Genomic DNA, 72,089 nt, shown 5'->3' on the forward strand with positions numbered 1-72,089 from the left:
AATCCTTCCGGGGCAAGGTGAAGGGGGACACCCACCTCCCTGTGAGATGAAGCAAACACATCTCCAAGATACAGGGCAGGTCATATTGTGGGGGAGATTTTGAAATACATTGGATAGATTAGTTATTTTTATTTTTATTTATTTTAAAGATTTTATTTATTTATGTGACAGAAAGAGACACAGCAAGAGAGGAAACACAAGCAAGGGGAGAGGGAGAAGCAGGCCTCCCGCGAAGCAGGGAGCCCCAATGCGGGACTCGATCCCAGGACCCTGGGACCATGACCTGAGCCAAAGGCAGGCGCTTAATGACTGAGTCACCCAGGTGCCCCAGATTAGTTATTTTTAAAAGACTAATTTTTTTAGAGGTCTTTTAGGTTTACAGCAACATTAAGAGGAAGGCACAAAGACTTCCCATTTACCCCCTGCCCCCACCCATTCACAGCATCCCCCCATTTGTCAATATCCACCTCTGGAGTGTTATGTTTGTTGTAACTAATGAGCCTACGTGGATACATCACAATCACCCAAAGTCCATAGTTTACTTTAGCGTTCAATGCTGGTGTTTTGGTTTTTTTTTTAAAGATTTTATTTATTTATTTGACAGAGAGAGACACAGCGAGAGAGGGAACACAAGCAGGGGGAGTGGGAGAGGGAGAAGCAGGCTTCCCGCTGAGCAGGGAGGCCGATGAGGGGCTCGATCCCAGGACCCTGGGATCATGACCCGAGCCGAAGGGAGACGCTTAACGACTGAGCCACCCAGGTGCCCCTCTATGGGTTTTGACAAAAGAATAAATGGCACATAGGGATGCCTGGGTGGCGCAGTTGGTTGAGCAATGGACTCTTGGTTTCAGCTCAGGTCCTGATCTCGTGGTCTGGTGATCAAGCCCTGTGTCAGGGTCTGAGCTCAGCGTGGAGTCTGCTTCAGATTATCTCTCCCTCCCCCTCCCACTCACACACTCTCTCTCAAATAAATAAATAAAATCTTTAAAAAAAAATGACACGTATCTGCCATTATAGTATCATACAGAATAATTTCACTGCCCTAAAAATCCTCTGTGCTCTGCCTATTCATCCCTTCCTCCCCTCCCACCCGCCCTGACATCCACTGGTCATTTTACTGTCTCTGTAGTTTTGCCTTTTCCAGATTGTGATATGGTTGGAATCATAGAGCATGTAGCCTTTTCAGACTGGCTTTTTTCACTTAGTAATATGCATTTAAGTTTCCTCCATGACTTTTCATGGCTTGATAGCTCATTTCTTTTTAGTGCGGAATAACATTCCATCGTCTGGATGTGCCACAGTTTATTTATCCACTCACCTGCCGAAGGACATCTTAGTTGCTTCCAAGTGTTGACAATTACGGGTAAAGCTGCTATAAACATCTGTGTTCAGGCTTTTGTGGACAGTTTTCAGCTCCTTTGGGTACATACCACAGAGCGCGATAGTTAGATCATAAGGTAAGAGTATGTTTCACTTTTAAGAAACTGCCAAACTGTCTTCTAAAGTGGCTGTTCTGTGTTGCATCCCACCAGCGCTGAATGAGAGTTCCTGTTGTTCTCCATCCTCATCAACATTTGGTGTTGTATTGTTTTGGATTTTGGCTACTCTAATAAAAGATGTGTAAGACTTTCTCATTGTTTTAATTTGTATCTTCCTGGCAGCATATGATGTGGAGCATATTTTCATATGCTTATTTGCCAGATGCATATCTGTTACCGTCTTTGGCCTATCTTTTAATTGAGTTGTTTCTTTATTGTTGAATTTTAAGCATTCTTTGTATATTTTGGTACCAGGCTTTTAGCAGATTGGTCGTTTGCAAGTATTTTCTCCCAGCCTGTGGCTTGTCTTCTCGTTCTCTCGAGCATGTTGTTTTCTTGAGTTAATGGGTGCCAGTCTCAATGGGGTTTGTGCATGACTGATTCCATGAAGAATTATAAATTTAAAAAGCATCAAGTCTTTGAGCGCTTGTTTACTAGAGAGACTGGAGGCCATAGTGGTTAAGGTAGTTTGCGTTTATGCAGCTCGGGATGGAAGTGGGAGCCAGCAACTGATCTGTGTGCGGCTGCTTGAGCTCCAATCCAGGTTATATCACTTAATGGCTGAGCAATCTGGGGCAAACAATGTAACCTTCTCTGCCTTAGGCTCCTAACCTGTTAAATAGAAACAATTATATGCTAAGCATATTGAGAGGATATGAAGACGGATTTGGCTAGATGCAAAGCACTGGGAACAGTGCCAACACTTAGTAAGTGCTCAGTCAACGCTACTCATTATTATAATGCACCCATTCCCATTGGGGTACTTTTGAGGATGCAGGAGAAAAAGACATCTCTACCCACGGACATCATATTATTTCCTTGCAAAAGAAGATTAAAATGCAAGATAACAGAAGGGAAGAGTAAAAGCGAGCACAGGCCATTTTCGAAGACATTCTACGTCACCTAAAGCCAAGCAAAAAGTCAGGGATATAGTGGATTCTGAAGACATGTTTAATTCTCCCATTTATTATTCAACATAAGGGCTAACCTGAGTGGTAGGTATAGAGACATCGAGAATAAAACCGTCTTGAGATGATTTAATGAAAGAAAGTGGGATGGGGCCAAATCCCAAAGGATTCAGTAAGATTTGGATTAGTAAGGGAAAGAGGAGAAAAGCATAGCAGGTTAATGAATAGTAGAAAGAGAGGACTGTATTCACAAGACATGGATAAGCCCAGCCGCAGAGGAAATTAGACAGGAAGCGAAGAGCCGTATTATTTGAATATGAATGATGTCAGCTGCCAATTTCCAAACCACGTTGTGTATGTAGGAACAACTGCTTTTAAGAATCAATTACTAGATTTCACCTCCCCTCAAATCTGCCTGCTGCGCCGCTGCTTTCAAAATAACCAGGTGATCGTTGAATTAAACTGTTGTGTTCACCTGGGCATTCAAGACCAAGTTCGCCCACGTACCGTGTGTGACTTAGTTCTCCTTCATGGGACAACTGTTAGATATAGTATTTCACTCTTGGGGGAAATGCAGTGAAAAGGGATTCTCTTCACTTACCCAGCGTCAGAGGCCCTCCGAGCAGTTTCAGGGGAAATGTTTAAATGTTGACAAGCCCCCCCACTAAATGTTTATTGGTTAAATTTAAATTCAATATACAAGTAATTTGAAAACTTATGTGCACACAAAACCCAGCATGCAAACGCTCATAGCAGCTAAAAACTGGAGGCAACCATGATGTTCTTCCACAGGAGGAGCGATAAGCAAACTGTGGTACATCTATACAATAAAATACTATTCAGCAATGAACAGGAACAAGCTAGCAAGCCATAAAAAGACATGGAGGCATCTTAGATGAACATTGCTAGGTCAAAGAAACCATCTGAAAAGACTACATAGAATGACTTCATCTATATGATGTTCCAGAAAAGACAAAACTACAGAGATTGCAAACAGATCAGGGGTTGCTAGGGGATTCAGAGAAGGAAGGGCGGCTGAACAGATGAGACACGTGGGATTTTTGAAGGTGATGAAAGTAATCTGTGTGATACTATAATGGTGGATACATGACGCTCACTAGATAGTTATTAAAACCCATAGAACTTTACAACATCAAGAGTGAACCTTAATGTATGCAAATAGAAGGAGTCGTGTAGGAATTCAGGAGATCCCAGGATGGCATATAAAATGCAGCCGAAAAACCTCTAAGTAAATTACAAATGTTGCGGGGTGGGGATGGGAGCCCTGATAAAGAGGATGGGGAGGAAAGGTGCTGACCTAAGTACATTTTAAAAAGAGTAGACCCAATGCCCAGCCTTTAGCGATTCCAGGGATGGCCCAGATGCTGTGCAGAAGGTAGGTCACACCCACCCTCAGTGCCTTTAGGAAGTCTTTCCAGCTCCCTGGAAAGGAGCCTTAGCCTTATAAGTTAACCAGTTACCCTTGGGGTCCCCCGAGTCCTTTGCCCAGACGGTAGGCACATCTTAAGTGTCGGTGCAAACTAGGGAGAGTCGTCCAGACAGAGCTATCCTAAGCTGTGCAGGAGTCCTGGGATTTCTCCCTCAGGTCCCACAACAACTTAGGGTGGCTATTCAGCAGACAGCCCTGGCAGCCAAGTGTAAGCGTGTCAACAGCCCATGATGCCTTTCGAGGCCGTGCACGCCATTCTCTGAATTTAATTAGTATGCCAAGGGCAGTGGAGAGGCCCATCATCACTGCCTGTCACTGAGCCACCCTGCTTGTCACACCATCTATTTTGAAACGTACCTGGGATTTGTTCTAATCAAGTATGGTAAGATGACAGACATGCAAACAACTGCCTCGAGAGAACGGTTGATTACTTATGAGTTCCAAGGGGGTGGGGGGCACGTCATATCATGCGGGGGGCATGCCATATCATGCAGGGGCCAGAAGGGGAAGCACCAGGGTCAGTGGGGAGCAGAAGGAGTGAGAGGAAATTGTAGACAAGAGTCTTCATTCTGGAAGTTGTTAGTGGTGGACATCCTCTGTCGGGCAGGAAGCAAAATGCAGATGTTGGGATTTGCTGTTGGGAGGGTTGCAATGTGATTTCTGTGGCCTGAAACACCACAGAGATGGTGGGGACATAACCAATTTTGACTCCTGACTTCAAGATGCCAAATGATCAATTACAGGCAATCAAGGCTGATTATCACAATGGGATCCTGAAGCAAAAAAAAGGGGGGGGCATTAGATTAAAAAGTAAGGAAATCTAAATAAAGCATGGAATTTAGGTAATTACAATGTAGCAATTCATTCACGAGTTGTGACAAACGTACCACTCTGAAGTAGGCTGTTAATTCTGGGGGAAATTGGGTTATGAAGTATATGGGAACTCTCTGCACTATATAACTTTTCTGCAAATCTGCAACTTTTCCAAAGTGAAAGTTTATTTCATAAAACTAGCTTGGAGAACAATCTGTATTGAGCATTTGATTGTTTCTGGCCCAGTGCTGAGGGCAGATCAAAAGAAGGAAAAATGCTAGCCCTGCTCTTAAGAAAATCCCGGTTTAATGGAGGTTGTAGATGCAAAACAACCAAAGGGTCTTACACGGTGACAAGCCCTATGCCACGAGATACTTGAGACATGTTTGGGGGTCCTGGGGAGGACTTCTCAGCAGAGCCAACATTTAAAGAGCGTCTTGAAGGGTGAGGAGCAATCTGAGAAGATGCAGAGGAGAATGGGCATGAGAATACATCTCAAGGCATATGTACAAAGGCAGAAAGCCATGGTGTTTGGGCAGGGCATGGAGCCCATAGTTGGGAGTGGTAGGAGGTGTGTCCAAAAAGGAGCATTAGGACTCTAGTCCTTAAGAAGCACTTAATAAACATTTGCTGATTAACTGAATGGATGAGTGACCAGAAGCTGAAAGTTCCTGTGTGATCTCTAGGATCTAGATTTTACTGTCTAGGCAACAGGGATCCACCTCAGGTTTCAACAGGGGGCATAACCCGACATGTTGGTAATTAGACTCTTGCCAGTCCAAGTTTGGTTCAGGGACCACGTGGTTCATGCTGCATCAGCATTACATGAGTGTTTGCAAGAGCCAGAGAATCTGAGGTGAGACCTCAGACATCCTGAATCAGAATACGCATTTCATCAAGATCCCCAGGTGATTTGTTTGCATGTTTAAATTCCAGAAGGGTTGCTTTAGAAAAATCACTTTTTGGTAGCGTAAAAATAGTCTTTTTTTGTGTGTGTGTTGTTTTGTGTTCTGTTGTGTTTTGCTCCACACTAAAAAAGAAAGAAAGGGAGGGAGGGAGAGAGGAAAAGTGAGGGAAGGGGAGGAAGGATGGAGGTAAGGAAAGAAGGAAGAAACAGTAACTCACATAAAAGATGGGACACCTGGGTGTCTCAGTCGTTAAGCGTCTGCCTTGGGCTCAGGTCATGATCCAGGATCCTGGGATCGAGTCCTGCATCAGGCTCCTTGCTCAGTGGGAAGTCTGCTTCTCCCTCTGCCTGCTGTTCCCTCCCCGACCCCGACTCATGTGTTCTCTCTCTCTCTGACAAATAAATAAATAAAATTTCTGACAAATAAATAAATAAAATCATTAAAAACAAAAAAGATGCGGACCAGCGCCCTTCTCCCTAACTGCTTTCTTCCACCTAAGTCCTGAGTCAAGAAGCAGCGTCTCTAACTGGAAGACTTCCCAGCCAGCTTCTAGAGGAGGGACTTGGACAACCTACTCAGGAACTGGGGATGGAGGAGGACAGGATGGACCACTGGTGGCAGATCGACGGGCAACCATGGAACCTTATCTGCTCTGCAAGCAGGAAACACGTACTGCATTTCCAGGAAAGTGGCTGCTGGGATCACAGCTAAGGGCAACCCAAGGCTCAGCGGGCTTCCAGGATTCACACTCGCTTCGTGTGGCCAGAGCAGATGATGGGATGGCCAGGTAAAAATGTCCCCGGCTCTTGCTAGCACACTGCTGTGTGAGACCCCATCCCACCCCTCTGTCCCTCGCTACGTGCTTGCCCAGGGCAGCCCAAGTCTGGATTCCAGCAGAGAAAGAAAGTGGGAATGTCTCACTCTGCACACAGACTGGTGCATCGAGTGACATACTTCCACTACCTCGTCTGCATCACCCATGATGCTGGGGCCACCCTTCTCCAAGGGACACTCATGGTGACCTATTGTATTTACCCACAAATGCTGAATTTCCTTCTGATGAGTTACACATGGTAATGGTATCCTTATGTCTTGGACTTTTATTTGAGATGAAAGACCCAACAGAGCCTTGCTGGTCTGATGAGTGCCCTAAGTTCAGTGATTATTCGGGGGAATACAGGCAGGGCTGGATTTGGGCTTTTGTTCTCTCCCTCGCCTTCCTCATCGGGCTGCTGAGAACAGAGTCCATTCTCCAATAAAGCCTGGTGATTGCTCCATGGCTCTGTGCTGGACATGTTCACACAGCGTTTTTACTTGAAGCCCCTCATAAGCACACTGTAAGCTGATGCACTTGTTCCTAGTTTATAGACGGGGACATCAATGCTAGCAGCATAGTTGGGATTCTGTCCAAGCCCGTGCTCTTCCCTCTGCATTGCTAGTGACAATATTAATTCGAGGTCAAAATCCTTTCAGAGCCACCAGCATGGACCAGGATGGGGAGGGGAAAGGGCAGGATGGCAGCGTCCAGCTGTGACACCAGAGCTGAGTCCCGCTGAGCAGAACAGCTGTAGCTGGAGATCTTCAGTGACCACCCCCAGGATGGAGTCGGGGGAGGAAGGGGTCTTCTGAGATGATCCCCGAGGGACCCCACCCACAGGAGACCCCAGTTCCCCTCTCTACTTGATTATATCTTACTCAACCTTTAAAACCCAGCTCCAAGGACTCTCCCGGAAGCATTCTTTTCTAGAAATGGGTCATCCTCCTCCGAACTCCTGGCGCTCCCAGAGCTCTTAACCTTTATTACACACATTATTTTCCATCTTGTACTTTGGCTGGCTGTGGTCCATTTGCCCCAATTAATTTTTCTAGACCACAGCCACCTGCCTTGTGTTCCTTCGTCCTCTTTACCTCCAACATCTCCTTTTAGATCAAGAGAACTCCTCTCCCGAGTCCTCCCTGCAACCCAGCCTTCACACACTACTGACAGGGTCATCTGGGTTTGAGAGAGTAGGACTGCATGCCTAATGAAGAAGGCAAGAGGGAGCGGCGATCAGGGAGGGAGATGGGGTGCTTTGGAGTCCTCTGGGAAAAGAATCTCTGTGGCTTTGGCCTCCCCGCAGCCTCATTTTCCCAGGAGGGGTTGAGTCTTGCTCACAGTGGGTGAGCCAAGAGAAGGAGAGAGGGAGACAGCCAGTGCAGGAACATCAGTCCATCAGTTCCACAGGGAAAAAATGCCCTTGACAGGGGCAGAGTGTGCTGGGGGCCCCCCCGCCCAGGGTATGTGTTGTTCCAGCTGCGTTCCCAGGAATTAGAAGCAGAGAAGGCAGGGGAAGAGACTCGTTGCAGAGGCTGGTGGGTGAAGGGACAGGAAGGGGGGCGGGGGCGGAGACAAAACCTCCGCTGGCTGACTAATGAAAGACTTTGGTAGCCGGCCCCCACCAGCTCAAGCAGATTATCACTGCTGACTCAGCTCCCTGCCAAGGCCAGACACACACTCCCTTTTTTCCTGCTTGATTTGCCTAATGGAAGCTGACAGTGAAGTTCAACCCTGATTGTCAGATTTCAGTAGGAACCTCAAGGGGGGTGAGGAAGGCAGACATTTGAGGAATAAAAATAGCTCACATAATGAGATCCTTTATTTAGCTGAACCACTTTTTAATGACTCACCTCTCCCTCCCTCTTCTCTCTTTTTCTCTCTCTCTTTCTCTCTCACATACACACACACAGTTGTGTGCACAAATGTCTGATTTTCACTTAGAGCTTGCCTAGAGCCCATAGGAAAGAGGCCATCCGTCCTGGACCGTAGGGGTCTGCGAAGGGGGATGTGACTGAATGGCGAAGCTGGGAGAGATTTGTCCACATCCCTCTGACCAGCCTTCCTGCTCCCCAGTCTCTTTCAATGATCCCTTTCCCAAAACGTGACCCAAGACATTGGTCTGGCCAGCAAAACCCAGCACATGGACAGGCACGCACGACTTTGGCTGGTTCCTTGCCCGTCTGTGCCTCTGGTTCTATAAATTGAGGACTGGAAGTTCCGGTTCACTTCTCAAAACCTGAGCTCCTCATCGGAAAAACCAGGCTGATGTCTTGTGAGGAGGAAGAAGATGGCACAGGGAAGCCTCTAGATATCACGTGTCACACTGTGTCTGGGCAAGAACGTCAGCCCCTTTGCTCCTCTGAAGGGTAATCTTCTGTGACTTCATAGGAAGTTACCCAGTAATTGTAAGCTTGGGATTAAAAACCTAGCTCTAAAACAGGAGGTTGGGTTGTCATAAAGGGGGTTCTGAGGGTTTGTGAGGGCAGGGCTCCATTCTAAGCACTTCACGCACATTAATTCAGGGAAACCCCCCACTCTTGCCTCCATTTTACAGATGAGGCAGCTGAGACACAGAAGAGTGAAATTACTTGCCCATAGTTATGACGGCGTTCATCAGTGGTGAACCTAGACTTTGTTTTTCAATTGGTGAAAGAGCTGGAGAAATCGAGAAGCCTCCATAAGTCTTAGACATTAGTATCCTGGGTCCTATTTGTGCAAAGATCTTTCCATAAGAAGCTAATCACAAATGACAAGAGCAAAGCCCTGTGTGTACTGACAAGGTGGGAATCTGGGTCCCCCTGTGAGGAGGACATGGGCTTGGAGTAGGGCCCAGATCCTTATTCTTCCTTACGCTTTGTTTCCCATATGCCTCCCTCACTCCACGCTGCCCATAACCATGTGATCAAGAGATGCTGGAGGTCACACCGATGTGACCCCATTGTCCTGAAGGTCCAACTAAGCACAGACCTTCCCACACCAGCTAATGCCTCTAGAAGAGGCTTTTAGAGAGCAAGTTCTGGTCCACGGCCTAAAGGCAATCCTCCCCCAGGTATCACTGAATCCAGTGGGGAAAGCAGGCCAGAGGTGACAAGAAGGTCACTAGAGTAAAAAATGACTTTTTGTGGAGTGTTTTTCTGAGTGTTCTTTTTTTTCCTCCTTTGGATATAGACCATACTTTTCCCTTTCTCTTTTTTTCCCCCTACTCTAACAAAACACGGAGTGTCAGTTGCCATTTATAATGGCAATCATTTGCCCCCATTTGTCAACATTTCGTCCCCATCTCTTGTTTTACAAAGGAGGCACCTAAAGAACAGAGAATTTAAGTAAGTTGCTCCGGGTGGAGGCAGCTAAGAAAGGCCTACTGTCCAAAGCCTGAATTCTGCTCACTGTAAGATGCTCCCTCCTTAGGTAGTCAGCATGGAATACTAGGCATGGTGACGCAGTAAGGTACAAAAGAAGAAAACCCAGTCAGTGACCCCAGGACCTTGGAACCTACTGTTCTGCGTTGACACCTTCTATTTTTTTAACATGCCACACAAACCACCACCCGAGACACCTGTATTTCTTACCATGTACATCTTCCTCATGGTTCTCTTGGTGTCTACACCACAGGGGAATCTTCCATTTGATTCTTAGGATTCTGCACAGCATAGCAACCCTGGCCAACCTGCCCCCCTCTCCCTTACCCCTCCTACAAAAGAATAATCTTCATATACATTTACATTTGTTGTTGAGCAACGGTCTATAAACCCATGCTCTACTCATTGCCATGTAAAGCAACAAAATCACCCACTTTTTCAAGGGTCTGTAGTGACTATTTAAATTAATACAAACATTTAACTGCTTTCATGAGGCTGGCGTGATTTTTTATCAATTGCCAGCTTCCCATTGTCAGTAGACTGTTAACTTTGAAGATGTAACAAAATAATACCATCCATGGAAGAAGGATTCCCCAACTTCTGCTGAAGACAAAGAAATGTTCCATCTGCTCCGTGACCAAGTGGCTAGAAAAGTGGGCAGTGGGGGGCTGGGGACAAGACAGAAGCAGCAAGAGAAATCTGGAATCAATGAAGCAAGCAGGACTCTACCAGCTCCTCACCTGCCAGGCTCATTCACTTCTGCTCAACACCTGTCACTGGCTTCTCCTTTCTCCCTGTCAGGGGGACAAACTGACCATCACCAACTTGCCCATTGAGACCCCAGAGGAATCCAAATGAAATAAAACGTATGCCTATTCAAAGGGAAGGGGCATGGGAGTGGGTAACTGTCATTAGTGGTTGGGAGATCTCAAGACACTGAAAGAAGACAAAAGCCAGAGAAAGGTGTACTGGTGGATAAAACAGGAAGAGCCTTAGCACAGAATATGCTAAGGAAGGCATGCAGTGGTGGAGAAGCAGGTCTTCTGAGAAGAGCTCAGGACAGACTCCAGACTAGAGGTCTGAGAGAATAGAGGCTTTCAGGGAGAGGAGAGCAGAAGCAAAGAACTTAACTGAACATTTCTTTGTCTTCAGAATGCATATGCCATGAACCCTTCCCTCTATGTTTGTCCTTATGGAATGGAAATGAGGGACTTTCTAGGGTGGAAGCCAGGAAGCAGATGGGTTGAAATTGAAAAGGGAGTTTGGGAGGATCCAGGAAGTGAAACTGGGTGCTGTAATAGGTAGAATCATTGACAGACTGGATAATTCTGAGGATATGGGTGAGACACAGTATTTATTGTTTTATCAACAGACAAGAAGGAAGGAGGGAGGGAGGGAGGAATTCCAAGTGGGGGGAAAGAAACTCAGGAACCAAGTATGAAGTGAAATAAAATAGGAATGTTTCTAAGTCATTAATAGAGTATTCAAAAAAAAGGAGAGAGAAATTCTACTTCATCTACCCTTTCGAAACCTTTTCTCTGGAGTGGGCATCATTCCCAAGAAGAAAATGTAATCCTAGTATACAGTATGGTTCTGCAGACTAAAGATTTTACATAGTTATGTTAGGGTGAATTGTTTTTCAAGTTTTAGAATTAATCTATAGAAAAAGGAAGCAAGTCCTCATTTTGGTTATGGAACACCATGATTGTGTTTTTTATCTTGATCACATAAAGGTGATGTGAAGCTGACAGAGGTCTGAGAATGGAGGTAGGGATGGAGGAAGGAGAAGAAAGAGTTAAAAGACTGAAATGACTAAAAGTCCACTTTGATGGCATGAAGTCAAGCATCTGCTAATGTTTATGCAAGAAGAATGAAGAACTTAAATATAGTATTTAAAATTGTCAGCATAACTGTGAAAAAAAATCCAAATCATAAATATCAAACATCAGGACTGAAGAGGTTTCCTGTTGTATTCCACATGGAGTAAATATAGTGATGCTGGAGGGAGGAGGTAAGTAGAGTAAGTGACCGACAAGTTCTTCCTTTCTATTATCAGGTCCATGTATCTGCTTTACCATCGATAAATTAGGGAACATTGCTATAAGTGTGTTATTTGGAAGAGTGACAAAGCCAAGAGGAGTTGAAAGTTCTATCTTCTGTAGTTAAGGATGGGGATCAGAGGAGAAGCCTGTTTCCTTTCTGTCCAAGAACTTTTGAACTATCTGGGGTGCCTGGGTGGCTCAGTCGGGTTAAGATTCTGCCTTTGGCTCAGATCATGATCCCAGGGTCCTGGGATCGAGTCCCACATGGGGCTCCCTGCTTGGCGGGGAGTCTGCTTCTCCCTCTCCCTCTGCTGCTCCCCCTGCTTGTGCTCTCTCTCTTTCCCTCTCTCTCTCTGACAAATAAATAAAAAAATCTTAAAAAAATAACTTTTGTACTATTTGATTTTTTTTACATATGCATCTAATATTGTGATTAAAATTTAAATGAAAAAAATTAAAAGATCATTCTAGCAAATGAAAAAAAAAATCAAGAACTACCATTTTCTCCTGGGAAATTGTGACTCACCTCAAGATAACAGATTTATTGGCTTCAGACCAAATGTGAGAATCTTAAATTTTGCACATGACTTGAATTTTTGTAAATTCAGAAAAAACGCAGCAGTGACTCTCATGCTTTACTTCTAGCTTCTGTTTCACTGTATGTGTGAGTCACATGCTTTTCTGAAGACCTCAAAGGTCTAAGGCACCATGAAGCTAGCTTATGAAATAACCCTTTGTCTCATCTCCCTCATAAAGCATCTCCCAAACCCATCACTTTAGAGAAATTCATTGTCCTGTTTTGGGGCTTTTTCCAAGTCTGCCGGGGACCTTCAGATAGCATATCAGTTCATCTTGTCCAGAGGCTTCCCATTCTGCCTTTCAATTCCCCTCCTCCTGCTCCCTGCAATTGTCCCCTACTGGCCATTCTCATCTGCTGCAGTCATTGGCAAGTCCATCTTGGATTCTCTGTCTTACTTTTACTTCTTCTGGGACCTGTCGGGTAGTGCCCTTTAAAACTACATTGATGGCAAAGAAGGAAACCAGTTGGGAACTCAAGTAAAAGTTTACCCCTTGCTAGTAGTTGATTGTATGGGAAAAGAATATACATAGTCTGGAGAACCAACATCTATTGAACACTCTCAGCACTAGGGTGGATGTTCCATGGGAATGATCCACTAAATTCCCACATTCTTATCTATTACAGATAAGAAACTGAATTTCATCACATGACATGGCACCTGCCATGGTCACACTGGTTATTGTGGGGCAGTGTCAAATTTGAACTTAGGTCTATATGGCTTCCTGTGTCTTTTGAAAATCTAAATTGGAGCGTAATTTCATTGTGGCTAACTTTCCACGTAAGACAACTAACAATGGGTAACAAAATGGGCATCAGTATAGCTGTATTCTAACCAGCTGGCTTATAGGCAATCAGGAACTTGGAGCTGGTGCCATATGTTGGCATCAGGAAACAATCAGCAGGATTAAGGATCCAGGGATATTGGCTTTCATCTTGGTCCTAAGACCGATTAGCTCTTTGGACTTGAATTTTCTCATTTATAAAATAAAACGTTTTTACTGGATGATCATTCAGCTCTCCTCCAACCCTGAAGAATCTGTATACTTGAAAGAAATAAGGCTCATTAAAGTTATTGTCTAATTCAGATATCTTGCAAATCACTGTGGTGAATGAGGTGGAAAAATGGATTTAAGGTTAAACAGTAAGATAATAATTGAACTAAAAATAAAATCCTCATGTTCTAACACTTAACTTGTTACTGTCCAGCATGGAATGGAGTTAAAGTACCATAGTGTATATGTCAGCTCAGGCTGCCATGACAAACAAAACAAAACAAAACAAAACAAAAACACAGATTGAGGGTTGTAAGCAACAGAAATGTATTTCTCACAGTTCTGGAGGCTGAGAGAGCTAAGAGCCCAGTGCCAGTAAGGTAAGTGGCATCCTAAGATTTCTTCTGTTAGCTTGTAGGTGACCATCATCTCCCTGTGAGCTCATGTGATCTCTTCTTTGTGCAGGTGAAAAAAGAAAGGGACAGAGACAGAGAGAGGGAGGGAAGGAAGGAGTAAGGGAGGGGGAGAGAGAGGGTGTCATCTGTGTTCTCTTCTTTCAATGACACTAATGCTAAACCTATGGGATCAGGGTCCCACCCTTATGACCTCATGTAACCTTAATTACTTCCTTAGGGGTCCCATCTGCAAAGAGAGCCACAGGATAGGGGAGGAGTTAGGGCTTTAACATATAAATGGTAAGGAGACAGGAACATTAAGTCCATAGCATGTAGAAGCAGGAAACAATGACCCTAGTGCATGAGATTTGAATTGCAAAATTATTTCCCCCAAGGAGAGTAAAGGAAATACCCCAGTAAAAGCCACAAGTTGGAAATAATGCAGAGCAGTGCTTTCTCAAACTTGAGCATGCCTATGAATCACCTGGATTTAGATGGATAGTTTAGCTGTGAATTTGGCTCTCAAATTACCTGTGAACAGAGCAAAAAGGAAAACATGCTGGTTATATACCTTTCATTGTCCATAAGGAAATTTGATATAGATCCCTTAAGGGGAACCAAGTTTTTGCCATCGATTAATTCTAAAATAAATTTATCATCTCTATGATAATGAGAAATAAGTGGATAATGCTTGGAACCAAATCCTGGCAGTTAAGTAGTAAGCTATTTCTTACAGCATCTCTCAATAAAAGTTGAGGCTATAATGTCAAAACCAACTCAATGAAATCATTATTCTGGGATTATGGATTAGACTATTTCAAAATAAATGTAATTTTGTTTCTTCCAAATGCATAAAGTAATTAAAATTGGGTCAACAAAACATTGTCTAACAAAAATCCTTAGGGGACCTGCTTTAATGAATAGATAACACATCTGTGATAAGCATAACTTAAGAAGAAGAAGGAGGAGGAGGAGGAGGAGAAGGAGGAGGAGAAGGAGGAGGAGAAGAAGGAGGAGAAGAAGAAAGAAGAAGAAAGAAGGAGAAGAAGGAGAAGAAGGAGAAGAAGAAGGAGAAGAAGAAGGAGAAGAAGGAGAAGGAGAAGGAGAAGAAGGAGAAGGAGAAGAAGGAGAAGAAGGAGAAGAAGGAGAAGGAGAAGAAGAAGAAGAAGAAGGAGAAGAAGAAGAAGGAGAAGAAGAAGAAGGAGAAGAAGAAGAAGGAGAAGAAGAAGAAGGAGAAGAAGAAGAAGGTACTCCTGCAAAGCTTGAAGAGTTGGCTCCTACATAGTTTAATCATTCTCCTGGGGCTTGTGTTTATACAATTAATTTGCTTAGAAACACTTTTTCTTGTTTTGTTGGCCAATAGGTTTCATCTAGAAATAGGGATGTTAATGAGAGAAGACAGGTTGTATGTATCAGATTCAGAAATCCTATGTTCCATAGTTTTTATATCTATTTTATGCAACTGGCCTCTGATGCCTATCTTTATGCTGTGGCCCAAGGCCTGGTTGATAAAGTATCTCTAAGAGTTCACTCAAAGATAAGTAAGATAACATTGCATTGGGTGGGGCATAGTTCTCTGGTCCCAACACTTGTCCATAATAACTTCAGTTAAAAATGTCTCCAGACAAGTGTTTTGTGCTAGCCTGGACACTGCATATCTCATCTCTTTTCTGAGCCAATGGAGATGTGCAGATAGGAGGCAAAAAACAAAGAGAAAACAATAACAAAATTTCACTGTGTTTGATTTATGGATTTGTTCCACTCTGGGAGTCTCAAGAGGCATTCTTTTTGATAAGGGCCCTAACTGATTAGAAAGTAATGAACTATGGAAAAGAATCCAAAGATCCTGAGATTAGATCTCCACTGAAGCTGGTAGGGCTTGTGTGAAATGTCCTCTTGCTGTCAGCTACACAAAATGCGGTTGTCTCTCTCTTGTCATATTCTTTACCTCCTAAGAGCCAGCACAGGGAGCTGAAGACACCAGCCAAATGAGCAGGCACACCTTTGTGCTTGGCAGTTATGTTACCTGTCTTAAGTAATGTTGCCAATATTAAGCCAAGGGACTGGGGTGTATGGTATTACCACCTTCCCAGGAGCGTAACTTATATTTCCTATACTTCTGCTAAGTGACTAAATCTAATCTAGTCACTGAGATCAAAGTATTCTCAGGTTACATTTGCCTCCCCTTGGGGTAGACTGGACATAAAGATTTCTAATGGGCGGGCACCTGGGTGGCTCAGTTGGTTAAGCGTCTGCCTTCGGCTCAGGTCATGATCCCGGGGTCCTGGGATCGAGTCCCGCATCGGGCTCCCTGCTCCGTGGGGAGCCTCTCTCTCTCCCTGTCTCTCTGTATCTCATGAATCAATAAATCAAATCTTTAAAAAAAAGAAAAGATTTCTGATGGGCTCCAAAAACACACAAAATCACATTATCTATCTTTTTTTTTTTTTTCCCACATTGTCTATCTTTACATCATGACTGTCTTGTTAGGTCACAGCAGTGGAAATCTAGCTCAGAATCAGTCACCCCTGATTGACTGATAGTCATATATCAATCACCAGTTGCTCCATAGACAAGGCTATACTTGTCTATATATATCAATTACCAGTTGCTCCATAGACAAGGCTATACTTTGGATCTGTGGTCTTATATCTACCTGGCAAGACAGCTTTTCATCCATCCAATTATTCAAAAAGACTTCAACTTCATACTGAGTGAAATAGAAACTAAACCTCACCTTATTTGTTCTAATTCTTTACCCTACAGTATTTATATTGAAAAAATAGAATGCAGAAATAGTTCTAGTTTTTAGGGGTCTGGGGGCAGTAATCCCAGCAACCCTTTTCATTTCAATATAATTGATAAACCTCTAGGCAGTCTCAGGGAGAGGGAGAGTGAGGAGGGAAAGGGGGATGAAGGCAGTACAGGGAGGAAGAAAGGAAGGTAAGAGAGAGAGAAAGCCAAATTATCCATACCACAAATAAAAGAGGTAATATCACTATAGATGCTACAGATAATAAAAGGGTATGTCAATAATTTCAGCAATTTAGGTTAGGGGCAATTCTCCAAAAAGCACTCAAGAATAAATAGATAACCTGAAGAGTCTTGTATCTATTATAGAAATGGAATTTGTGGTTTAAATCCTCCACACAAAGAAAACTCCAGGCCCAGATTGCAGCACTGGTAAATTCTGCCAAAAATTAAGGAGGAGATAATTCTAATTCAACACAAACTCTTCTAGAAAATTGAGGAGGGGGGAATGCCTCCCCATTCATTTGATGAGGCTTGCATTATACTTACTTCAAATCCAGACAAAGACATCCCAAGAAAAGAAAGCTACATACCAATATCCCTTATGAACGTTGATGCAAAAATTCGAAACCAAATTTTAGCAAATTAAATTTAAAAACAAAAGTAATAAGACATCATGAGCAAGTGAAGTTTATCTCAATAGTACAATTTTGGTTTAACATTAGTAAAGCAATCAAGATCAATTCACCGTATCAACAGAGAAAAAAAAGGAAACTCATCTGAACATCTAAATAGATGGTGGGGGGGGAAGCATTTAAAATACACAACTTATTCCACACTTAAAATAAACAAACTTCGAGACAAACCGTAAAAGACTCTTAATCATAGGAAACAAGGGTTGCTGGGGGTGGTGGGGTAGTGGGATGGGGTAAGTGGGTGATGGGCATTAAGGAGGGCACATGATGCAATGAGCACTGGGTGTCATGTAAGACTGATGAATCACTGACCTCTAACTCTGAAACTAATAATACACTATATGTTAATTAATTGAATTTAAATTAAAAAATAAAATAAAATAAACAAACCTCTTAGCAATGTAGGAATAGAAGAGAACTTCCTCAATCAGATAAAAGGCCTTTAAAAGGAGGAACAGACAAGGGTATGTTCTCTCATTACTTACACACTATATGTATTTGGGGTTGTAGCTGGTGCAATCAGGTGGAAAAAAAACATTTTAAAAATGCACCCAGATTGGAAGGCAAAAGTTACAACAGTCTTTATTCTCAGACAACATGATAATCTATATAGAAAATCCAATGGAATCTACAAAAAATGCTACTAGATCTAGAAAGTGCAAAGTTGCAGGATCTAAGATCAAAATATGAAGATAAACTGTATTTCTATGTGAGCGATCAGAAATTGAAATTAAAGAAGCAATAACATCTAAAATAGCATCAAAGTATGAAATAATTAGGAATATATCACACCAAGTGTGCAAGGCCTGTACACTGACAGCTATAAAATATTACCATGAGAATTTAAAGAGGAAACAGATAAATGGAGAGTTATATCAGATAAAATCTAAAGCTATAAAACTTTTAGAACAAAACATAAGAAAAAATATTCTTAATTTTTCACCCCATATCTTAGGACACTAAAAGCATGATCCATTAAAAGAAAAAAAATAGACAAACTGGACTTCATAAAAACTGAAACCTTCTGCTCTTCCAAAGACACCAATGAAAATGTAAAGGCAAGCCATGAACTAGGGAAAATACTTGCCAATCAAACATGTAATAATATATTATATATAATATATTACTATTAATATATAATATTAATATAAAATAATATAATAAAAATATAAACATATAATATATAATATACATATTATATATACTATACATATAGTATATATAGTAATATATATATTAAATAGCATTAGCCATTAGGGAAATATACATTAAACCATGATAAGATGCCTACTACATTGGTGAAAATAAAAAAAAATACTGACAATGTCAAGTGCTGAGGAGAACGTTGAGCAACGGGAATTCTCATACCCTGCTGGCGGGAATGTAAAACGGAAAAACTACATTGGAAAGCAGTTTGGCAGTTTCTTTAAAAGTCAAACATACATTTACCATATGAGCCAGCCAGTCCACTCCCAGGTATGAACCCAAGAGAAATAAAAGTATGTGTCCTTTCAAACACTTACACATGAAGATGCTGAGCAGCTTTATTTGTAATAGTTCAATGCTGGAAACAACCCAAACACCCACTCAGAGGTGAGTGAATAAATAGAAGGTGGTGTATCCTCACAGTGGAATACTATGCAGCAATAAACAAGAATGAGCTACTGGGAAGGTGACATCATGGATAAATCAAAATAAGTGTGTTGAGTGAATCATGGTAGATGCAATGAGAGTAAAACTACCCAATAGTGAAAACATCACACCAATCAACTTGCGTTGTCCACACTTGCAAGGACTGACCATATTCTATTCTGAGTTGACAAGTGTTTTTTTTTTGAGGTTTTTATTTTTATTCCAGTTAATTAACATACAATGTTATATTAGTTTCAGGTTTTCAATACAGTGATTCAACAATTCCATACAACACCCGGTGCTCATCACGACAGGTAGGCTCCTTAATGCCCGTCACCTATTTCACCCATCCCCCACCCCCTGCCCCTCCGGTCACCATCAGTGTGTTCTCCATAGTTAAGGGTCTGAGCTAATGAGTGTTTAAAAAACAAACAAAGAAGCTAAATTTGTGTTAATCTGGAAAGGGCAGCTCTGACCCTTTGAACCAGCTGGATGAGTCCATGCATCCTAGCTCCTGCCGGGTGACCAAGCTGAACCTCCCAAAGCTGCAAAGCCACTTATGGCTACTGCATGGACTGGGCCTCCCTTTCCGATGCCCTGCTCTCCCCCAAACCCTATTGCCACCGCCTTCCACTCTGAGCTCCTGGAGTTGCAGCCCTGTCTTCCCTCTGGCTTCTGGCTCTGAAATTTGCTTTTGCCCTTGGTTTCTCCCAGCATGAGATGCAAACAGACCTCAACCCATCTGAGCTGGCTTACCTCTCCACTTCCCTTGTTACCAGGTTCCTGATCCTGACCCCTACCGTGCAGAGAAAGCCGGCACTGGGTCTCCTGTGATATTGGGCAGATAATTAGTTATGAGTGCGTGCACGTTTCATCTAAGTTTGTGTTGTCTATCAGGTTATGTGAAATATATATGTTCATTTTCATGCCTATTTAACACAAAAGTCCCTATCTCTGGGGGTAATGTGCCATTTTATCAGTAGTTTTCCATCAAGTGAAGATCATAACATCCTAATATTCTCAGCTCTGTTCCTCAGTTCCCCAGGGAATCCCCTTTCTCAGGTATTAATCTTGGCAGCCGTGCTCATTAATATGATAAGGCTCTCTGGTTTTAAACAGCTCTTCAGACCCAAACGGGCCATAATTGAATGGAAGATTTAATTGTTTTTTTCTCAGCAAACAATCAGGCCAGGAGAGCAAGGACACTGCAGACAAAACACCACCGTTCGACTCCGGAATGAAAGGCGTGCATTCCATTCACTAATAGGCAGAAATGTCACTGGATTTCAGACAGTATGACTCGGGGCTCAGTTCGGAGGAGAGCACTCTTGAATGCTCCCTTCTGGCTGGCAGACAGCTCAGCTGCGTGGCTCTCTCTTCCCCTGTCACTCCTGTTGATTTGCCTTCAAGGTGGTCATTCAGAAGGAAAGAAAAGGCCACTGTTTGCCATTTCAGGCCCAGAGATTTCACTGTGACCCCCATCCAGGGGCAACTTTCAGCTGCACAGCTCAGCCCGGAGGCTCCAGCAAATGCGCGACACACCATGCACCTGAGTGTCATCTTTTGTTCACATTAAGTAAGATCATCTCACAGAGAGATAATAACTGCTTCCCCCTCCCTCCCCCCCAAAAAATCCTACAGCCAGGGGCATGGGTCTGATGCATGAGCGGCTGGCCCTGGATCAGCCAATTCCATATTTCACTATATGTCAACTTGGTAAATCATGTTTTTAAGCTTATTGACAGTTGGCATCTACTCTGCCTTATTACCTTCATCTGACTGCTCTGTCCCTCTGCTGGCTGTCTGCATTCTAGCTGGAAAACTTTGTAAACCCTGAATTTTCAACTTTTTTTGTTGTTCTCAGACAATCGGCGTGTCTATGTAGTGTATAGATCATGTTCGCTGCCATTTTGAGGGACTTAGAATCATAGAACAAGTTTATAATCTGGTTTCAGGAGAGGCGTGGCTCTTGAGCAGGGAGCAGAATGTAAGACTGGACACGTTTCTAGCTATGCTGGAACCTCTCCATATCTGGAGAGGAAAGGACATCCCAGAACATCACAAGTGCTTAGGTCCACGATAGGAGTCAAAACATGTCTTAAAGCCAAGTGACTCTGATTTTGGAATGAACCATGCCCAGATTCACTCCCACCATGATCATTAATGAAAATAAGTTCAATTGCCCTTCTGCAGTCTGGTAGAGACTGCTAGAAGTTTATACAAAGTTTGTACATTGCTAGAAAGCCAATACCCCTTCCTTCATGGATGTATTATTCAGAGTCCATGCAGGAAAACAATTATAATTCTATAACTAGTCACTGTTGATATTCATAACTTTCCTCTTCACTACCATTCTGTGCTCCCTTTATCTTCAGTCAGATCCCAAATTGGGTCAGGGTTCTTGACCTTGTGTGGTGATGTGAACCTCCGTCCCTGAAGGGTCTGAATATTGAGTGGCCCTGTCCTTATTGATTGGTATAGCTTTCCATTGCGCATGGAACCAAGAAATGCCTACTCCAGAGAATCCCAAGTTTGAAGCATCATCTGGAATGTCACTATTATGTAGCTGCAACCCTAAATAATTGAGATCTATCACTTCAGTCAACAGAATACCAGCCTTCTTTGTCTATTGGATCAATGGCATAAAGATTCCAAAATGGGGGCACCTGGGTGGCTTGGTCAGTTGGGCATCTGCCTTTGGCTTGGGTCGTGATCCTGGGGTCTTGGGATCGAGCCCTGTGTCGGGCTCCCTGCTCAGTGGGGAGTCTGTTTATTCCTTTCCCTCTGCCCCTCTGGCCACTTGTACTCTCCCTCTCTCTCAAATAAATAAAATCTTAAAAAAAAAAATCCCAAAATGGCCAGGTGGTAGGCTAAACTTCCTACTTAATGGAACCTTAAGTGTATACTTTGTTGGAAGCCTGGGAATTAAGCCTAGAGTGGCAAGGATGGGAAGCAAATATTTGCAAGTTGGTCATCTGGTATGTTAATTCCCAGACCTTTATTTCTCTCAGCACCATACATTGGTCACTTCTTGAAAGTATACTCAACATCAGGTTTTCAGAGTTCTTCCTCCCAAATGGAACTATAATCAACTCCTAAGTAAGCTGTTTCCCCATCTATCTGACCAACTGCTTCAGTGTAATGTGATACATGGTAAGACTAGTAAATTCCATGGGCATGAATCCATTGTCACACTTCTTTTGCTGTGAAATAGGTTCTTTCATCAGCAGCAATGTTGTATGACACACAGTGACTGAGAATAAGGCATTTAATAAGTTTTAGTGCTGGCACAAGCATTGAAAGAATGTATGTATCATAACATATGTATCCTAGTATGAACAAATCACTGCCTTCTTCATGCCGGAAGGAGACTGGAGAAGTTAATTCATCACCAAGTAGCTGTCCCGTCACCCTGGATGAAGGCACTGAAGCAGGGCTCAGCTGTGGGAAGCTTATGCCCTCAGACTGCATTGGTGAGCCAATACATAGCCTTTGTCTATGTCCTTGTGGGAACTTCGTACACGTGACTGATATCTACAGAATGTGTCATCTTGTCCATGTGATTATTGAGAACCTCCTCTGCAGTGCACAGCCTTTGCTTAGCATTAACATGGAATACAAATATGCTGACACACTGTGCTCATCCAATACCTCTTGTCCAGACTTTTTGTTGCCATTCTGCCAGTTCTGTGCTTTCTGATTCCTGACCAACCAGCCAGACACTTAGCTACTGTACATGAATCAGGATATATCCAAATTACTGATCGCTCAGTCCAATCAAAGTGGACAAACAACCGCCCAAAGTTTTGCCATTGGGGCAGATTTGCCTTTATCGGTATCTTTCCAGAATATTCCTGATCAGAGCTGTAACACCACAGCAGTTCATTTCAGATTGGTGGCAACACACTGTGAGAGCAATCTGTGAACCAGATCCAGGCTTTTTTTTTTTTTGGTTTTCAGTAAACCAGTCATCTTTGAGGCCACAGATGCGGATTGAGGGAAAGGAGTCTCCGTAGCGAGAATAGATGAAGTAGGAATCTGGGCCTCCTGTTCATGCATCTTACCTCCCTTTCAGACCTGCTTAACCCTGAGCTCTTTCATAACATTAGAACTTGAAGAGAGATGGTTGCTGTGCATATCCAAAGGTGGTGAGTCAGTTAATAGCCAGTTCGTAGTTGGTAGAGTAACAGATGCTTTGGTGCTCTGCCCGGATCTTGACACTCATCATTCCGGTACACGCCAGTAATGTTCTGCTACAGTCATCAGCAATTCTCTATTTGAGGGCTTTCTGGGCACATGTCAGGCCAGCGTGCATAGCAGTTAACAGCCCTGCGAAAGGCTCTTAATGGGAGGTGGAGAGTCAGTATGGGATAAATGGGAGGTGGAGAGTCAGTATGCCAGCTTCCTCATCCCTTAGGTAGGATGTTCCAAACAGTCTCCCAAGGGTCTCCAGTGGGATTAACCACTGTGAGTTGCTCACAGTTCAAAACTCATGCATGTGACCATATTCCTTTCTTTCTCTTCCCTGACTTATATCCACATTTCTTTTCTTGACCAGGGCTTTTCTTGACCTGGTCAAGAAAAGATGGGATCATCTTTCAAACAAACCCTATGTATTCAAATCTTGTCTCCAGGTATGCTTCTGGGGAGAACCCAGGCCATGACAGACAGCTCAGATGGCACATAACTTGATGTCAGGTGCTCAGGTTCTTTTCAGAAAGAATCATGAGTTTATCTCAAGAAAAGAATATGTATATGTGAAAGTACCCATGACTTAGCTCCAAAACCTGCATCTGTACACAGCTAGGAGATACACTCCCCATCTCCCTTGAAGCTCGGTGGGGAAATGAATCTGAATTCCGGTCAATAGGATGTGAGCAGAAGAATGTTTGCTACTTTTTAGGAGCCTAACTCATAAGCAACAACAATTCCCATGAGTGCTCAGCATGCTCTATTTCCCTTCAGGCTAGCTGCAGTGGCAGCACCTGATTTGGCACTGGGAAGCACATGATGAAGCTAAGAGACTTGTTAGCCTGGGTGCCTGAGTGACCATATGGAACACTCCCTGGTGTGTGGATGAGTAAGTCCTTGAGCCAATCAAAGCATAGGTATTATTCTACCTTCACCAATATATATAAACCTCAAAATATATAAACCTCAGAATTATTATTTTAAATAGAAAAGATGAGAAACAAAAAATAATGAGAAGTTTCGGAGAAAATCAAATCACTAAAGTAAGCTTGATTTTGTTATTCTAAACCCCTAATTTTCTCCACATCAAAGGCTGCTCAAAAACAGAACAAAAAAGAGAAAATGAACAAATCTACATAAGTTCATCAAACTTACACCCCACCAGGGCCCACTGGTCACCCCAGAGTTATGCAGAATCATTTTGCTCTCTCTTAGAACAACTTCACATGCCATGTAACTTTTGCCCACTTCACCAAGGGAGAAATCTTTGTTCTTTCCTTGAATATTTTCTACTCAATTTGCATTCCTGTTAGGAAAATGCCTTTTCCAGCCATCTATAGAGGGTCTCCAAATATTCCACTCTCTCATTTCCCCACTGGGCTGCCCACACCACCACTGAGAGATTCAAATCACAGGTTGGAACTCTCTCATTAAACAAATGGATTAAAGACAGAATAAATGGAAGTTCCAAATCTTGTAACTGTGAAATAGTTTTTATCTGATTAAATTTCATGCAGAAAACAATGATGAAACTGGGACAAACAAAACAAAACAGAAAAGCAAAGAACGACATTTCTGTTGGCACTGGAGAACGATCAAAAGCAGGCAGAAATTGGAATGGATTCAACACTTGAATGAAAGAAAATGCACTGGGTGAGAGCTATGTTTATATAGCTTTGCCCCTGAGTGCTACCCCAGTATGCTCAATGTAGGTTGCCTAGAACTCAAACAACAATATATAGCCTTTCAGCCTGAAGTATCAGGGGGAAGAATTTGGGGCTTCCAGAGCAGTTGAAAATTTAGGGAGAGGAGAATGTTTAAAAGGAAGGATCTACAGAAAGAGAAGTCCCCAAATTTACATGTAAACTCCCCTCAAATTCTTGATATCATCTGAATTACATATATGTGAGGGGGGAACAGTGTTGCCAAGACACTCAGCAGAGAGCAAAAACTGGAAAGTTGAAAAACTTGAGCAGAGATTTCAGCTGTGACCTACGTGAGGAGTGACAGAGTTTAGAGTTTGAATCCCATCAAGTTACACAGTATTGCGAAACACATCAGGTTTCTACTGATTTCTTTTTTTTTTTTTTAGATTTATTTATTTATTTTTTTTTTATTTGCGAGAGAGAGAATGAGAGACAGAGAGCATGAGAGGGAGGAGGGTCAGAGGGAGAAGCAGACTCCCCGCTGAGCAGGGAGCCCGATGTGGGACTCGATCCCGGGACTCCAGGATCATGACCTGAGCCGAAGGCAGTCGCTTAACCAACTGAGCCACCCAGGCGCCCCGAGGTTTCTACTGATTTCTAAGGGCAATGCCTTAATGACTATTTCCCAGAACCAAAGATTCATCCAAAGACTAAAAAAAACCTAAAACTGACCCACAGTAAACAAAGGATGAAACAAAACATCCACAAGTTCAAGTTAACTAGCTTGCAATTAGATCACTCACTAGAGCAAAAACCAACTCATCCAAGGAAGATGAGTTTCTGCAACACCTACAATGTCCAGTACACAATAAACAATTATTGGATGTGGGGAGAACAGTGCAATGTGATCCATAGTCAATAGACTAAGACCATAGATAACTATGTTGTTATTAACAAACAAGGACATTGAAGCAGTAATTAAATATATGATCAAGAATATAAAGTAAAACATAATTATAATTGGTGAACATAAGAGGAATACCAACAGAAAAATAGGAACTATAAAAAAAGAACCAAAATTAAATTCTAGAACTTTAAAAAATAACATTTGAAATGAAAAATTCACTGGATGGGCTAAGTACCAGATTAGATACCATATAAGAAAGTCACTATGAACTTGAAAGAGAAAAAAAATTTGAGAAAAAGTTCAATAAGTTCTCAGAAACATATGGGATAATATCAAATACTCTAACATAGGTGTAATTGCAGTCCCTGAAGAAAATATTTTTTTTAAAGACCAGAAAAATATATGAAGTAATTGTTGACTTCCCAAATTTTGGTGAAAACCATTAACTTACACATGCAAGAAACTCAGAGAACCTTCAGCAGGATAAATATAAAGAAAACCATAAGTAGGTCATCATAGTTACACTGCTGGAAACCAAAGAGAATAAAAGAAAAAATGTCTTCAAAGTAGCCAGGGAGACATGACACATGATATACGGGGGAACAATGATACTATTTATAAATGAATTCTCTTTTGGAACAATGGGGATCTGGAGACAATGGGATGTCTACCTAGAATTCTATATCTAGTAAAAATAGTCTTTGAATATGGATGCAAAATAAAGACATTTCAGATAAACACAATTTGAGAAAATTCATGGTCAGTAGACCTGAATTTAAAGAAATGCTAAAGACATTTCTTCAGCCTAAAAATAAGTGAAACCTGATAGAATCTAAATTCTATAGAAAAGAAAGAAAAACACCAGAAATGGTAGGTCGAGTCAGTCCTCATTATTCATGGATTCCATATTTGTGAATTCACTTATTCGATAAAATTTATGTGTGACCAAAAAACTGCTCCTTTTTGTGGCTGCTTTGTGGTCCTTCACGGACATGTGCAGAGTGATGGAAAATGTGAGTTGCCTGATGCGCATGTTCCCAGCTGCAGCAACACTGCTTTCTTGTTTCAGCTCTCATAGTGTAAACAAATGACCTTCTTATGTTTTACTTAGTGCTGCATTTTTCACATATCTGTGCTTTCTGTTGGTGATTTTGCTATTTAAAATGGCCCCTTCAGGGGACACCTGGGTGGCTCAGTCGGTTAAGCGTTGGACTTTTGGTTTCAGCTTAGGTCATAATCTCACTGTTGTGGGATCAAGCCCCACATCAGGCTCTGAGCTCAGTGTGGAGTCAGCTTCAGATTCTCTCTCCCTCTCCTTCTCACTCACTGTCTCAAATAAATAAATAAAATCTTTTAAAAAATAACATAACATAACATAACATAACATAACATAACATAACATAACAACATAACATAACAATGTAAAAGTGGCCCCTTTGGGGCACCCGGTTGGCTTAGTTGGTTAAGTGTCCAACTCTTGATTTCATCTCAGGTCTATGATCTCAGGCTAATGAGATCTAGCCCTGAGTCGGGCTCCATGCTCAGTGGGGAGTCTGCTTTAGATTCTCCCTCTCTCTTCTTCCTTCCCTCCCTCCCTTTCCTTCTCTCTCTCTCACAAATAAATAAATAAATCTTTAAAATGGCCCCTTCAGTGTAGTGCTGAAGAGCTGTCTAGTGTTCTTAAGTGTAAGTGGGCTATGACATGAGAAAATGCATGTGTAGGTAAGCTTCATTCAGGTATGAGTTATAGCACTGTTGGCCATGAGTTCAATGTTAATGAATCAACAACATTTATTAACTAAGTTGTCTTTAAACATAAACACACATAAAACAAGGTTAGGTATTTTTTTAAAGGTTTTATTTATTTATTTGTCAGAGAGAGAGAGAGCACACAAGCAGGGGGAGCGGCAGGCAGAGGAAGAAGCAGGCTTCCCACCGAGCAAGGAGCCCGATGCAGGACTCGATCCCAGGCAGACGCTTAACTGACTGTGCCACCCAGGTGTCCCCAAGGTTTGGTACTGATCACTTGATGAAAATGTTGTGACCAGAGTCTCGCAGGAATGTTGCCCTGTATTTACCATAGAAATGACAGCTCAGTAGTCACTATCTCATTTTCATGGCATCTCAGTAGAACATTGCCATGAATAATGGAGTATTAGCTGTATATGGGAAGACGAGTCAGTTGTTTCTTATTAGCTTCTTTAAAGACACATGACTATTTAGTACACAAATGTTAATACTGTTTTGTGGGTTTATAAAGTAAGTGGATGTAAAATATAAAACACAGGGAAACAGTAAATGGAATTATATTATACTGTTGCAAGTTCCTTACATTTTATGTGAAGTGGTATAAAATTAAATCCAAGTAGACTATAATAAGGATGCATATGCTAATCCCTAGAGCAACCACTACAAAATTAATGTGAAAAAAATTACAGCTTAAGAGGCTATTAGTGAATTTAAATGGAATATTAAGAATATTTGATTAGTTCAAAGAGGTCAGGAGAGAAGGAACACAGGAACAAAAACCAGATGGGAGAAATATAAAACAGAGAGTGAAACGGTTGACCTAAGTACAACCATATATCAGAATACACTAAATGTAAATACACAAAACACTCGGATTAAAACATAAAGAATGTCAGAATGGATTAAAAAATAAAAAAGGTTGAGTGAATGCACAAACTATCTTGGAAAAATGGATCAAATGGGATTAGTGAATATGTTGTCCTTATTGGAAACCCCACTTTCAGCTGACACAGTGTGATGGTCTAACCCCATGTGTGGCTCCCAGAGTGGGCATATAACCTAAACCTGGGCAGTCGTAGCATGGTTTCCCCCATCTATAGTGACTGACTCAGAAACAGGAGTTTTACCCAAACTCTACTCTGTGGGTCACAGCTGACACTTTTGTGGAAATGCTAGGGAAGAGAAGCTCTTTTCTCACAAAGTTCTAAGCTGATAAAATGCAGACGTTCATCTTCTGGTGGCCATCTTTGATATAATGATGAATGTAGCACAGTGTAATGATGAAAGGAGCACAGATAAAGCAGAACTGAAAACATAAACACTTTTCTGATGTCATCATTTTAGCCATTTGGGTTCAGGCATGCCCGTAGCCATACACATTCTGTCTTTAAAACAAAACAAAACAAAACAAACCCTCTTCTGGTTTCTATTATTTTCAGCCAAAAGATATCTGATTAATGCAAGTAGCAAACCAATTATTTTCCAAATAATTGCAAATATTGGTTGAAATAAGATGTATCTGTTAAATGAGTTTGGTTCTAATTTCTGACCCATTTTCTTCAACCCTGAGAAATCCTGGCAAACTCATAAACCAGAAATGATATAGAGAGCTGCCTTCAACTTACCACAATTGATGGATATTGTTCATGAAAACATTGTGCCCTCTGATTTCTACATGACACGTTAGTAAGCCCCCGAGGGTGTGCTCTCAACCATCCTCTATTCCCTCTGTGCTGCTCCCCTTAGAAGGATTTTTTACCTTTTCCCCAGATTATTTACTCAATGTCCATGACTATGTCTTTATGTATAGGAATATTAACTCCCTCTTCCCACATCATGGAAATACTGACTCTTTACATATACTGAATCTAGAGCTAGTTGGATTTCAAGTAGATCCCTCCTTGCTTATCTTTGATGTTTTGGGGGATTTGACATAATCAATAATTTGTATGATTAGAAAGGGGAATTATCCCCTAATCTTCATAAATTACCTTCCAAACAGTTGACTTTCTCACATATCTTTACTCTGTAATGAAAGAGTGAGTTTTTAGGGACTTGTAAAACTAACTTGTCTGTTTTTTAGGATCTTCCTCCACAACTGTCTACTGTCACCAATATAGAGAACAAGTCTGATGCCAGCAGATTAATAAATGTACACCAATGCAGTCATGATATATTGATCAGCACTTACTCTGTACTCAATTCAAGAAGCTGTTGTGGGAGGTAAGAGCAAAATGGCTAAAGTGCTATTTGTTTATTCATACACCATGGTAAATTCTCAATAAATGTCCAATGGATTAAATTGAATATATGCTGGAACGGACTTGTGTGCAGAGCAGTAGGCCTAATGAGGAGGCAGACAGAGTGGGGACAAGGGGGATAAAATTGAGGGCTTAAGGAATAGAATAAAGTAGGCACTTGCTCTCACACATTTACACGACCCTGAGAGTGGGCAGCTCAAAGTTGAGCCATAGATGCCTCACTTGCTTTGCCATGGTCCTGGCCTTGAGTATAAGTCATGCATTCCAAGCAAAGAAGGATGGAGAAAGCATTCTGAGCATAGGGAACAATGTGGGCCAAGGACCAGAAGCACAGAAGCAGGTGTAGCTAGAGAAGGAGAAGAAGGAGTCCTTTTAATTACAGCGAAGGATGTAGTAAGGGGAGGGAAGAGAGGCATAAGACGAGACTAGAAGAGTGGGCTGTGGCCGAATGGGGAAGGGTCTTATACACTGTGCTGAGGATCTTTGTTGACCATAGACAAAGGGGGACAAACACAGTCTTCAAGTTCAAGGTTTTTTTTTTTTTAAGAAATATTTATATTTGAGTGGGAGAGAGAGAGAGAGTGACAGAGAGAGAGAGAGCATGAGAGCAGGGGGAGGGGCAGAGGCAGAGAGAGAAGCAGACTCCCCACTGAGCAGGGAGTCGGATGTGGGGCTCCATCCCAGGACCCTGAGATCATGACCTGAGCCGAAGGCAGATGCTTAACCAAATGAGCCACCCAGGCGCCCCTCAAGGTTGTATTTTAAAGGATCCCTGTGTGTGCCAAAATGGCCTGGGGAGGAAAACTCAAGCAGGAATAAGCCTGGTTGGAAGCTGCAGTCACCGGATGGTTGGATGGGGTGGAGGGGCAGGGAGTGGACTTCTCTTGGACTTGGTCATGGAATGTGTCTGATGAGGAAAGACCACAGGTAACTCCGTGGTCTCTAGGCTGGGCAAGTGGATGATTCTGCCCACTAAGAAAGACAAGAACAAGAGGTGATTAAGGGAATAAGTTGGTAACACTGACTTTGGGGTGTGTCTTAGTCAGCTCAGCCTGCTGTAACAAACATACATAGACCGGGCAGACATTTATCTTAAAAAGCAGACATTTATTTCTCCTGGTTCTGGAGGCTGAGAAGTCCAAGATCAAGGTGCTGGCAGATTTGCTTCCTGGTGAGGGCTTTCTTCCTATCTTGTGGACGTCTGCCTTCTTGCTGTGTCCTCACATGGCTTTTGCTTTCCTTGGTGCAGGCACCCTGGGTATTGTGGAGGAGAAGAGACACACAGACAGACAGAGAGCAAGCTCTCTGATCTCATCATATAAGGGTAGTAATCCCATCATGGCTTTACCCTCATGACTTCATAATTACCCCCCAAAGGCCCCAGCTCCACACATCACCACAGTGGGAATTAGGGTTTCAACATAGGAAGTTGGGGACAACAAAGAAAACTCAGTCCAGAGAAGCTCGGATAATTTTTTGATTTAGTTGGCAGGAAAACTGGACTCCGTTCTTCAGCACTCCATAAACACAGTCAACAGAGCTGTCTTTAATCTATTTCTCACATGTTCACAGCTGGCCACCAGGACTTGATGGGCAAATGAGATCTCACCCGTGACTTGAACCACTTTAGCTCAGGAAATTTAAAGGCAATTCCCAGTTTAACTTGGAAAAAAATAAGCAAGCTTGTCCCTGAATGCCCAGTGCTGACCCCACGGCCCCATCTGACAATCTCTTGCTTTGGAAATTCATGTAAAGTGTCTCCTGGGTCTTACCATTTTTCATAACCTTTATTTTAAAAGCAACTCCTTGTTCCTGATCCCCTAGGCCCCCGCTGGAGAAAAGTTGATATATCTTAGAACGAAAGCATACACACGCGATGCACACTACTCTACCGTATTTGTCAAATGTCAAATTCTCCTACTGCCTGTTTTCAAAATTAACCTTTCATCTCCTCCTCCCTCAGCATCCCCAAAAGAAATGCCCATATTATTATTATCTTAACATCTCTTGGGTCTCCAGATTTAGATAAAGGCAAAGCACGGCTCAGGGTTGATTTCAAAAGCCATAGATTAAAACCAATTTTCTTTTTCATTCTACCTCTTGTTAGCAGAAAACATACACATATGCGTGCATGCACGCGCGCGGGCTTCATTCTCAATTGTGACCGTTAACAAGTCGGTCCCTCCCATCCTGGGCGGAGTCTATAATTGCTGATTTCCTCTACTGGCTTTCCCATGAGAACTGGCTCTGTGTGAGCACAGAGGCTCAAACTATTTTACATCTAGGGACCTAGGATAGCAGAGGGCACAAGTGTGTGTTCTCTAAGTGCCTGCTGGCTAAATGAATGAATGATGGATGAACAGGCACTCCTGGTTTTGAATAAAATGCCCCACATCTGAAGAGCAAAGTGCTCCTACCAGCGGAGCTTCTCTGCTATCTGTAACAGCTAAGGCCCTGCTCTTCTGGCTCCTGATCACCCTCTGTGTTGACAGGTTTGCAGGACAGCAGGTAGGGGTGAGGGCCACCCAGAGCCCGGGGGGATGGAGGGGTTTCCAGATGAAGGGACCCTCAGCTCTGACCTCGTTCGTCCTGAGCTCGGACTACAACAGCCAGCTGGCCACAGCTTACCCACAACGACCTTCCTTCATCTCCCTCCCAACGCACTCCTGAGGAAGCCGTCCACAGCCTGGGACCTGGGCCATGAGAAAGGCACTCTCCCCACAGCTGCCATATTATCTACTTGAAAGCTCATAAACTCCAGGATTGCAAATTCCAATTCCGAAATAGCCAGGAAAATGATTACAAGAGGCCATGCTGATGCTCCGTTTTAGAAAAGACATGTTCTCTCCAGATGCATTTGAATGGGCTGTTTCCTTGGTGGACCCCCACTTTTTCACATGCTCACGCATTCAGTCAACAAACATGGCCAAGTACCCTGCCATGAGCCAGAGCCAGATCTATCTCACACCTCACTCCCTTCCGTGACGCCTTCCCTGGCTTGCTAAGTCTGAGTTAACGATTCGGCAGCGCCTATTTGTCATTCATTTCAATTGTGTATTTATTGCCTTCACTGCCCCCTCCACCATGACATGCTTGAGGGACAACTGAGGCTCATGAAGGCTAGATTTCCAGCACCCCGGATGCTGACTGATGCATAGGAGGAGTGCAGCAAGCCACTGAAGGATGTTGGGAATCCACATTGGCTACAAAATGCCACTATTCAAAATCAGAGCTTTTTCAGCGATAAATACTACATTTTCTCCCCTACAGGGTTTGAATAATGCACCTAGATTTTTCTGTTGTTTCTTTTTGACACTAGAAATGGTTTCTTTACGAATAGCTCCCTGTTGTACACCTGCGTTTAAGGTGGATCTCACCCCCTGGTGGGTATTATCAGAGAATAAGCCGAAGTGGAGTTCTGCAAGTGTCGAGTCCTAGAAGGAAAAGAAACAGACAAACAACAACAACAACAAAACCTACTTCCTGAGGGTGCTTAGGGGTTAAGTCTGGAAACCACAGGAATTTCAAGGCCCAAAGGACAAGCCAATAGATCAAAACCTGTGGTTATTTCTCAGCCAGGTGTTATGTTGGAATAGCCAGTGTCCTGAGTTTATGAAATAGACCATTGCATCGCCAGCCAAATGTCCTAAAAACCACATGTGATTAATTAGTCTGACTAAGAAGGCCCGGCATAAGCCAGCACCATCCCCAAATGGGACAGGGTGTTGAATAGCACAGTTAGTGATTTCTAAGGTATCTGGCAAAAATAGGAATGTGCTTGCTCGTAAAATAAGCGAAGTAAGCCTTATGAAATGGCAGCACTTTGTGGGTGGTCCTGCAGGTCAGAAGGGAAGGGAGAGGGGGAGAAAGAGAGGAGGAAGGGGAAGAGAGCTGCAGAGACAGAGACAGAGAAGGGGACGGAGCTGATGTTAGAGATGCTGCCGCAGGTGGGTTGGGAGCAGAGCAGTACTCTGGTTTCTGCCAATTTACTGCCTTCAGTTTCCTGCCGATTCCTCCATTGGCTGAACCCAGGTAAAGTCTGGGAGATGCAGTCTGCAGGCCAGGCCCCACAGACAATGCAGGCTGGGGAAGGGGAGGCAGGCCCTGGGGTCCCAGAGACCCAGAGCAGGCAGCAATGACTCCCTCATTGCTTTCCAAGGAGCTGCTGCCTGTGACAAATGTCATGCATGTTCCTGAAGGGATGTATTCACCTCTGTCACCTAATAGAAAACTGACCCCAGTACCTTGCAGTTCCTCTTTCCCTGCATGGGCAGATGGGTGTTCAGCCCAGCAATTCTACCCTGTGTCCAGGAAGCAGCCCAAGCCTTCTGAGCCCTCTTGGGACTCCTGAGCAGTGGAAGCATTGGGTGACCCATGAGAAGGAACCGCTGAGCCCGGGGCCAGCACCCACTGTCCCCTGCTGAGCTCATTAGAGCTCCAGCTAGACAGGATCTATTAACAGCTCAGAGGACCTTCTTCCTATGTGGGGACACTGTGAGAAAAATGTCTTCCTCCCAGCATGTGTGTTAGTGTGGGGGGACAGAAGAGGGAGGAGAGGGGCTTTAGCTTCAATTCATATAAAAGAAGGAAGACGCTTTCCAGAATCTTCTCCCTGGCAGTGCCACGGGTGCCAGGCACACACAAAGCTTCCCAGCTGTGCCCTCAGCTCAGGACCCATGGACCCCACATGCTGCAGTCACAGATTTGCAGGGCTAAAGTTCTGAGCCTCAAGGATGTTCGGGCCATAGGACAGTCAACTATTAAACTTGCTTGATCAGGTAAACCTTGGATCCGCCATTTATTTGTTAAGGGACTTGGAGGCAGGTGACACAAATTTTCTGGAGTCCCAGTGTTCTTGTCTGCAAAGTGCTACTCCTCACTGCATCGCTAGAAAAATAAATAGGATCCCAGAATTGTGAGAATCCTAAATAAATGCATGCATATGTTTTTGTTCCCTTTCAAAGAATAAGATTGTGATGGCAACTCTTGATTTGACTCAGGGTAATGATGACAATGGTTTCCATAGCTCTCGTGGTAGGAGCAAGAGAAATACTTCTCTACTTTTTGATTTAATACACTGAGGCATCCAAGCATGGGGAGAGGGGGTGGATGCTGCTCCTGGGATGGGATGGGGGCTGTAGATCTTCTCTGCCTCTCCTCTTCTCTCCTCAAAAGAGCATTGCCTTGTTAACGGTGGCCTGGGGGGAGTGGATATGTTGTTTGTCCCTTAGGAGGTGACCTGAAATGAATTTCTACCATTGAAGAGGGATGTTGACGGGAAGCTGCTCTTGGCTATCCTCTCTGGCCGGTCCCCTCCCACTGATGTCCCCATCTACCAGTCTCCATGGCAGCAGCTACAAGAGTGACAAGACCGTGACGGTCACATGAGATGTCAGGATCTGCCCACCTTGAATCCTGCTCCCAACCATTTACTCCTGAGCACTGCTCTGCGGCAAAAGCCTAAATGCCTGCTCCTACCTTCTTTGGTGTCCATTTCCCTCTGTTCTTTGTCTTTTTATTTGTCCCTTAAGTCCTCACCCATGTATCTGCTCAGTGATATATCTGGAAGATGTTCACTTGGGTCCATCTCTCCTGTCTTCACCCTAATCCAAGCCACAAACATCTCTCAAGTGGACCATTGTAACGGCCTCTTCACTGCTCCATGGGAATCTCCTCCAGCCCCCATCATCCATTCTCCAGGCTACAGCCAGAGTGAGTTTTTTTACACACACATTAGATAATGGCATCCCCTTCTTGACATTCTTTAAGGGCTCCCCACTGGTTGGAGGATCAGCAGAAAATTCTCAGTATGGCTTCCACACCCTTGTGGGGCTCTAAATCACTAACTGTGCTATTCAACACTCTGTCCCATTTGGGGATGGTGCTGGCTTATGCCGGGCCTTCTTAGTCAGACTAATCACGTGTGGTTTTTAGGACATTTGGCTGGCGATGCAATGGTCTTTTTCATAAACTCAGGACACCTGCCATCACCCACAGGCAGCCATACCAGCCTTTAGTTCTTTCAATGTACAGAGTTCTTGTCCCTTAGGGCCATGGCACATGCTGTTCCCCCCAGCCTGCAATACTCTTCAAAACCTCCCCACTCCCTTCTTCTTGAGAATGCCTGCTCATCGGATCTCAGCTGAACCCTATCTTCCCCAGGAAGGCCATTGCTTCCAGGACTGGCTCACTGCTGCTGCTGGCCTCTCGAAGACATGCTGGAGTCCCCTGTTCTACACCCTCCCAGCCTGCTGTTCTTTGTCCTTCAGAGACTTTATCATGGTTATAATTACATGGGGTCTCTGATAACTAGGTATGTACACTTCATGTACTTAGGAATCCATTTTGTCTGGTTCTCTACCATATCTCCAAAGGCTGAAAAAGGATTGGCACTCGGTAGACCCTTGCTTAATAGTCACCGAATGCGTGAATAAATGAAGGAATGAATGATGTTTGGCAAGAACAACTGTGCTCTCTGAGTCTCAGTTATACATTCTGTAAAGTGGATATCTTATTATAATCATCCTTGTCTTCTTAGAGATGTTGTGTGGAAACCTGGAATTCCACACCACACCAGTTGGACTCCCTCAGCCCAAGGACCAAGGTGCACCTGCCAGCCTGCTCATGGTGTCTATCCTCATCCCAAACTTTTCACCCGCTACAGGCAAGCTGGAAACCAACACCTGGACCAGGTATTCCATGCCTGTTTGGGGATCAATTATTAAGATTAGTTAATTCCTAAAGGACAGTCCAAGACCTGACTCCTTTTCATCCCTATTTCCTCCCCTTGGTCACTATCCTGGCATCTCCCATGGCCAAGCCTAAACAAACATAATCTCAACAGAAATTTCAGTAAGCCACAAGGAAACACTGGCGATCTCCTGCTCATTCAGGTGCTGCCTTCCCACATGCCAGGCAGCAGCTGGGATATGGGTGCCCTAACCTGCACATGACAGCCCTGGTGTGCTGGCCAGTCGTCAGACTCACTCTGGGAAGACCTGGCCAAGCTCAGAGTCTAGAGGACTCACCGCTCCAAGGCTGCAAAACAGAGGACTGGATTTATTTCCTTTGGGCAGACCTGTCCAGCCGTGGCAACTATCATAGGAACTCTCTCATAAAAACTCTGAAGCTCAATTTTATCCTTATTTATGCAGCTTGAAGGACAACCTGGACCACATTCACTGGGTATTGGGAATAGAAACAGCTTTCTTCTTTGCCAGCAAAGGTCTACTTGACTTTTCAACCTATGGACTTTTAAATCTTTGTGTTCATTTTGTTTTAAGCAATTCTGGAGCTCCAAGTGCATCCCCTCAAGATGACACCTCTAACTGGAATGGTGGCTTTGCAAATTGATGTGACTGTACTTGGCAGTGTCTTGAGATGCTGCGTTAACAAATCTGTCCTTCCAATCAACTGAATTCAGCGTGATACCTTTTGGCCCAATGTCAACAAACACTGTGAATGCATTTGGTTGTGGAGCAGGGAGTTTTCCGAGCTTGTTTAGATGTAGATCAAAAGGAACAGATGTTTACATTAAGAATTGGATGTGGGATTGTCCTCTGAACATACTGTCCTCTCTTTCCAGCGTGTGTAATGCTGTTGGATAGTCTACATTTCTATGCGGCATTCTCTTTGATTTCATAGATCGACTTATCCTATGGCTATTTTTAATCATGTTGCCCACAGAAAATATATGTAATTCTCCCTTTCCTTTCATGAAACGTGATTGAGATCTAGCTTAGTGCCAAGCCCTGTGTTATGTCTTTTGATAAAGAGATAGTATTATTATCTATTCCTGTTTCATTTTCTAGTAGAAGAGACAAAAAAGGAAATGAATGTTTACAGTGCATTACGATACATATACAAATCTTTCTCCATTTACAATGGGGTTACATTCCAATAAACCCACAATAGGTTGAAAATATTGTAAGTCAAAAATGCATGTAATACACCTAACCTACCAAGCATCGTAGCTTAGCCTAACAAACCTTAAATGTGCTCAGAGCACTTCCAATAGCCTACAGTTGGGCACAACCATCTCACTCAAAACTATTTTATAATATAGTATTGAATGTCTCATGTAATACATTGAAAGCTGTACTGAACTTGGAAAACCAGAATGGTTGTATGGGTACAGAAGGGTTGTCAGGGTATTGGTTGTTTAGCCCCATGATTGTGCAGCTGACTGGGAGCTGTGGCATGCTCACAGCCCAGCATCAGGAGAGAAGATTGTACTGCATATCACTAGCCCATAAAAAGATCCAAATTCAAAATTCAAAATATGGTTTCTACCAAATATATATTGCTTTCACACCACTGTAAAGTCAAAAAATCATAAACTGAACCATATATCATAAGTTGGGGACCATGTGTAATATGGTATAAGCAAAATGCCACAGACACCCAGAAGAGGGAAATTTTAAATCTGTCTAAGATTTCAGAGACATAGTGGCATTTGAATTGGGTCCCACGTGAGAACTATAGAAGGGAGTATTCGGTGAAGAAGAAAGCAAAAGACAATGGAGAAGGAGCAAAGGATATAAACAGGAAATTGACAGAACACAATTTCAAATCCAAGGAGAACATGATGATATGTTCAAAAGCATGGTAATTAATTCCTATCAGACTGGAAATCTAGAAAGTTGAATAATGCTAAGTGTTTCCGAGTTGCAAAGGATGTAGATACTGGTGCAGCCATTCTATAGAACAATCTCTGAATATTTAGTGAAATTAGGTACTCGAATGCTCTCTGACCAGCAGTTCCCAGGAAAATTCTCGTATAACTCCATTACGGCATTATTTGGGGTTCTGGAGAGTTACAGGCGACCCCTTGCCTAGGTGATAGTGTGCAATGAACTAAAACTGAGATTAACGTTTCTCTAAACCTGAGACTATAAAAGGAGAGAGACAGAAACAGATTGAAAATGGGGGAAAGGCATTTCAGACAAAGGTAACGAAGCTTGAGAAAGTGTGTTACTTCCTGAATATCCCAAATGTTAGCACTTCTGTTGCATTGGGTATACCTGAAGGCAGTGGAAGAAGGCTTGGACAGGTAGGTCGGGGAAAGAATGGAAAGGGTCTTGTAAGTCATGCTAATGGGATAGCCACTTTATAGTCTAGTTATATGCAGTCAAGTTATAGACATGACCTTATTTGGACATTTAAGCTAATCACTCAGGTAGCAGTTTGAAAGAAGAGCTAAAAGGAGGTGATGTATCATGTGCCAAGGACCAATGGAATCCTATAGTAGTAATAGTAGGGAAGTTCTCAATTTTTAGCTACATTTTCCCTTCCATAGGTAAGTGAAATGACAATGACCTGTGAAAAATGACACTAAGGTGCACAGAGCTTCACTTCTGTCCATCCCTTAAGGGCTTCTCCTATCTCTTCGCAGAGATCTCCCTACCCTCCTGTCAAACTCCATTAATCAACTTCTTTGAATTGGCTCAGTTCAGACAGCGTCCCAGGACTGACTGGTGAATTAGGTTTGGTTTTCACCTTTCAGACTTAAAAGTTTCCCTCCTCCCACCCACACTTGCTCTGGTTCACATTCCTCCTCCCTCCTCAGGAAATGGAGGGAAAGAGATGATACCTTGTCTTGGTTACACAAAAAGATTTCTGAAGGAAGTGTTTCTTGGGCCCTAACATTAGCAAATCAATCAATGTATTTTATCACATTAACAAACTTCAAAAGAGAAACCATGCAAACATCTCAATAGATGCAGAAAAAGCATTTGACAAAACCCAACATCCACTGTGGATAACAACTCTCAACAACTTAAGAATAGAGGGAAACTTCTGCAACTTGACAAGGACATTTAAGCAAAACCTGTAGCTATTATCATTCTAGTGGTGAAAAGCTGAATGCTTTCCCCCTGTCAGGGACAGAACAGAGATGGACTCTCACCAGAAGTTCTAACAATGCAATCAGGGAAAGAAAGAGAGAGAGAAGAAAGGAAGGAAGAAAGAGAGAGAGAAAGAAAGAAAAGAAGAAAGAAAAGAAAAAGAAAGAAAGAAAGAGAAAGAAAGAAAGAAAGAAAGAAGAAAGAAAGAAAGAAAGAAAGAGAAAGAAAGAAAGAAAGAAAGAAAGAGAAAGAAAGAAAGAAAGAAAGAAAGAAAGAAAGAAAGAAAAACATTCAGATTGGAAAGAATGAAGTAAAATTGCTCTTATTACAGAGGACATGATAGTGAAGGGGATCAGAATATGCCACCTCAAAGTATTCCACTTTGGCATACAGGTTATTTTGAGCTGAAGGCAACTGAGAACCAACAGACACAGAAAGGAGCCTCTTGGAGCTGCCTTTAGCTGAGTAAGACCAGAAAACTTGTGAAAAATGAGGCTGCTATAAATTCCCTCTCCAGGGGATTTTTATGGCCATGGAGAAGACAGAAAATTGGCATTGAGATGAATCTGCACAAACAAGTGTTACTAAAATAACCTTTACCTTCCTTTAGTTTACCCATATGTTTACCTTCCCACAATTTACTGCCCCTAGAGACCCAAACTTCCCTTTCCTTTGTCTAGTTACTTCTTATCACACTTTATTAACATGGTATATAAGCTTCTGAGCCCAACTGCTTCTTTGGGTTTTTACTTTTCTCCTATGTATCCTCCTTGCATGTAAAACTAAAAATATTAATTAAATTTGTATTCCTTTTCCCCTATTAATCTTTCTTTTATCAGTTTAATTTACTGGCCACAGTTACAGAACCTAAGAAGGTAGAGGAAAAGCTTTCCTTCCCCTACAATGAATGATGCAGAAAAGAAGATAAAAATCTCTAAAAACCTAATAAGCGAGATTAGTATGGTTGCAGGATACAAGATCAATATACAAAAATCATCATAATTTTATGTACTGTAAGTGAACAATGAAAACTTGAAATTAAAACACCTTTTACTAAGCATGAAAAAAATATTAAATGCTTAGAGAACGTATGACAACAGAAAAGACCTGTATACTGAAGAGTACAAAACACTGAGAAAGATCAAAGAATTAAATACATGGAGAAAATACCGTGTTCATGGGTCAGAAGATTCAATATTGCTAAGAGGTCCATTCTTCCCAAACTGATCTATGCATTCAATGCAATCCCAATCGAAAACTCTGTGAGCCATTTGTAGAAATTGACAAACTGATTCTAAAATTCATATAGAAAAGCAAAGTACCTAGTATGGCAGAATGACTCTGAAAAAGAACCAGAAAGCATTCCTTGATTTCAAGACTTCTTTTAAAGCTATGGTAATCAAGAGCATATGGTATTCCTGTCAAAATAGGCAACTAGATCAATGGGACCCAAGAGTCAGGTAATAGACCCACATTTATATAGAAAAGTGGTTTTCAACAAGGGTGCAAAGCAATTCAGTGGGAAAATGATAGTCTTTTTCAACAGATGAGGCTGGAACAAGTGGATAACCACATACACGCGCACACACACACACACACACACACACACACAAATGTCTTCCCATCCTTTTCAGCATATAGAAGAATAACTCGAAATGGATCATACAACCAAACGTCAAACCTAAAACTGTGTAAGATCCAAATGAAAACATCAAAGAAATTCATTGTGAACTTGGGTTACCCAAAGACTTCTTAGATATGATACCAAAAGCACCACCTATAAAAGAACAAATTAATACACCGGCTTTGATCAAAATTAAAAAGTTCTGCTCTTCAAATGGCGCTATTAAGAAAAGGCACAGACTGGGAGAAAATATTTGCCAAACAGAGATGTGATAAAGTACTTGTATCCGGAATATGGAAAGAACTCTCGACATTCAATTAAAAGAAAACAAACAAAAAATTGGCAAAAGTTCTGAACAGACACTTCATCAAAGAATATGTAAGGCTGGCAAAAAAGCATGTGAAAATATGCTCAACATACTAGTCATCAGGGAATGAAAATTGAAACCACAACGTGATCTATCACACACCTAATAAAGAGCTAAAATTAAAAAGGCTGATGACACCAGTGTTGGCAAGGGTAGGGTAGAACCGGAACTTTCATACCTTGCTGGTGGAAGGTAAAAAGGCACAACCCCTGATAAGGGCAGTTGGGTAGTTCCATTAAAAAGTAAAAATGCACCGTATGTTACAGTCATGCCGTTCCTAGGTATTTACTCAAAAGATCTTTTAAAAAGTCCACACAAGGGATGCCTGGGTGGCTCAGTCAGTAAGTGTCTGCCTTTGGCTCAGGTCATGATCTCAGGGTCCGGGGATCGAGCCCCACATCGGACTCCCCACTCAGTGGATCGCCTGCTTCTCCCTCTCCCTCTATTGCTCCCCCTGCTTATGTGCTCTCTCTGTGTCAAATAAATAAATAAAATATTTTTTAAAAGTCCACAAAAACCGTGTACATTCTGAATGTTCATAGTAGCTTTATTTCTAATAGCCCAAAACACGAGACAACCCAAATGTCCATCAACAGGTGAATGGATAAGCAAATTGTCATACATCCATACAATAGAATATTACTTAGCAATATACAGGGGTTAACTACCGATAGCAACACAACAAAAATGAACCTCCAAACAGTTCCACTGATTGAAAGAAGTCCGACAAAAACAAGTACGTATAGGATAAAATTCCATTTACATAACATTCTAGAAAATGCAAAGTACTGCCTCAACTCAGTGAGGGAAAGCAGATCAGTGTTTGCCTGGGGGGCGGGTGGAGAGGTGGAGAATACAATGGGATACACACAGATACAAATAATTAAAAAAAACTCTTGGGGGGGATGGGTCCATGCATTATCTTGACTGTGGTGATGGTTTCCCAGGCATATTGATATGTCGAAACATAACACTGTGTACTTCAAATGTCAGCAGATGATTATGTCAATTGTACCTTAACAAAGATGATCAAAATAAACTTTTAAGGTTTAAAAATGGAAAAGTAGCGGCCAAAGAGTACAGGGAAAGACCAGCAGATGGTGGGTGATAAAAACCAAAGGGGAGATGGTATCTCAGGAAAGAAAGAGTGGGCAGGAGCTGGAATGCTAACAAGAGATTGGGTCAGAGGAGGAAAGATAGTGTCCTCTTGCATAAAATGAAGCCCGTAAGAACATCTGTCTCCCAGGGCTGTTGTGAGGATTAACCTGAACTCTCTGTAAAATGCAATGATTGTTAATAATCAATAAATGTGAATCATTAGCATTAATGAGATATCCAGGTTAAAGCCACAGCAGTTGGGATCATAGAGTAATGTCCCACTGAGAAGAGGGCAGATATTAAGGTGGGCTTCCTGAAGGAGGTGTCATTTGATCAAGGGCACAAATGGTACAATGCACCATTATTTAAATTTTTACGTCTCGGTGACGTGTTTGCACACACACGAAAACTCTCTGTGGACTATTCAATGTGTACTCTTTTTAAATCTTTTCTCATCAGCTCAGCCCCAGCCACCCACGTAGGGCTCAACGGTTTTAAGCCTTCCATGAGTGTCATAGAATTTTAGATTTGCAAGGGACCTCAGAGATCAGCTAGTTCAAATTCCTCATTTTATAAGCAATTGAATTGTATTTTAAAGCAACCAAGCAAAAAGGAAAGACAGTGAAGTAGAAGGCAGGTTTTTTGACCTCTTGGTGGCCTCAGGTAACTTCTTAACCTTTGTGGGCTTCAGGTGTTTTATATGTAAAACAAACACAAACTTACTGCCTGAAGACCATGGGCTAAACCTGCCATTTCCCTTCCCTCACCGAGGTAAACGGCATGAATTCTTATATCGTCATCCTTTTAAAATTTGAAGAACATTGGAGGTTAGGGGCAGAGGTTACTTATCAATCGTCACACACACACACACACACACACACACTCTCTCTCTCTCTCTCTCTCTCTCCAAAAGAAGATGCACAAAGCCAGATCTTGCACGTGACTTTGTGGTGACCTTGAGTATGTCAAAGCGTGCCCAACCATTTCTCTTCTTAACTGGGCATCCTCACAAAGAGATCATGAGATATCAAAGCATGAGCCTCTAATCCTCACCACCACAGAGAAGAAGACCACAATCTCAGAAATGTATCCCAGATGCATTTGTAGCCATCTCTGATCAGGCACTAAACATTACAGTTAATTCTTACTATTCGAAGCACTTACCTGCTATAAAGTGGCAGGGAACATTGAATTTGCGAACCCTGTGTCACTGCTCCTAGGGTACAGAGAGAGTTAGGTTCCTATGAGCCTCTGGATGCATGTCCATCAACTGATCAACGCATAACTTTGTTTTACGTGTGCTTCTGTTTAAAGACACCTTAGTTAATATATAGTGTTGATTCATTACCTCCAAATAGTGCTATAACTCATGTCTTAACCAAATGTGTTTAACACATCATGACTTTCTTGCTTCTAGACAGCACCTCAGCACTGTGCTTGGGGACCATTTTAAATAACAGAATTGCCACCACCAAGAAAAATAGTGCAAAACTGTAAAGAAAAAAAATGGCATTGACTAGATCGTGAAAAGGATGCTCATTCATGGTATGAGATCTGAAACAAGAAAGCAGAGTGTCCCCTTGTTCAGCCTCAACTGGAAACATGTATATTGGGATGAATCACATTTTTTGCTGCTCTGCACGTATCTGCAAATGACCATGAAAGTACTTTGAATATTGTACTTCGAAAATTTACAAATAAATTTTAAGGAGTGAGTGGGTGAATTTGCAAATACAGAATCCGTGATTTATGAGGACCAATGGTAACTCTTGGTACTCAATAGCATCCTCTGCTTCTAAGCTCCTCCTTTACATTGGCTGCAAGGAGCCTGAGACCTGCATTCTGCAGGCTCCCTTGTTAGCTGGGTTATTATTTAACTCCTGCCAATGACAGATGTGGAAGGTGGGAGAGAAGCAGGAACAGTTATAATCCTTGGACATAGAGGGGCAGGGCGTGGGTTTCAGCAGAAGGCTGTGTGATGTTTTATGATATTTTCCATTTTGCTGTGATTCCATTTTCCTGTGACTTGCCTGCTTTGAGTGGCAGTTTCTTACAATTCCTCCAACTGCCTGATTTCCTGGTGATTGGCACCATTGATGATTTCCCCTGATGTTTGTACTCCCACCCCCTAGCTTTGCCAAAAGTTCTGTGGAGCATCTGTGATGTTATGATATATAATAAGACGTATATTTGATCTTTGTCCCTGACACAGAGTTCCTGAAACCTTTGTCAATTCCTAAGAGATAAGAACACTAGAAGCATCTTTTGTTCTAATGAGATGAGTCTGGGTGAGCTCTGGGACAAGGGCTGGTCACCAGAAAGACCAAACCATGATCAGAAGCTTAAAACATTCAGTTCCACCTTCCATTCTTCAGAGAGAGGGGAGAGGGGATGGAAATGGAATTAATAATTGATCATACCTATGTGAGGAAGCCTCCATGAAAATCCCAATAGTACTGGGTTCAGAGAGCTTCCAGGTCAATGACCGCATCTACACCAGGAGGGTGACTACACCCTGACTCCATGGGACAGAACCTCCTATGCTCTGGACTCTCCCAGAGCTTGCCCTATGCATCTCCTCATTCTTCATTCGGCTGTTTATCTGCATCCTTTGTCATGTCCTTTAATAAACTGGTAACTGTTCCCATGAGTTCCGTGAGCCACTCTAGCAAATAAATCAAATCTGAGGAGGGGATTCCGGGAACCTGTGACCTAGAGCCCATCAACCAGGTGACAACCTGGACATATAATGGACTTCTGAAAGGGAGGCGGGTCTTATAGAGAACCGAGCCCTTAACTTGAGGAATCTGATGCTCTCTGTAGGTAGATGGTATCAGAGTTCAGATGAATTGAAAGACACCCGGCTGGTGTTTCAGAGAATTGCCTCGTGGTAGGAACATGGGAATAAAGAACACCCAGGAGGAAGGACTGGGTTTTTACTATTCAGCACCTAATTCCCTGCATTCAGTCCCTTCCTGACAAGAACATCTCGAGTGGTTTCTGTGTCTCTGCCTAAAATCACAACAGCAAACCCATATCTAACCATATCGCTTAGATAGACTGGAACTTACTGATTTATTTGAAAACAATACATTTGGGGACAAACGTTCCCACTGATCATCTAAGATGCAAATTCCTCTCTCATCATTTCCATTTGCGCTGCCTTGACGGTCATGTTCTGAAAAGCGTGTCAAATGATTTTTGTTATTACATATTCAGATAGGGCTCACACCCCCAGGTTGCTTATTAAGTTGCAGGCATGATGCTAAGTACTGTAGAAAAGTTATCTGATTTGATCCTTACCACAACCCAGTGCAGAAGACAATATTAGCTTTTACAAAATGAGTCTCATAGAAGTTCAATTCCTTGACCAGGGTCATGAAAATAGCAAATGGTGGAATAGTGGTTGAGTATAAAGTTTCTCATAAAGACCCCACTGATGCTTCTGACTGCTGCATCCTTCCAGATGATCCCACACGCCCTCTTTCCCCCACCACCTCAATCTGCCATTAGTTTTTAATAATCTGGGTGGGGGGAATTGAACAAAGTCAGGTTTTGAGGCTAGGAAAGAATAGTTTGTGTATCTTACATTTTATCAGATGTTCACAATTAATGACAGGTGACCCATTTTCTCAATCATGGATACAATTATGAAATGTACATGTGCTGCAGACAATAACTCTGACTTAGAGACAATAACATCCTTCCTAGATTAGTCAGAAAATGATTGTCCCCTTTGCAAATGTGCATAGTACAGGTGGGTACGGAGAACTTCTCCCCTGGATAAAGCTTTGTGTAATCTGAAACGCTTCTCTGCTGACTCTCAATTCTGTCCAGGCTCTGAGGTCACATCACTAAAAAGCTCTGAGTTTATTCACCCCCATTTGAGCCTTAACACTCTGAGCAATGCTATGAATGCCACATATTCATTTAATAAACATGAGCACCTCCTGTGGGGCAGGCACCATGCTTATAAGCAGATGTGCTCTTGAAGTGGGGGAGAAGACCATGTTCATGGATGGGCATGAACACTTCCTATATGCCATCTGTTCTGCCCCTTTATGGGACTCTTAAAATCTTTCATGGGAGACATGGTGAATGAGATTTTGGGCTCTTCCCTTCCTAGAATGAATGTGAAGCCTATTGTTATGAGCCAAAAGTTTTTGATCCTTCTAAATTCATATGCTGAAGCCCCCAGTAAGTCTGTTTTTTGGAGATGGGGTTTTCAAGGAACTAGTTAAGGTTAAATGATCATAAGATCAGAGCCCTGATTTCATCAGATTAGTGTCTTGCTTCCTGGCAGGAAGACTAGAGAGGACACTTTCTATTCTTCTCCTGTGGCAATGACAGCCTTGGGTTTCCAGGGAGTCAGCCCAGAGTCTATAAGGAATTCATACAGGAGAAAGGAACTAGAATGTCTGAGACAGGAGAGGGTCTTGGTAGCTTGTTTTAACTTCCGTCGCTTAGAGGATAAGGTTGGGTGAACCAGGAAGGTGGGGAAGTGACTGCAGCCTCCTAACCAGTGTCCATTATTCCTGTACCTTCAGCTCCACCCAGGAAACCCCTGGATGTTCTGGAGGATATGCTGGTCTGATTGTCCCCAATTATCCCTACTTGTCCATGCACCTACACCAACAGTAAGGAGGCCCTTTCATTTGTCAAAAATGACTCTTCTAAATGTTCTCTGCCGCCCTCTACTTCCTCTCCTTATTCTCGAACACAGTTTGTCTTGTTGCTAAATAGTCAATAATTGAGTGAATATTTACTGCTTCCCTATAGTGTGGTGTGGAAGAGAATGGTAACTCCACACAGAAGACCTTTTCATTAACCACTCCACTCCAGGAATTGCGCTTGCTCGCTATTCTCCTGTGTGCAAAAGTTGGGGTCAAAGTATCAATATCAAATTTTTTGACATTTCTATTGGTGGGGCTGGGGGTGGACAGGGTTCTGATGAATTTATTGAGTTGAATGCCATCCCGCCTAGAACACCTAGAGCAGTTTTTGACCTCCCCAACCAACACCAACGAACCAAAAACTGAAATTTGCCAATTTCCAAGTAGTAAATTTGGAGGTCAAACATTCTCATTGACTTTGCATTCCTTGGTACTATTCCTTTGTGTGTGAGCCAGGAGCCCCTAGGGTGTGCCACATTGGGGACATCAGTCATTTTATTTGGCTTCAGCTTTCCCCACCTGTTGAAACTGTTCTAGAGCTCTGCTGTCCAATATAGTAGCCACTGGCCTTGCATGGCTACTTAAACGGATTGGAATTTAATGAAACTAAAAATCCAGTTCCTCAGCTGCCCTTGCTGCATTTCAAGTGGCTGGTGGTTACCACATTCGACGACACAGGTGTATAATATTTCCATCGTCACAGAAATGTCCACCATGCAGTGCTGAAGCTCTAGCAAGGACCACAGTAGAGATTTCTATAGAGTCGAGTTTGTCCAGTATTAAGAACAAAGGTTTGGGCTCAGATAAGCTTGTGTTCAAATTGCAACTCTGTCCCATTCATCTTAACTGTGTGACCCTGGCCAAGTTGCTTACCTTTTCTGAGCTTCAAGGCCCTCATCTGTTGTACGGTGAGAAGGACATTCAGATGGTAAACTGTGAAACTTCCATGAGACAGGATATGGAAAGGGCTAACCTTGGACTTCCACCCCTGTAGCCTCTGTTCTTAGTAGTTCAAGTGCATTGTGGAATAGGCAGAGCAGGTCAGAAAAACCCCGAGGCTGAATGTCAGGGGCTTCCCTGGGACACGTGCACAGCGTAAGGTGGATCGGCTGCTGAAGGTCATTTAGGAATGAGCTTCCCCCTTCTGGCTGTCTTTCTTGGGCAAGTCAATTTGAGACTTTTCATTTCTGAAAGGTAAACAGTACAGGAGGTCGGGAACCCAGCAATTCATCTGGGTAAAAGTGCCCACTGGCAGCAGAACCAACAACTTGGGATTTGTGCAGGGCATCTAAGCGAGGATGAAGACGTAAAGAAAAGCTATGGAGTTTGTGTTCCCTTTAAAAACATCTGACTTTTAGGATTAATCAATCACTCATTCAGCCAACGTTTGCTTTCCCATTTGTCGCAAGCCTACTTGACGCCAGCGGCAGTTTCTGACGTTGCATGTGTGTGAGGGGTGGGCAGGCAGGTGGGTGGGTGAGTGGAACAGTGGGTTGGGGGCAGGTAGGTTTCGGCAGTTCGCTGAGGCCAGGAGGAGGCTCAGCCACTTGCTGATTTATAATATAAGGAAGTACAATGAAAGAAGCCTCACATGTCAGATTCTAGGTTCTTAAGAGTAGGACGGGAACACCACGTAAGAGTCAGCAGACCTAGATTTTGTTCCCTGGATTACTGTACCTTACCCATGTGGCCCCCGGAATACCATCATTCAGACTTCTCATGCACTAGACAGGGACATCTATAAAATGAGGCTAATGATTTCTCTTCAGCTTCTCACAGGTTTCTATTGACAATCGAATGAACTCCTGTGCGTGAGGTGCTTTGTAACTGTGGTCTTACCCTTCATCAATGCCCTTGCATCCCCCTTCCCTCTGCCTCTGCCTCTATATGATAAGTTCCCTGAAGGCAAATACACTGACTCTTTCATTTAGTACTTTTGCAGATACTGTTTGTTTATCCAATGCCATCCCTCTTTCTTCCTCCTAACAGAAGCCCAAGAGGGAGCTTGGCAGCTTATCATGATAAAGTTCATCATGACAGCTCTGTCCCCTGCCCAGGTTCCCTTGCACCTCGGGACTGACCAGTGATTTTGTCTTGACCAATGAGATATAAAGGGGAATTGGCTGAGAGGAAGTGATGTGGAGAAGGTTTAAACTTTCTTGATGGAAATATCCTAACAGCCGACTTAGCCTTTCCTTCTTCCTGCCTTGAAGTGGAAGCTATGGCTGGATCTGCAGCAGCCACCTTGAGATCATAAGGAAGAGGCTCAGTTGGTAGCAGAAATAGCATCCCAAGCATCATAGAGCCTATTCACTGATAACAGTAATTATCTGACTCCAGCCTTCTTGATATAAAAGAAAAAGAAAACCCTTCTTTATTCAAGGCACTTTTGTTCGGTTTCCTGTTACTGGGAGCAAAATATTAGTCTTAATTGACATAAAGCTCCAGTTTAGCACCTGCCAGTAACTGGTCAATAGCAGGTGCTCAAAAATGTTATTGTAAGAATGACTAGATAAATACCTGAATGAACACATGAGTCATCAGTCTTCATGCCCTCTATAGCACTTAGCTCTGAGCCTGACATCCAATAAGCACATGATAAATATTTGTTGAATTCAATTGCAGAACCCAAAGTTATCATTTAGCATATGGAGGAAAGGAGTCAGAAATACTTCTCTGAACAACCCAACTGCCCTTTTAAATAACACAACAAAAACTCCCAGATCTCGGAGTTGAAGGAAATACGAAATTGAGAACATCTAGTACCCAAAAGCGGTGCTCCAATTTAGAAAGCCTAAAATAATACCACTCATCACTCTTGTCTCCTGGCAAAGTACAAATTAGTGGCTTGGAAAATTCCCCCAAGCTCAAGGGTGACACAGACATTAGCCTAAATAGCAAAAGCCCTCTTGGCCCGCTGCATCTGCTTTCCAGGGAGGTTTACTCAGGCTCCCCAAAGTCCAGAAAATCATGGGGCTACCAATTTAAAGCAATCGCTGTGTAGAGTCAGCTATAACAATGCTCAGAAGTTCAGAGCATTCCCAGTGCAGACAGAGGCTGCTCCCTTCAATTCCCCTGGCTGCCAGCACCGAGCAGACGGGCACTGTCTCTAACTACCCCCCACCCCCTTGGTCATTTCCCCGCCTTCAGCAGAAGAGACTCAGGCCCACCTCGCCCTCCATGGAGATAGCTCTGCAGCCAGCCTCCTTCCAGGAAGCATCGTGTCTGGTCCGCTTGGGCCCCAGCGAGAAAGGAGGATGGGAAAAACATCAGGCAGATTACTGAACATGGATTATTAATTCTTATTAGCATATGAAGATGCTCTCGGTGACAAGCACGGCCCGAAAAATGGCTCATGGCAGCTAGGCCCACATGCGTGGAGTCGGCTAGCCGCCTATGTATGGAAACTAAGCGTATGTTCAGAGTAGCGATGGTTATGGAGTGGCCACTCTGCCCCAGATGCGGTATTCATCACGTAGGCACAGAGACTGCAGAGCTCGGCTGTGCATGCACGTGTGTTGGGGTCAGACCGACGGGATTCTGATGCCAACCAAACCGTCTGTTAATTCGTTCCTTCTATGATCCAGTTTTCTCATCGATAAAATACCTTTGATACCTTTAAGCCCAAAGACTAGATGTGGCTATTAAATAAAATAACGTAGACGAATGCATTGCTGAGTGCCTGACTACTTGCGTGAACAATACATATGCACGCGTGTGCGCGCCCACACTTACACAGACACTGCTCCTTACCCGGCTCCCCAGAAGAGGAAACTGAGTCTCGGCAGGGAAATCAGCAAGTGACAAAGCCAGCAAGCTGTCAGAGCTGGGACCGGGGCCAAGGCTCCCTGCCATCACAGCCTGGGTTCCCTCTCTCGGGGTCGCCCCTCAGGAGGTTGGGGTTCAGCAGAGAACCGCGCAGGGAGAATGTCTTAGAGATCCAGCGCTCTAAAACATTCTGGCAGTTCCTTCCACTCTCTTTCCTCGTCCCCAGCCCAAGCCTTAGTTCTGGACCTGACGCCTGAGCTCAGGAATGGCTCGCCTCTTCTGGGGGGTCCTTAGGGCGAAGGAGCCGGCTGAGCCAGATCGAGTAAAAATTCAAAAGGACCTCGGGGACTGCCAGCCCCAGATTCATTAAGACCTACTGAAAACCTGTCAGGAGGCTGAGTACAGGTGCTTAGAGCTGCTTTTTCTCTTTCCTTTGTGGCAGCCTTTTATAGGATCCTATGTCTGGAAAGCCCAGGGTCAGAGACAGGGGCCAGCAGGCTGGGGCGACCACAGCCACAACTGGGCTGTGTGGTCTGATGTGCTGGTGTGAGTTCAGGGTGGTCCTTAAAAAGATAGAGCACAGGGGGGCGCCTGGGTGGCTCAGTCAGTTAAGCGGCTGCCTTCAGCTCAGGTCATGATCCTGGAGTCCCGGGATCAAGTCCCGCATCGGGCTCCCTGCTCAGTGGGGAGCCTGCTTCTCCCTCTGACCCTCCCCTCTCTCATGCTCTCTGTCTCATTCTCTCTCTCAAATAAATAAATAAAATCTTTAAAAAAAAAAAAAAAAAGATAGAGCACAGGTCACTGGGCAAAGGTCACCTCTGAGATGAATGTGACTGGTGATCACCTATCAAACAGTAGGAGCATCAATTTAGACTGTGGACAACCGGCAGATGAGTGGGGAAAAGACAGAGGTGGGCGGTTAGAAGGATCTAGCATTTATTATGCATCGACTCCCTAACTCTTTAAGTAAGTCTATGAGTACTGGTCACCCCATTCCTGCCCAACCACCACAACTATCCCCACTACAAGACCCCTGCACCTTTTGAAGATCTTTAGACCAAGGAGTCCAGTGTAGTGGACATTTGTATAGTTTGTGTAGAGGCTGTGTGATGTCCATTTCGCCTTTGGTATTAGCATCTTGATTTCCTTTTGGGAAACTGCTTCCCTCCCATGAGATACAGGCTGGATAAGCCAAGAAGGAGAGATGAGGTGCACCTGAGCAGGATCAATCGGACACCCCACAATAGAATGTGAATCTTGAGTAGTGACAACGAGCATGAAGGTGATACATGCTTGGTTATTCCAGCAGCTGTGTTCTGGTGGGACTATCAAAATCCATGCTCTTGAGACCCAATAAGAGAAACTATAAAGTACACAAGGAAGGGCAGGACAGGAGGCAAGGATGGTTACAATGGACAGGGACTCGGAAGGAGCAAGACCAGGATATTGATGACCAGGCAGTTGGGGGAAGACATTTGTGGGATGGAACTTTTACATGGACCAGTATATTCTCATATACTCATATTTATATCCAGTGTAAATGCTCACCAAAAGATCCCCTCCACTGAAGATGGACAGATGGACTCTTCCTTCAATACCAATCACCCTCCTCTGCAAATACCCAATACTGAGGAGAGAACCTAGTGATCAAAATGGCAGCCATGGGACTAAGGATGGAGGGTAGGGAAAGGTTCAACAATATGTACTTCCTCTCACCAAGGCCCTCCTGTCACCTGCTGTCACTCTAGAATGACCAGTATGCTGACATCAGTAACCATCTGTGGACACAAGGAAGCACCAATATGATAAAATGCCTCTAGGAGGTTATCCAGCTACCTGGTGGCAGGTTAATGACACTGAGCCACTCCTATGACAGGGGCTTCTGCAATTTGTCCTGTTGGAACAGATCTCCATTCTGGGTTTGTTTGCTTCTCCTTCCTGGCCTGTCAGGCCTCTGCCAGCACTGTCATCTGTCAAGTTACTGAATACGTTAATCACTGTCTCACACAACATTGCTTCTGACCAAAGAATGTTCTCCGCAGGCAGAGAAGAAAGACAATGAGCTGATGCCTATGCAATCCACTCTTATCATGAATCCTATCAGCCAGGAGCATCTGACTTCACAGCTTGGTGGACTGGCTCACTGATGGCTCAATCAGTGCCAGTTGGAAGACAATACCTTCAGAGTTGGGTGCTATCTTCCTGAAGGGTGTGCATCAAATCCCAGAATATGGTCCAGTTTCCCCCATGGCTGGAGCACATGGGTCCAGAACCACAGAGGGGAAGGTGCGAAGGGTGTCTCTCATGAACATACCTGATGACCCATCTGTAAGTATTTTCCTTCCTGTCCCCATGACTCTGACTCTCTTAGGAGAGAGAGAGTGGAACTGGAAGCAGAAATTGCCACCTAGATATTTCCTGCTTCTCATTTCACCAGGACAAAAGTGGTTTCCCTGTTGGCTGGGACGACTGACCAGAGTATAAAGGGAAATTGGGCCACTATTACACAGTGGTGAATAGGAAAAGTACAGACAGAACTCAGGGCATCCCTGGGACAGTCACACCATTCTGACCTGTGACAAAGGTTCATGGGAGATGCCAGCTACTCTGCATGGGCAGGTATGCAGAGTGGTTGGATTCCGTATGTATTTTTGAAAATAAAACCAATGAGACTTGCAGACAGATTTATACAGAATGAGAAAAAGAGGGGTTCAAGGAGGTCCCCAAGGTTTCTTGCCAGAGCCACAGAGATGGAAAAATTGTGCAGGTCGTAGGGGAAGATCAAGAGCTCATTTTGGGCACCTAAAGGCAGACACAGAGACCTACAAGTGGGGATAGGGAGGAGCAGGTTGCCGATGTCAAATATGTATTTTTGTATTTTAAATAATTTCCCTTCTCTTTCCTCTTTTGTTTGCCTTACATGGCATGTAGGCTGGGTGGGTGGTAGTTAAATTAATCGTCTAGTTCATAGACTGCAAAATATCCAGTTGGGCTCTAGTCGTGGAGCTGGAGGCCTGATTGATAAGAGTTTCATTTGCTCCTTTTTGGTAAAGGGGTGGGAGTGTTTTCGGTTGTATCTAAAATATCAAATATTAAGTGAAGGTGTTTTGAGAAGTACGTGTAAGGGGGGAAGAGTGGCTGTAGACACTGCATTGCAGTGGACAAGTGTTAGTTTCTAGCTTTTCAGCACCCATCGCACCTTCCTCCTGTTTCCTTCTGGGAACAACTTTTTCCAAGTTATGGACCTTGGGTCTCTCTTCTGTGTAATGACGATAATGATAGTGCCTGGGACCACATCCCAGGTCTGCAAATTCCAGCTCTGGGGACCTTGGACCCCAGCCTCCCAGCCTCCATCTTAAAAATGAGGATCATAATACTTTGGTGAAACCTAATCTGCAACCGACCGACCGTGGTCTGTGTATGGAGCAGTGATCTGGCTTCCCTTTCCCTCTGGATCGGATTTACTTTTCATTTCCCCAATGGACAAAGCTCTCAGCCCTGAATCCATTCTAGTTGCCTGTGGTCTTGTCCTTTTGACCTCATCCCAATAGAGCTTTTCCATCCAACCAACATAGGTTTAAACCCTGACTGCTGTTCTTTATTGGAATTCACTTTCTTGGAAGGGTCCCAAAGGATCAGGGTGAATGGAGATATGGAGTTGAAGCTTATACCTGGAAAGAGTCAGGCTGGGCAGACAAATATCCTGACAGCTGGGAAATCCAGACTGTCATGAAAGCAAAGTAAGCCTGAGGGTGGGTAGCAGGAGCCCAAGAATGACCAAAGGGCTCAAGATCTGGGGAGAATGAGTAGGGGATGTCCAAGGCGATGGGCTCATGGGAGGGCAATGGGGATACATGCCAGAGGGAGAAGCAGGGAGACATTGCTCCTGGCTGGCCTTATTCTTCTTGACACTGAGTCACATGGATAATCTGCATCCATGTAAGTGCCCAGGCACAATAAATGCCCATTGTCTTCACTGGAGTGGTTCTCCTGGGTCTAACATTTTGACAGCCCTCTGATGGTATCATGTTGCCTGAAGCTTCAGAAGCCACATACCCCCTACTCAGATCTTTCAAAACTGCACCTCGACCACCATCAGCCATGTTCTTCACACATGGAGTCTTGAAATCTTGGCATCGACTGCCGGGGAGGCCGGTGTCTCCCTGTCCCTGTGCCGTAGCGGCCCTAGCTCAGTGCTATCCTTACTGTCCCTCCCTCATCCCCTTGGAAATGAACTATGGCTGTCAATTTCCTGTACAGAGTGACTTTCAGAGATGTGCTGGGGAGCATTTTATTGAAGTCGGGAAATTGGAAAGCGTCTCAATTTCTCTTGCACCAAGATTTTATTATTTCCTTTGAAGTGAATTTTCAAATACACCAGACAAGTCTCTGCTCAAATGGAAGTATGAAAATGCATGTAAAAATCAAAAAGAAGTTTTTTGGCTTCTCCCATTTTGTATCCCCCCTGCCCTTGCTTGCCTGTCTTGCATTTGTTAATGGAAAGCTTGTCTCTAGATATGCTCAAGTGGATGGCCAACCAGAGCGCCAAAACCCCAGGGAAAAATTACCCTGAGATTTTTTAAGGTCTTACTTCATTCACCAATTTTAGCTATATATCCTTCAGGGACTGCAGTCATCTTCACAAAGTGCTGCTTATTTTTATTAACATTTTTCTATATGTTCTGTGATGAGCACGTAGTACATTTATAATAAAACAACAAACTACTTTCATCATATACCATAAGCCTCAGCTATGTAGAATGGAAAAAAGAAATAGTCATCTTGGACTTGGAAGTGACATTTCAGGTCATCAAGAATCCTTTTGTAGCACCTGTGATAGATAAGGATCCTTTCAAAGGAAACTCTAATAGGTCAGAGTCAGGGGATCTTCTTTTGCCGTTACTAGCCTTCTGGATCTAATTAGAAAATGTCTCCATGACAGGGTCAGGCCCACAGACATTTCCCTGTGTTGGTCTTCTTAGCCCCCACTGCCTGGTATACTGAGGGATGCCACAGGAGAAACCAAGGTAGGAGTGGGTCTGATTGAGCCAGAATGCCCCTCAGCAGCCTCGGCCTCAGTGTCCAGTGGCATCTGGGACAAAAAACCTGTACCAGACCCAGGATGGGGTCCTCTGTAGTCTGGAAGTTATCATTCTTCCTACGCACCTAGCCTGCCCAGCATCTGCAGACCAAAGCACTGGCTTCTGCTTGAATTCCCCTGTATTGTCCCCAGCTACCCTGCTTCATGCCCTAGTCTTTTCCGGGGGCTCTGAGCCCTTTCAGCAATGCCAGCCCACTGAAATGAGATCTCCATGCCTCCCTGGCTCCTAGAGTCTTTACAGCACTCAAAGCTGGTCCATTCCTGGAAGCCTGTTGGATCTTGCTGTGAATGAAGAGAGTTCACCTAATTTGGACCCACTCTACCTGATCTTACATGCACGTCATGCTCCCCTTCTTGGAAGCTGGTACAGATGCTGCTGGTATGGGTATCTGCTCAACCACACATGAGCCCACCATCACCTCAACTTCTAGGGCAAACTTCTGATCAGTCTTGGCTGCCCCTCCTCCCCACGGACCCTCAGTGGCCACCCATTCCCCTGCATGCCTCAGGCACATGTGAAACTTGTCAGATATGTGCACACAAAATCTGATCTAGCCCAGTCAGCAGCTCTTCAGTATTGACCCCAGGCATAGATAATCCACATGTCTCATGTTCCATGGATGAACACAGAGGCAGCAAGCACTCCAAGATTTTGTGGGGGTCTCATTTCTCAGCAATTCCAGACCTAATCCCTGCCCAAGAATGAGAGTACTTTCACTGTGCCTGGAATGGGGACTATTCACCCTCCAGCCAGAGACATCGGAATCCAGCCTTTGGCGAGGATAACTGATGCTCTTTTGAGCTCATTTGTTGCTATCAAACTCCTGACTCAGCCCACCTGTCATCATTTCTTGAGAAGTCAGCATTTCAGCTCTGGCCTTGTTACTCCTCGGGCATATGGAGGAAACTCCATCCTACACAAGAAAGGAAGCTACTCTCAATTGAAGAAGCAGAGTCCTTTGGCCCCCTGGTAATGACATCTGGCTCAAAGAAAATTAAGGGAAGAAGGGCAGGGCAAAGCTTAGGAACCCTTAATCCCTGGGAGATCATCTAAATAATGCTTTCTCTTTAGATAAGACGGTTCAGGTGGCAACAGGTCAGGAAATCCCACAAAGCCCTCCAGCCTACTGCAAGGGGAAGCCTGATGTCCTTGGGAAGGAGAAGAGCTGGCGTTCATTCTCCAGAAGAAAAACTAATACTTAAAAACCCCACAGAGTCAACATCTTTCACACTCTCCACAGTGGGCGTATTTTGTTAAACAAGAACTACAACTTGGCTGCGGCTGAGTTCATACACAGGCTTGGAAGCACCAGTTCACCGAGATGGGTCTGATGAGCCCGCCCTGTGCTGTCAGGACACCAGCAGGGTATAGTTCAGGGAAGCAGATGCCACGCAACATTACCATCTCAGCTTCCGGCATGCCTCCGCACACGGGCACTCACAATGAAAACTAGCCATCATTTTGTAGGTAAAATGCTTTCAAAGTGGATCCTTTACACTATTATCTCTACCCTAGCCAGTATATTGCCTAGTCTTTGTTTGTGATAAAATCTCTCAACTTTTTTCTATCTGATAAGTTGCCTTTAATCTAATCCATAGTGGCTTGATTTAATGGAGAGCTAGTGAAAAGCCAGGGATACGATATGATAAAAAGCATCGACTCAGAACTCACCAGGGCTAAATATTGTCTCAAGCACAAGGATCATACTTCATAGCCCAGCATTCAACGTGCTCTGTGATCTGTCTCCGGCCAACATTTCCCACCATGTCTTCTATACTTGTATTTTGTATTTTGAGGCATCTATTATTTTATTGGCCCCTTGCACAGGATTTTAGAACTCCACCCAGGATCTGGGAGGCATGCTAACGGGAGAGTGGCGCCGTGTTTCCCACCAGGAGGAGACAGATAGTCTAGAAGAATGAAAATGACAAGCTAAGAGATTCAGAGACAGAGATGGTCACAGTGTGTCCTGGTGATTTTCAAGCCACTTGTCCCATGTGTCTTTATGACTAAGCTATTCCCCTGCCGGTCCCACAACTTTGTGAACCTTACTGTTAATTGCCATTTTTACCCAAGCTGTGGCAAGTTGATTTTTCAGTCACTTGCAACCAAAATAATTCCAACTAGCATATATGATATGGGCTTTTCCACCCCTTTGCCTCCCTCTATAGGTGTTGGTTCCTCAGCGAATCCGTTCCCTTATCTCTAACACACAAAATCCTACCTCTCTTTCAAGACCGAATTTAAATGCCAAAACCTAATAAAAAATGGCAGCCAATATTCCCAGCTGAAGTGATCACACTCTCTCTGCTCTCCTGCACTCACCACTTCTTTACAACTGGTATGTTCTCATAATAAAGTGATATACGTACTTGTCTGAACTTACTTCTTATCCTCCATTAATTGCAAAATTTTCTGAGACCAGAGATTGTATGATCATTGGTCTGTTAGTCCCTACGATAGTTAGTACTGGACAGTCACGTGAGAAGAAATATTCACTTAGCTTTTTTTTTTTTTTTTTTTGAGTTGTATCTACATCAGATTCTTCTAGGTCGTGGGAACAGAGTTCCGGAAGGAGTTAAATTTCCTAATCAAGCAAATTCCACCCAACAACACTGTGTTCTAACCATGAGTTTCAGGTTCCTGGAATAAGCACTTTACCCACCCCAAGTCCACTTGACCCACAGCCCCTCTTTTTAGTCTTTGTTCAAAATAGGTATGCAAACATTACCATTTCTGCAAAGCAACATTACCCAAGGGGACCTCCCTTCTTTTTGAGCCACCATAATGGTCATGGAATGATGTTGTTAGTGGGCCATCCAAAGAGTAGTCCTCACTGAATTTTGAGCCAGGATCAGAACATAGGATCAGCCTAGGATCTGGAAACTAACAAGAACCAGCAATCTACAGGAATTGCGATCCTAAGAGGTCATCAAGACTGCAGAGCCTGAAACATCACTGGTGTAGATTGAACATAGCTCATGTGTTTAGTTGTAGAGTTACTTAGTCTTGGAATGGCCCATTCCAACCCGTCTTCCCTGTCTACTGAAATATTTTTTTATCTTTCAGGGTACTCTCAAAACCCATCTCCCTTAAGTTCTCCCTCTGCCCCCACCACTGGGGGCATTTCACCCTCTTCTGCCCTGCCCCCACCAGTACCCCCATTGCCCACTCTTCCAGCTCTTAGTGATTAAGGGCATGCATCTGCTTGGCTTTACAGCTGTACTGCCCCGAGTCTGTCTTCCCGACTAACACACAGGCTGGAGCTTGTTCTATTTGGTGTCCTATTTCGCAGCGTGGAGCCTGGCACAGATTAAGTCCTCAGTCAATATTTATTGTTGGTATCATCCCGTAATTAGATGATGACAACAGGAAATATTTATCTTCTCGCATCTAGGTAAAACTGAACCTGATTAAGCAAGGCAGTTAGGTGTCTGGGCAACTTCTGTGGCCTTCCAGCAGAGGAACAATTTATAACTGATCTCAGCAAACACTTAGAACACTGGTGCGCAGTTTGTTCAGTGATTATAGATATGTTAACATTGTCATTTTGTCTGTCATCTGCTGTTTGTTTCTTTTGCTGGATTGCAGTATCTTGAGATACTATTATTACCTCTCTTTCTAAACTCCACTGCATTTCACATAAGATAATAAGCAGAGTGGACGAGCCATAAATGATTGATTAGTTGATTGACTCAGTTAATAAACATTGCCTTGGCTTTCACCGACTGCCAAAGATGCAGGAACAGGGATGCTTTTCTGTAAGGCTCTCAGTCCAGTGAGGGAGACATTGCCTTCAATTGCAACTTATTGTTTATGAATGTGAATCACAATGGGGACATTGATCGGGCCAATATGGGAACAAAGCAAGGGATGAGGCATTCTGCCCCAGGAAGGGCGATATGTGAGCTTCCTTTTGCAAGTACATTGGCCATCCCAGAGGAGAACAGACTTCAGGCTGAGGATCTCCAGTGAAAATGTCATAATTTCATGCCCACATTGGGCATGGCTGTGTTGGCCCAGCAAAACCAGCCCATATACTGCCTTACACACAACTGAACGGGTCCCAACTCTGAATGGGGCATGAAGAAGTGGAGACAGTCAGCTCCAAATCATCAGCATGCGTGGTCCCCGTCCCAGGTGCACAGTGCAAGAACAGCTGGATTCCTCTCCAAGCGTTAGTATCATCATCTGTAAAACAGGTATGATAATCTCATTCTGATGAAAATTTGAGTTCAAAAGTATTTCGCAGCCCTAGGATAGTCCCTACACAGTTTCCTTCTTCCCTTTGCTCTGGTGCAAGTACTCCACTGTTCTTTTTAAAGTTCATCACTTTGTTCCTCTCCTGCAAAGCGCTTGTGGCTTTCATGTTGAAAGAAAAGCTAGAGCGCCCCTGCTAACCCAAGGAGGGGTGGACAGAGCAGTGGTATGTTAGAAGCAGTTAAAATATAAAATAAGAGCAAGGGGGTGAGATCGCCCCTGACTGCCCATTGCTGCTCCTGTTTTTATAGTCCATTAAAACCTACAATCACTGTAATGTTTATGCATTATTGGGGAGATAAATTGCATAATTTTCATTTTGCAATTTAAATGTAATTATGATCTCACTAATGACTAAAACCTGAATTTGCTAGTTTTTCTAACCCTTGCCAAAATTATAGGTAATTACTTAAGGCTTACAATAATTATAAGTCCATCTCTTAAATAATTAATGTGCACTTTCATGGTACAAAACAGCTAGTAATCAAACGACCTCCACTTACATTGCAAACCCATGCAATTAGGCCTATTGTGTGGCTCTACGGAAATATACCCATTTGTAAGGGTCCCTTCCATTGGCGAGCTGAAACGCAGGGTTGCTGTGTTTTATAACATCAAATAAGGCAGAATTCCCCTGCTGCCAGGGCTAGGAAAAGAAAGTGATCCACAAAACAAACAGTAGGAATTCAATATTAATCTGCACAGTGCTCGAGTAGCTGGTGGGAGTTAGGCTGAGAAGGGGAAAGAAAGGGAGGGATGCTTTTCATGTTGGCCCAGAGAAATGGGTGATGAGCACAAAGCATCTAAGTGTTCAAGTTTGGGGGCGGTTATCATCTACCTTTTCAGCCCCTCTTCTCTTCTCTAGGGGACATGCTCATTCTGTCACGTAACCAATGCAGAACACCTTGCTGGGCTTTGGAAGCACAGGGATAAATAAGGCAGGGGTTTTGGCCATAAAAGGTGTAACCCACTGATGTGTGTTACGAGACAAGCAAACAGAAACTGAGAATATATTCTGAGAAGTACCACGATTTCCACCTAGTACTGGCAGATATAAAAGCACCGGGCCATGACCAGTGTTTCTCTCTGTTTATTATTCCATTCACAAAGAGCTTTAAAAGTTCGGGAGGTGGGAGTGGGCCAGTAAGGAACATTCCAGGGACCTGTAACCCCTCACGCACCCACTCCTGCCCCAGGGTTATGGTTCACAGTGAACATGATGATTGTGTCTTTGTCACAATACCAGATGTTCGTGACTTAGGAAATGCTGGAAAACGAGGTCCTGGAGTCACCCCCTCCTCGATATTCTCTGTCCACTGTTTTCCTCCTCAGCTCTTCCTGTTCTAATTACACTCAGCTTCACTTCCACCTCCTCCAAGAGCTTCTCCCGACAGTACAGAACCCCTTGACTTTTCCCTCTTTGGGCAACATTTATGCTTATTTGAAGGGTGTTGTGTTCGTTAATTTTAGGTGTCAACTTCGCTGGGCCACGGTGCTCAGATATGTGGTCAGACATTATTCTGGATGTTTCTGTGAGGATGTTTTCTTGGAGGAGATTAGCATTTAAATCTGTGAACTTTGGAAAGCAGATTGCCCTTCCTCATGTGAGTGAGCCTTGTCTAATCAGTTGAAGGTATGAATAGAGCAAAGACTGATCTCCCTTGAGCAAGAGGGAATTCTGAGGCAGATGGTCTTTGGACTTGAACTACAATGTCCTCGCTTCCCTGAGTCTTCCAGCCTGAAGATTTTGGACTTGCCAGCCCATAGTAGCATGAGCCAATTCTTTAAAATCTCTCCCTCTCTCTCTCTGTATAAATATGTATATTTATATACATATATATATTTATATATTTCTAATTATTAATAATATTTCTAGTTAACAATTCTGTATTATATTAATATACTCTTAGTATTTATTAAAATCACAGAATATTTTATTATTATTACATAATTCTAATATTAATATATTATATCTATATTCTAATATTATATAATTATATATTCACATACATCCCATTGGTTCAGTTTTTCTGGAAAGCCTGACTAATACAGGTGTCTCAGTTTAATGTCAGTAAACTGAACTATTAACAAGAGTCTCCTGCTCTGGGAGGAAATGGACCCTGTATCTCTAGGGCCTTGCCCTCAACCACTGGAATCTTCATTCCTTCAGTAATGACTAGCGTATGCTTAAAATGACACCACCCCAGGGGCACATACTCGGCAAAACCAAAATACTGTCAGGATTCAAAGCTTGGGTTGAGTAATCAGCTCATGTAGGGGAATAGTGAAAAACAGTGAGGCAGAAAACCTTGTCCAGTTCCTGCCCAGATGAAGCTGGCTTCATGTACCCATGCTCTTGGAGAACCATGGCCTTCTTCCATGCGGCATTCATCAAAATGCAACATTTTTTTTAAAGGTTTATTTATTTATTTGAGGGAATGAGATGGGGGGGAGGGCAGAGGGAGAGGGAAAGCAGACTCCCTGCTGAGCCAGAGCCGAACCAAGAGTCGGACACCCAACTGACTGAGCCACCCAGGTGCCCCACAATGTATCAATTTTTAAGTGTAATATTTGTATCTTACCTGTCTCCCAGTGAGTCTGTAAAATTCCAAGAGTGTAGGGACCAACCCTATTTGTCATTGGCTCAATGGTTCAATAAATACATGCTGTCTAAATGATTATTCAATTCCATCATAATGGTTAAGCTGAAAATCTGTGATAACGACATCTCTTTTTAACAATCTAATTCAAGCTACCAACCTACCTCTACCACCACCACAATTTCCCTCCACCCAAACTATTGAAATTCTGGCCAGTCTGGCTATATAAAATAAGAACCCAGAACTTTGGTTCTGGAAGGCTTCACCAAGCCTATTTTGCTTTATCTCCTGCTCATCCATACTCTTGTCTCCTACCAGTGGACTGGGTGGAGTCCAGTCCATGAAGAATGCACTCTATCGGTCAGAAGTGACCTGAGTCATGAGTGACCCATGGCCCTATATGTGAAGGATACTCTTCCTGAACCATTCCCAGTTAGATCTTCCCCACAGAATAAGGACAACCTTAAGAAATATCAGTGGGAAAGCTGTCTAGGGAGGTGAGATTTGGGAGTCCTAGCTATAGTCCTATCTCCCACCTCCATGATAAAAGACTTTCACATTAATTAAGACACACCTCGTCTCCATGCCAGAGTGGGGGAGACATACATGAAGTCATTTCTGCCCATTTTTTTTTTTTTTAAGAATTATCATCTTTCAATCTGTGATTTAAGTAGTAGTGTGTGTGCGGGGGGGTTGGCGGGGTGTTATTAGTCGCCCCTCCTTTGGATTTCTGTTAGAATTTGCTCTTTTATGTCCTGGTACTTACCTGACTCAGGAGCAGAGTATGACAACAGAGGGCGGTTGCGGAAGCAGTGATAGTTCTCTTTGATTCTGGCTATCCTGGCAATGATAAGGAAGTGAAAGCTAATCAAGAGCTGGCAATGGAACCTCAACTTTAGCCAGACAATAAGAAGACCTTGTGCTCAGCTTACGATAACAAAGTGAGACCAGAAAGCCTCCTTCATGGGATGCCCAAGTTGAAAGGCAATCATTTCATCTTGAAGCAAAGGAAGTAAAATCTAGGATCCTGGATAGAAGTGACAGATGGTGGGACTCGAACATGAATACTCCATACCCTTGCTTCACCTTCCTCCCTCGGTGAATTTATAGAGTTCTTGATGGATGTGGCGTGATAGGGCAGACACTTTCTCTTAAAACAAACAAACAAACAAACAAACAATATTCACTGATATTCAGGGCATTAAGGGATTGAATTCCAACCCAAGTCCTCCACTCACTGCTGGGTCCTCCTGCAAATGTCATCTTCTCTCTCTGGCCTCACATTTGCAAAAGTAGAGTTGAAAGGCTCTAGTCCTGGCAGACTTGAATTCTAAGATATAGCTCTTCACCCCAGGACCTCTGGTAAATGGTGAGAGATTTACATTTCTTAACTATGATCAGCAGCTTTGTGAAAACACCATGGCTTCTGTAGCGGGGAGATGTATGTCCTATGTCTCCACCCTGCCATGTTAGGGATTTGTGGGATGTCAGCATGTAGGATTGCCTGAATTCTGCTTTTTCCTGAAGAAGCCATCCCACACTATCTCAAAATCCCTCAAAGCACCTTTGGTTGGATCTCTGACCTCTTCAGCACAGACAGCAGCCTTGCAATGGTTGTTCTCCAAGTATGCGTGACAGATTTGATCTCCTCTGCCAAGAGGGCTCCACACTGGCCTCATTGAAGTTTAGGAATCTCTGCAAATAATCCTTACCCACGCTGTCACCTTCATACCGCATCACCCTCAAGCAAAGGGTCTGACTCAAAGGACAGCACGGATTATGTTGCCAACTGTAGCAGGACATTGTCCTCCAAGACACGCCGAGTTTCTCAGCACTCAGCACGTCACTCCTCAGTGGGAATCAGCCCCCTTGAATCCACGACGTGATGGCATAATAGACCCATGGAGCATCTTCCTCTCAAGTCAGGAGTGCAAACCATCAGCCCTTGAGTGCTCTAGCCCCACTCAAACTCATAGCAGAGATTTGAAAACCACTAGGTTGGCAGACCCTGTCCTGAGTCACTGGGGGCCTGGCTGAGAGCAGGCAGTAGAGTCTGGGAGCAGATGGGTCACCCCAAATGCAGGAGGCCTTATGTGTGCTCCCTGCATTCTGAATTCCTCTGTGGATCCTCTGTGGAAACCCAGTTTCCGCTGTGGATGATTCCCTTCACTTTCTCAAACCCAGAGGCTCGCTCACCTTAGCCATGAGAAAGTCTGACCAGAATAATGACTTCGGAATCACATGCATTTGGTTCAAATTCTAGCTACAAATTCTAGGCTCTAAGGTCTTGGGCAAGTTGCCTAGACGTTTCTTGGTCTCATTTCCTCAGTTTGAGAGATTGCGGTAACTTTCTGGCACGGTTGTTATAAGCATCAGAAATAGTTGTTAAAAGGGGCGAGCGTCTGGGGCACCTGGGTGGCTCAGTCGTTAAGCGTCTGCCTTCAGCTCAGGTCATGATCCCAGGGTCCTGGAATCGAGTCCCGCATCGGGCTCCCTGCTCAGCGGGAAGCCTGCTTCTCTTTCTCTCTCTCTCTCTGTCTCTCATGAATAAATAAATAAAATATTAAAAAAAAAAAGATGCGAGCGTCTGGCACATAGTAGGTATTTAATACACAAGAGGAATCATAATTCCTTCTCTGTGTAGGCACTTAGGGACTCTTTTCAAGTTCGACTTCCCAGCCGTCAAACAGGGCTTTCCTGGGCTCTCTCGAGGTGCTCTGACAGCTTTGCCATTGCTTTCCATGTCATGTTTTTCCTCCCTAACCAAGACTTTGATTGATTTAATCTGGTTGCATCTCAACTCCAGATTCACCTTCAGATACTACCTTGACCCTCACTCTGGAACGTGCAGGTCAGGTGTTCCAACCCACCTAGGCTTTGTTCCCAGACTCTAGTCCATTGGGAACTCTGACCACTGGTCTGGCTCCCTCTTTCTAGTAGGGTTTTGTGGCAGTTTCCCACTGTGATGAGTCCAGACCTGAACTTCAATCCTCTGCCTGGATCCTGGCACCCCATTTCTTTTCTTTAAAAAAATTAGTTAATTAACACATAGTGTATTATTAGTTTCAGAGGTAGAGTTTAGTGATTCATCAGTTGCATATCATTACATCAAGTACCTTCCTTAATGCCCATTACCCAGTTACCCCATCCCCCCACCCACCTCCCCTCCAGCATGGCACCCCATTTCTAACCAGACCTTCTCCCCAAGAAGTGTGAGCCTATTTATTGCACTCCCCAGCCATTTCTCTTGGTCAAATCAGACACTACCTCTTGCTTGACATCACCCCAAGTATGTGGCAAGGAGGACTCTGTCTCAAGGGCCCGCCAGCTACAGTAGAAGTGATGTCAATATGGACACTGTTTCCTACATGCTGGAGCTGAAAACATGTATGTGCTCTGCTGGTCCCTCTCTCTGGGGAACCCTTTGGCCAGGTTTGGTCTTATCTTTTCCCCTCCTCTTTAAACCCAGAATGCTGACGTTGTAGATTCTATTTGCAAGCCCAGGAGAAATATGGCATCTCTAGGCTATGTAACTTCTCCACTGTAGTATCATAAGAAGGCAGTCATGATTTCTTACTAGGGGAGACCAATTTTAAGCCTCCACTGGGTTCTGCAGCAAAGGAGCTGATGATTTCACTGTGCACCTCTATTTATTTTATAAAAGAAGACATAGCGGACCGACTAGGGAAATCTCGTGGAATAGACTACTATTCATTACATAAATGGATGAGATTATTCTCAAGCATACAGCTGGAAAACACGTCTCTTCTGTTCTCTGGGTCTGCTACAAAAATTGTAACCCAAGACACAACATTCTCTGAGACATCATTGTGAGAGTCTTCAAAGAATAAGGAAACGTTTCTAAGGACATTGAACTGTAGGGCTTCTGCAAGTGAACCAGTCATTTTAAGCAGTGTCTTTGGTTAGCAAAAATAAAGGACAAGCTTCCCTCACCCAGCCTCTCCATCCTTCACCTGGCTGGAGGTGCGAGGAGAATGCAAAAGCCCTTTGACTCACCATTGAAGGCAGCTGGGATACTAAAGATAATTTAGAGAGTGAATTTTTTAAGTAGATGGATTATCTTCATTGAAGCAAGCTGCTTTTCCCAGCCTCCTTTCAGTTGTTTCTCTACGGAAGCCCACTGCCCCACGCTAACTGGCCTTTCCGCTATGCTCTTCCTTTGTGTCACTGTAGTACCTTCTAGTGACCTTGGTGGAGGTCAAGCCTCTGCAGGCTTTGGTTTCCTTCTCGGATGCCTCAAAAGCAGCCCTCATTCTCTTCGTCATCAGGGGCCTGTGGTGGTCACTGTGGTGGGCTCCCCGGGGATGCTGATGGTCAATAGCAGGAGTACAGACTCTCAGCACTGCTAGAAAATCAAGATATGGCGTCAAGAGAGCTGGCCGTGGTGGAGCCCGGGCTGAGTTGAAGACTGGCTCTGCTGCTGAGTACCAACTCATTCCTAGGTGCCTCTCCCCTTCACCAGCCCCTTCCCTTCTCCTGCATGGGAGCTCCCACCTTTCTGCTGCCCAGTGAGTAGCTCTTGGTCCAGTGAAACCAAGCATCCCTTCGTGGCATTTAACAATGCTTAGATGGGCTAATGATGATTAGATTGGCTTGGAATCTCAAGCCAAGCCATTGATTCTCCTTTCTGTTCATTTCACACGAAGGAGGATGATGGAGGAATTAAGGTCCAATGATGGAATCCCTCTTTACTGTGCTCCTTGGTGGGTAGCAAGCCCTGTGGACAGAGGGTCAGGGCAGAGGGTCACTAACACACGCTGTGTGTCCATGATGGGGCCAAGGGTTCTCCGGAGCATCAGGTGCAGGTTTCCACTTTAGTAGGGAAAAAAGTCATTTGCTTCAGAGTTGGATTTTCAGGGCAGTGTTAGATCAAAAAAAAAAAAAAAAAAAAAGTAGCAGGGCTGGTTGTGAGCAAGGCTGGGGGCAGCTGAGACAGAAGGGATTGCAGACCCCACCCCCAACCAGAAGGGGGACGTCACGTTCTAGCACATTTAATGAAGTTGAACTCTATATTCAGTTTCTAAATTGTGACATGGAAAACTTTAAACTGGGTGTGAAACGTTTCCATTTTGTCATAAAAGTGCCAATCTTTATAAGAAACGGAAACGCTCCCCCCCACTGCCAACCACCCCCCCTTCAAACTCTGTAACTGTCCCTTTAATTAGGCGTTCACTAATAAATCTATCTCATTCGCAAATCCCCACGCACTTGGTACAGTAGTTCATTAGCACAGGAAGAGGCAATTTAGATTTCCTCAGATAATAGCATCTGTCGCTAATCAAATTAAGGCAGGATGTGCAAACGTATCTAAGGCTGGACAAGCTGGTGTGGGGTGAGGTGGGGGGTCACAACAGAAAAGATCATCTTTAAAATTACAGTCCTGCATCCTCAGTGTAGGAGGCAGTCCTCCTGCCAGGTGTCTTGCCTTATTTTCCCGATGAAAGCATTTTTATTGATTAGAACATCCATGTTGACATGGGGCTCGTCAAATCTTGTCGCCATACCTAAAAGCAATAGACTCAACCAGTGGACTCTCTGAAATCCGTTCATTCATATATATATTGTGTGTATATATGTCAATTCATATGTGTGTATATGTGTGTGTACATATATAACAACATATATAAATATATACATAATACATATATATGTGTATGTGTGTGTGTATATATGTGAATACATATGTGTGTATATGTGTGTATATATACACAATAGTACATACAAATATATATATAATATAGTTAATATTGATTGAGCTTGTGCCAGGCCTTGGGACGTGGAAGGAGGAGAAAGACACAGGGAATGCATTCCGAATTCTGTGTCTGTCGACCTGAAGGTAAGTGGACCATAGGCATGCCTACCTCCGACGGCCGCCATGGTGGGCATAGAGATGCAACATGAGCAAACCAGTGTCCCTGCCCTTAGGGACCTTACATTCCAGGAGCAGGGGGAGACCAGCTGTGCACTATGACGTAGTGACACTGGTGTGAAGACAATAAAGCAGGTAATGAGAGAGACCGAGAGAGGCATGGAGCAAAGAGGGTGCTGATCTGCTTGGAGCCACCAGGACAGGATTCTGGGAAGATGACCTTTGAGCAGAGACCATAATCAAGTGAGGGCATGAGCCACAGATCTGAGAGCAGTGCAGAAAGACCCTAAAACTTGAGGTAAGAGACAAAGACGGGGGGAGGCGGGGTGGCTCAGTCGTTAAGCGTCTGCCTTTGGCTCAGGTCATGATCCCAGCGTCCTGGGATCGAGCCCCGCATCGGGCTCCCTGCTCGGTGGGAAGCCTGCTTCTCCCTCTCCCACTCCCCCTGCTTGTGTTCCCTCTCTCGCTGTGTCTCTCTCCATCAAATGAATAAATAAAACCTTAAAAAAAAAAAAAAGAGAGAGACAAAGACAGTTTGGTTTTAAAGACTGTGTCCTTACCCACCATACTGTCCTGACTTGTCCTGCCATTTGCAACAACATGGACAGAGAAACACACATATAATCTCACTTACATGTGGAATCTAAAAAAACAAAGAGGACTCACGGATACAGATTGAGTGGCAACAGATGAGTTGTTGCCAGAGATGGAGGTGGAGGTGGGGGGTAGGGGGGTGAAATGGGTGTGGGGGGGGTCAACAGGTACAAACTTCCAATTATAAAATAAATATGTTCCGGGGGTGTAATGTACAGCATAGTGTCTATCATCAATAATACTATATTTTATATTTGAAAGTTGCTAAGAGAGTCAATCTTCAAATGTCTTATGAGTTCTCATTATAAGAAAAAAAATTTATAACTATGTGTGCTGATGGATATTAACTAGACTTACTGTGCTAATCATTTTGCAGTGTATCCAAATATTGAATCATTATGTTGTAGACATGAAACTGATACATTTTTATATGTTAATTACATCTCCATTAAAGAAATGCATAATACCAACTGACTCCTATGACCCCCAGGGCAACTTCCAGAAGACCAAAGTCTTTGGGTTTTAGGAGGGGAGGGTATAGTTGCAAAGCTGAAGCTCAGAGGATCAAGGAGCCACACTGATGTTGGGGGAGAACCAGGACAGCGTAATGACCCTGCACCCCAGAAGGTGTGAGTAACTGTGTCACAGGCTGCTGAAGCCTTAAGTCCAAAGAGCAAAGAGAAGCGACCAGCGGATCTGGCAGAATGAAGATCGTTGCTGACTTTGGCAAGAGCAGTCCCCATGGGTGGCAAAGACAAAAACCTGATGGTTGTGAGTTGAAGAGAGACCATGAGACACATAAGTGGAGGCGGCAGGTGGAGACACCATCGTGAGGAACTTGGCTATAACAGGGAACGGGGTGGTAGTGGAAGGAGAATGCAGATCCCAGGGAGGGCACCTTTTCAAAAGATGTGAACTGTGAGGACATCATCATAAGCTCAAAGTAATGGCTCTGGAGAGAGGGAGAAGCCGATGACCATGAGAACACGATCATTTTGGTGGGGGGGAGGATGTTTAAGCAGTGACATTCATCTTGGATATATGCAAGACCATTTCATCTGCTCTAAAGAGGGAATGTAGAGAATGTGTGTAAAATGCGGCCATGCAAGTAGATTATATGATGCCAAAGGAGGGTAGTGGGTGGTTCTCCCACCACCTCTGTTTTCTCAGGGAATTATGGAGTCGGACCAGTCTGAGGAGCAGAGAGTATGAAGTGAGGAGGTGTGAGAGAATAGACCCTAAAAATGTAACAGGACCCCTGGGAGGACCTGAGTTTCCACTTGAGAATTGTAGTCATAAATTTAAAGAGAGTGCTGTCCACCCTGTAGGATGGTTTTCTCAGCCATGTTCAGCAGCTTGGCTCAGGGGAGAGATTAAAATTTGAGTTGGGGGCAGTTAGGATGGTGGGAGAGAGATGTGGGGTAGTTAAGGGTGTGTACAAGGGAGGGAAGATAAGGATGGAGCATGGAATCTAAACTGGGCCAGGAAGGAGGTGAACACAGAAGAGGTAGAACAGAAAAATGGCCATGATGGATTGGAGGACCCAATGCATCCAGGTAGGAGTTTGGGAAGCGAGCAAGAAACATGGCAGTGATTGACCTCTGCAAGTGGAAATCTTCTTGCATCTTAGTGGTAACCCTGAGGCCTGTCATTGTCTTGTCCATGTACCAGGGCTAGTTGAGATAAGGAATAGAATCAGGACACATGGAATCCTAGGAAGTTACTGGCTAGTGTGGAGAACCCTAGCAGGTCAATTTTGGCTGACTTCCATAAAGAATTGTGATCCAAACTAAAATGCATTAAACTAGGAATAAGAAATCTGAGTTCCATCTGAGGGCAAGAACTTGGTACCAAGTGAGAATCCAAAGTGCATCCAGAACAGGGAACATGAAGCTAGACGTGGGTAGAAATTAAAGAGTATGTAGTGTAGACATACCCATGTGTAGACCTGTCATTACATAAAGGCCCAGGTAGATTTTTCTGAATTCACCAGTGTCCCTGCTGGTTCCACATTCAGGCATCTCTGCCCTTGGATCTTAAAGGTAAATAGTATGCCTTTTGATAGCACCAAGGTGTCAAGGATGGTGAATAGTATGCTGGGGTACAGGAGACCAGGTCACTGTCCACTGGGCAGGGCCACACTGGGCTATGTAGCTGGTAGGATAGTGACTCTTTACGAGGGTTCACTTTAGAAACAGACCACTTCCTCCACTTTCCCGACTCAGTGTTTACAGAGCAATGAGAGAGTCAAGGTGACTAAGCAAAGTAAGGGCGTTTAGGAGCACTGGGTTCTAGACACAACTTTGCCACAAAATAATTAATCAATTAATTAATAATTTAACTTCAGCAGATCCCATCCCTGCCACAGAATGTTGGGAGACATTATGGTCTAGAACAGTGTATTTCAAATATCCATGCGCATTAAGAATTACCTGGCAAGCTTGATAAACTACAGGTCTCTGGACCCGGGGACTCTGATTTCATGTGTCCGGAACGGGACCCATGCATCTCACTTCTAACCAACTCCCAAGGGATGTAGATGCTAGCCCACACCTTGAGTAGCACTGGTTGAGGAGTAATGATGGGAGGAAAAAGAGGAATCAGGAACACAAGTGGCCAAAGGATACAAAACAG

The sequence above is a fragment of the Halichoerus grypus genome, chromosome 6 (genome assembly GCF_964656455.1).
Source record: "Halichoerus grypus chromosome 6, mHalGry1.hap1.1, whole genome shotgun sequence".
Lineage (NCBI taxonomy): Eukaryota > Metazoa > Chordata > Mammalia > Carnivora > Phocidae > Halichoerus > Halichoerus grypus.